We start from the raw sequence: 72,089 nt of genomic DNA on the forward strand, positions 1-72,089 counted from the left end.
CCTAGCAACCACCCTTTAACCAAAAGCCTTTCCATAAGCAAAAGCAAGCCAAGAAGTAACAACTTACCCACAACCCTAGATCATTGTCAAACTCAAGGCTTCTTCGAAGGGAACCCTTTCGTATGGGTCGTGAAAACTAATTTGTATACCCTGCCACCTCCTAAGTCAAAGAAATTCAAGCGATCCTGAACCCCAGCTCCACCTCCTAAGTGAAGTGATCCCGAACCCCAGTTCCACCTCAAAGAAGAGCCACCCATGGTGCCAAATCCTTAAGAGAGTCGTGCACTAACTTGCTAAGAATTCTCATGGCTCAAAGGGCTCACCAAGGTCCCACAACACCCTTTGTGTACCACATTGCAACATTAACTCGCAAGTAAGTGCACTAGCAAAATTGGTGATGGTGGCATGCAAGCTTTAATCATAGATGAGCAAGTGACTTTCTACGTTTGCTCAATGAGCTCATAAGGTAATCCTAGAAGCTTTTGCCTCATTTTGTGCATATGTAACATAGCAACCCTTGTCAATTGTATAGATACATCTTTAAAAAAAAACTATGTCTTTACACACACATACACACACAATACAACACAAAAAATACACACTTTCTTACACATACACCTCTATAGCCCCATCCCCCCTCTCCCAAAAAAAAAGAATCTTATTTCCTACCTTATTTTATTTTCTTACGTTTTAAACTTCCCTCCCTTTAATTTCTTTCTATTTTTTAATGTCTAATTTAGTTGTTATTTTTTTAAAAGTTTTTACACTTACCCAAAAAAAAACCTACCCTCTCCCTTGACCCCTTTTTCTTTAAAAGTTTTTACACTTACCCAAAAAAAACCTACCCTCTCCCTTGACCCCTTTTTCTTTAAAAAGTCCTCCCTCTTCAAAGAATTTCCCATCCTGAATTTCTTGTCTAATTTCTATCTTCTTTTTTATTTTTGGTTTTTAGTCAAATTTTTTTATTTAAACTTTTTACATGTACAGAACCCACCTCTAATTTTTTAGCCCCCAAAGAAAAAAACCTGTCTCCCCTCTTTTCTTTCTATTTGTTTTTTTAAAAGCTTTTCTAAATTTAGGTTCACGGTTGATTATTTTTATATATTGAAACTTTTGCACTTACCTCGGACTAAAATTGGATGTAGAATGCTTAAGCTAAGTAGATTAGCTTGATTACAACAATTTCTAGAGACTAATGTTAGATTCTTGATGTGAGTGATGATTAAATCAGCCATGTGGTATAATGTAATGATAAAGCTATTGTGGAGATACTCGAGGTAAAATAATTTAGGAGATTCGATGTAGACAATAACGGAGAAAATAGTGGATTTGGATACTCTCATTTGGAGCTATAAAATGATGTACATGGCATCACATTTTATAAGTTGATGAAATTAGAGCTTTTTGCTTATGGCTATGGGATTAATCTAATGCTTTGATCCACCTTAGATCCAAGTTGGCATCACATTTTATGAGCTGATGAAATTAGAGCTTTTTGCTTATGCTTATGGGATTAATCTAATGCTTTGATCCACCTTAGATCCAAGTTTTAACTTGTTATGAGAGCCTAGGTCTCTTAGTGCTAGGGTTGAATCAAACTAGTAATTAGTAAGAGCCTATGTCTCTTAGTGCTAGGGTTGAGTCAAACTAGTAATTACATTCTCTCCTCGTAATTCTCTTCAATCAATCTCCTAAATTCACTTCCCTTGATCATCTCCACCTCTCCTTGAATATCCATAATCACATGTCAATGAATCTCCTAGATTCACTTACCTTGATTATCTCCACCTCTCCTTGAATATCCATAATCACATGTCAATGAATCTCCTAGATTCACTTACCTTGATTATCCCCACCTCTCCTTGAATATCCATAATCACATGGCTCATTACAGTGTTGCTTATATCTAGCATCTCTCACCTATTCCACCTTGGTTTACCTCTTTTGCATTCACCAATAACCTCTAAGAATCAACCTTTGATCAAACTTTATAATTTGGCATTGCAATTGTACTCATTATTAGCATAGACCCCCTCGTGAGATGACTGATGGGTGTAGTATGGGTTGCATCTAATACTTGTCTATGAGCAAGGTATATATAGTCTAGGTAGATGCTTTATACTCATTATATATTTTGCCTATGTAACTCTCCCCGATGCTTGGTGGCCCAAAGTAATCAAGCCTATGCAGAGTATGTCAACTTCTTTCCATATATATTCTTCATGAGTGTGTGTGCATGGTATGGATGCATGTTATGCACAACTATCATAGTTGATATTGAAGTGGGTCTTTCATTAACAAGTACACTAAGATGATACATGATTGTTCCTATAATGATGATCTCGATCCTAAGGTACATCTATTGGCTTACAAAAGATCTCAAGGATAGGCTAGAATTTAGAACATTATATCATGGAACTAATCAAGGTGAGTAATTTAGGATAGGCTAGAATTTAGAATATTGTATCACGGAACTAATCAAGGAGAGTAATTTCACAAGAGTTTTTTGAGAAGAGGAAAGAGATTGATAGGCTTGAATGAGGAACTTGCAAGAAGATATCATGGATGAAAGCAACCACAAATGAAAAGACATTTGTCATGTTGCTTCTATGATCTTCAATGTGGAAATGTAAGCGTGTTTTTGGTTTTTTGCATGATTTGATGGTTAGTATGATCCATGAAAGGTACGAAACTTTAGAGTTTTTGGGTCCTATACCTTAGATGGTAGCCTTTGGCATTAAAAGCTAATGTTAGTTTTTCACAATGAAATCTAAGTCTTTTGGGCTCTAAAATCATGCAAATAACCAAGAAACCAGGGTTTTCCCCTTCCAAGATATGAAAATACAATGCCCTAATGCAAATAAACTTTAAAACAAAATCAAAAGAAACAAACTAAACACATCTAGGACTCTAAAATCATGTTTTGAAGTGAGATCTCCTAATAAACACTGTGCAATATTGGGTGATCCTAATAGCTTCAAATGGACGGATGAACGGAGCTAATACCTAGCCTAGTCCCCAGTAGAAGTGGTGCCGTAAATATATTCAAGTCAAGAGCTTACCTTAGCCTTGCTGAAGCATGTGTCATTGGTCCTTGCCTTCGAGAGCCATAAATGTAACTTCTCGATGCGGATGTGCATCTCGCATCCTTACTTCATTTTTGTCACACCGTAATGATCCTTGTCAATGGGGTGAAGGAAGAGCTCTCTATGCCTAGATGGAGGCAAAGAGATAGCCTTCGTGATGGTTCTCTCTCACGAAAGCCAGGGGAAGAAGAAGAAGCAAATGCAAACGAAAAAACATACAAACAAAAAACATACAAACAATCCTATATAGCAAGCAAACGAAAAACATACAAACAATCCTATATAGCAAGCATCCTTATTAAGCATGCAAGATTTAATAGAGCACAATAAAGCAAGAGTAGAAAAGAAGAGGAGCTCAACAATATTCTATTGCTAGGGAACGACTGCGTATTGCTTAGTGTCAAAAATGACTTATATACAAGTAACTAGTTTTCACACTAGGCCTTAATAAGGCTTGGGAAAATAGTTTACACCATAGGGTCATCCATTATTAGAAAAGATAGTTATCTTCATCAAAACCCTTGTGATGTTGCTCTTCCTTGCCAAAGTGTGGATGCAAAACCCTGGTATGAATCTAACAAAGCTATGAGAATAGTAGACACACCAATAAACTGTTTGGATAGGTCTCATCAATACATGCAAAGCTGCTTTCTAAGATCTTTGATCCTTGTGAGAAACTCATCCACCATCGATTCTCCCTCATTCATATGCTTGGACTCTAACTTCTTACACAAGTAAGCCATACATGCCTTGTTACATACCTAGTAAAGTGAATCCAAACCCCGCTTGGCAATTTTACATGAGAAAATATGAGGGATAATGCTCCTTTTCATGGAAAGTTCCACCAATTGCATGTGCATCCTTGCCATCCTACCTGGCTTATTCCATTGTGAGGAGTGTGAAGGTGGATGCCACACTTACATCTGAATTAGTATCACCATCACAAATACATGCACTATCTTGCATGGGCAAGAGATAGGGTGTGCCTCAATGCCAATAACAACATTTCAAAGCCCTTTAGTGACCAATACATGACGCATCGTATAGGACCACAATAGGTAGTTGGCACCACCCACAAGCTTATCTTCAAGAGGAAAACATCCTATATACAATACTGCCTGCCATTTCAGCCTGCAAATAACAAATCTCAGGCACAAAAAACAAATATCCCAACAACCTCTTGCAAGTACTCTCATCAATGCCCACTGAATGCAATTGATATAGCTTACCAGCACACCACATATGACAAAGAGACTTGCAAAGTGTATGAAAAATAGCAGTGTAGAGTGTAGAAATATTACTGCCAAAGTGCAAAAGTCGATGACAATGATGATGATGCTAACAAATCTGTTGTGATGATGAGCTCAAAGATGTGATGTCGATAAAGACATCGGAAGCGGAGATGTTTATGGAATATGCACATAATGTTTATACACCAAATTTATGCTATTGCACTGTAAAAAACCTTAAATCGAACAAAGACAGTTCAAACTAACACTCTCCTAGGATGTCTACAAAAAACTTACATGCGAACGAGCCCCAAAATGCGACTGAAAACGACCCCAAAGTTGTAAAAACTTCATTTATAGCACACTAGAGGGATAACTCAATCTAAGGAGTAGCTTAGTGAGGTGATGACGAGAACAAACATGACAGAGGCGAGAGCCAAGAGAACCTACTTTAGTACCAATTGTTGGAGTGGAGACAAAGATAGCATCACACACAGATGCAGCAAGCAGGTAAAGATATAGAGAAGCACAACACTCAAAGTAGATTGATGAGAACGAGTGAAGTACAAGTGAAGTGATATGATAAGGTCACTTACACACATAACAGTGTACACACGCTTGAGGGAAAAAACCTCCTGATGAAAAGAAAAGTGCCTAGTCCCATTATTAGCCTATGTCCACACATCAGTACCGTATAAATGGCTACAAGAATAATCCAATAATACAAGTCAATGCTTAAAACATCAAAGAGTACATATAGTTGAGACCTCAATAATGGGTATACCCTTATCTCATTTTTTGGAAAATACAAATATTATGCAATCCTTACCTTGAATGGTATTCTTAAAATACACCTTGTGTTCACGTGCACTTTAGTGAAAGCCTTCAAAGATTCCACAAATAATTAATTTGAGTGTCAAATCCATCTTCTTATTCTTACTTTATCCTCATTTGCCACTTCTTTTCATTCACAATATGGTTACATTATCAAACAAATTTTAGTAAAATATTTATCTAGGTATATACTTTTTGAAATTATCCACAAATATGATTAAATATTTATCTAATGCCAAGGATTTATGATAGCTCTACCTATGTGGATGTAGTGTTGTCTACTATTAACCCTCTAAATTGATCCTTGCTTAATTACCCAACATGCTTCACCCAAAATTTTGGTGAGTCACTAAAGGCACATGGAAATGGATGTTTTCAAATTCAAATGACTATACCTTTTTGAAAAAAATTATAGCAAGAAAGGATTCATAATTAGAAAATGTTGCATGATTCAAAGAATCTTAGTTATAGACTCACCTAGCTTCAAACCTTTAGCAATTGCTTTATTTTCTTTATCAACTTGGTATTGAACCAAAGAGATAGTTCACCTATGGGTGGACATTGAGGAGGGGTGTTAGAAGTCAATGATAATCCTCTAGTTACTACCACCTAGCACGCACTACTTGTAAGGCCACCTTGATTAGGAGTTGCCATAGTTGAACATCCCATACACTGAGCAAGGCTTAGTTTAATTGCTGAAGACCAAATGATCGAAGACTGATTAGATAGGTTTGATACACCACTACAAAGGGAATATCAATCTGCATGTGTATTTTGGATGCACCAAAGGTTGGAGGTCTTCTTGAGATGCCTTGTCTTTGGGTTGGGAGACTTGAATTAGCATGAGTTCAAATGGGCATGGAAGATGCACCTTTACCATAGGTCTCATTTGTGGTGTAATGTTACCTCGATCAAGTGGTATGATCAATTTGGACGAGTTGGACTAGACCATTTCAACCTAGCCATAAACTACCCACAAAAGCATGTATTAGACTAGTGTAATAGCCTCACATTCATCACACTCACTCATCTACCTTAATTGCTTAAGCACCCTTGTCTCATATGTGCATAGTCTCTATCTCATCAGCTTTTGTTCATACCTTTAAAATCTCCTTTCACTAGCACATGTGGGAAGTAGAAGCCAATATTGCAAGCATCTTTTCAACCATAATTCAATATCTTTCTTCATCTCTGATCATTTGCAATTTGTGCTATAGACCTTGTTCAAAGGTGAATATGAGGAGTATCCATACTCGTACCATCATGACATTAAATGAATGTAATTTTGGTACTACAATCGTACTTGGGATGATTTCATTTTGAGATGTCTGGTGTTCCTCTTCTGTGCTTCTTGCATGTTGCACAAATACACCCCCATAGCTTATCACACCTCAGTTTGGAAACATTGTTGATATTTTAATAGGTGAATAATGAACTTGAGTATAGTTGAATTATCAATAAACACATTGACGTGAGAAAAGCCTTAATGGTATAAGGTCACTCTTAAATTATGTCCCCAAGTGTGTTCATGTTCTATATTAAAACAAAGGCGATGACCATGTGTTATTCATCCCCATGCACTTGCTCTTGTATAACAAACCATGTGTGTTATACCATCATATTCTTCTCCTATATTGTCACTATAGCATCCTAATCTTGTGCTTGCTTCTACTTCACATGACATCACCTCGGAGGATCTGCTTGTTGCTACTTCATCTGCTCCACCTTGGTGTGTTCCTATGCCCCCGCACGATGTATAATATAGGAGTCCTGAATTTTTTATGTATATGTGACTACCTATCTATACAAACCCAAATGCAGAGCTCTACACATCTACCACAAACATCCTCCTAAGATGTGGCCCTTGTATTACCACCACCCCTCCTAGCCTTTCCTTTCACATACAGGTGTCAATTAGTCAAGTGCAGCCGTATACATTCCTTCTTTGGGCAGAGAGAGAGAGAGAGAGAGAGAGAGAAAGAAAGAAAGGCATATTAACCTCTTCTTCAAAAGAGCCAGAGGGCCTATGCGACCAAAAAGGCAGTACAATGTATCCATCATGAATACTGAACCATGGAAAAGAAACAAACTGTGAAACTAGCTACATAAGCAAAAGTATCCACATGATGCGACAGTGTGGTCATACACTGATACAACCTCCTCCAGAACAGAATGCAAAGCAGCCATAGCACCTCCCCTCTGTGTGATGAGAGAGAGAGGGAGAGAGAGAGAGAGAGAGAGAGAGAGAGAGAGAGATGGTTCTTGTTTGGATATCTTTGTTTACTATGCCTTTCACGTTTTTGAAAAATGGTGAGAAGTGAAATGTGCTACATCTTTATCAGGATACAAAACAGTCTGTGAGATATATGCAGTAATGCAACATATGTCAAGAACACCTTGAAAGCCTATGCTGCTCTTCATGCTAAAATCATGTGGGACACCATGCATTCTCTAAGTTGAATCCACACATGTCCAAATAAGATTTCATTGCTAATGTATAATGAGAAGAAAGCACTTAATAAGAGTGCTTGAAAATTTTTGTTAGCACAATTATATAATCCACAGCCCTTGCATCCATCTGGGACTTTTCAAAGCCCTTCTGTTAGCAAAATTTGAGTAGACTCTATTCAAAAAAACTAGTTATGAAACCATCGTTGGGCAAATTGCAAGGGGCTTTCTAGAAATGAAGCATACCGATGAATGAAAGGATTCACTTTCATCCCAATCCTCGACCAGATGGTTCTATGGAAGGATGCTGTGGTTGGAGCATGATACATGAGCTTGAGCAACTACAAAAACCCGACCAAACCAAGAAAATATAAGGCATGGAAACAAAAGGAAGAAAATTCAGTCTAGGAAGGTGTAGTAGCTTGGTAGTGAAGGAATCGAACTCACCACACACAAACCTAGGTACAAATCATACTAGCCTACACCCGTTGGTAGGAAGGTGAAGTAGCTTGGTAGTGAAGGAATCGAACTCACCACACACAAACCTAGGTACAAATCATACTAGCCTACACCCGTTGGATGCCTATAACTAAATCTATAACATATATATATATATATCTACTAGCTTACAAGCAAAGGCTTGCTTGGAGGAAAAACAAATCAGTAACAAAGCTTACCTGCCAGTATACCAGCAACTGTATGAGATTCTTTTGTGGCCTGCAGTCACAAAACATCATATCTATTAGACATATCATCACCAAAGTGAGTGAAAGAAATAGCACATACATCCTCCGTACAGAAAATGAAACAGCAGGGTGCATATAGTTGATCTTTTGTTAGAGATACTAGGGGTGGTGGCCCGTCTATATCCTCACACATTCATGAGCCTCTCGCGCCTCTGTGTGGACACTTTCATCCCCTCTTAGTAGCTTCCCAAGTTTCCCATGTTTCCTATTTTCCATTGTTACTCGATCTCTAGATCTCTAGATCTTTAGATCTTTTCTCACTTTTTTTCTGTTTACACACAACTAGCATTTGTACTTCATCTGACCAGATTATTTGTAACTTTTGGTCTCATAGGTCATTTTGGCCTTTCGAAGACGTTAATACAGATTTCATTTCATTTCATCTCTCTCTCTCTCTCTCTCCTCCTTCCGATGACCGGAAGAACACAGTTGTATTATTTTTTGTCTCATAGGCCGACTTTGGCCTCTGGTAGACGTTAATATATCTTTCTTTCTTCCTTCTCTCTCTCTCTCTCTCTATCTCTCTCTCTCTCTCTCTCTCCTCCTTCCGATGACCGGAAGAACACAGTTGTATTATTTTTTGTCTCATAGGCCGACTTTGGCCTCTGGTAGACGTTAATATATCTTTCTTTCTTCCTTCTTGTGAGGCATGCGAGACACCCAGTCAGGGTGCTGACCACAGAGGATATTGAGGAGATCCGCCAGTGTCCGATGCGGCACATATTATGAGATGGAGGTACCTCCATAGTGTACCTTCCAGTTCCAGTTTCATTTTCTAGGTGCCAGTAGTATCATTTTTATTTTTCATTTTTCTGGGTTTTTTTTTTAAAATCCAGACATTGTATCAGATCCACCATGATGTAACTTTTGGTCTCATAGGTCATTATGGCCTTTTGAAGACGTTAATATAACATTTCATTTCATTTCATTTCATTTCTATGTACGTATGCATTCATGCATGTATGTCATATGATATATGTATGCATGGATGCATGTATGTATGTTTGCGTATGCATGCATGTGCATGTATGTATGTATGTCCTGTGTGGGTGAGTGGGACAACTGAATGGCAAGAAGGGTAAAATGCAGAGCACGCACAGCCTGGGAGCAAACAACTTACGCTAGTAACAAAAATACTAGGAGGAAACCAAGTCCTATTTCGCAATTCGCACTTAAAGTGCGTATTGTTGCATTATTGGCCTCCAACCACTTACAAGGCTTCTCCAGGTATTTCCTGTCCAAAAAACAATGACTCCATCAAATGAAGGTCTGCGCAAGCATGTGGAAAACCCACGAAAGCCTGCCACACATGCAAGTATAAAAGCTCCACAACAAAATTCATAACACACAAAATAAGCATATTAAAACATGTTATGCATAATTTTTAAGCAAATAGGTTAAGATAAGCATGTTAAAACATGTTATACAAAATACATAAGCAAATAGGTTAAGCTGATACATAAACAAATATGTTACGATAAGCATCTCTAAAACATATGATAAATGTCTCGATTAATTATTATTTAACGCCTTTTACATGACTACTCCATTAGCTACATCCGTCAATGGAGAAAATTTCAAGGGACCCCAGCAGTGAGATTTAGTACCAAGTGTTCAGCCCTTAACTAGTGACACATCTATAGTCCAGGCCAGCCTGGTAATCTGGGGGAGGGGTTTTTGCCTGTCACATCTATCAGTCTCTAGATGCATGTGCCAAGACATCCTGAGGATGTACACGAAAGAATAGGCAACTAGAGCTTAGCAGATCACATAGTAGGGGCACGGTCAATGAGTGATAGTGCAATAGGTTAAAGTTTCCACGGGTAGATGTAGGTGCACGCCTATGAAGAGTCAATTAATAAGGCACACAACTATAAGAATGAGCGAGCAAAAAAACAGACGCTGCAAATCATAAGGCCAAGGTTGCCCGCTAGCCTTCTATAGTACAGAAGTGCATGACGCCTGATGGAGAAAATATGCATGAAGACCCCAAGAACCAAATTTGGGGAAGCATTTAATCAAAATCTGTAAAGAAACCCAAATCCCAGATTTGGGGTAATGTAAATGGCAACCCCAAAGTGCCCAAAACAGTCCCCCCAAAGAGGGGAATTATGTGTTAGCAGTCATCTCCTGTCTGTCCAGTGAGGGCCTTTGTTGTGGGTGTGCCCGCCCAGGAGCTTTTCCTATTTTTCCCCATTTTTCCATTTTCTCCCTATTTTTCTGGTCGTGGAGACTGTCTTGTGCTGGCCGACCCTTGCTGTCCTGGCCGACTTGATGTCCTATGCTGGCCGACTGTTCATTTGCAGTTGTGGACACCATGTACACCCCTGTTGGCTGATTTAGGGCTGGCCGACCAGCACTGGAAGGTGGTATAAATACCACCCTCGGTTCACCACTTCATTTTGTATCGGATCCTTGTGTATATAGCAGAGTTTATACAGCTTCTCTCTCTCTACACTTCTGCGTTTTGTTTCTCACAGCACTCGTCTCATTTTTCATTGTGTATTCCGGCATGGTACCTGTAACTTGGTTGAACACAATGCTAATCAATACACTTAAATACACAAAGATTTGATGGACACTTGCTCAAATACAAGAAGTAAATTGCTGAATTGACAAGAGACACAATGAGCCGGAACAGCCGGCTGCCGACCCCTCCCTTAAATAAAGTATATTGATCTTGGGAGAATCAAGTACATAGTGTCGTGGGCATTTCTGACCAGATTTCCATACCAATGCATATGAATACAGTATTGCAAACAAGTGGTTGTCGTTGTAGACTTGCAATCCACACTACCCTCTCAAGTGCCCATGTTCCCTACCATCTGCTCTCTATTGTTCCACCAACACATGGTAGCAACAATCTGCAAGAGAGCACGTAGGACAAGAGAACACTACATAGGGTATGTGATCTTGTAATCCGGTTCCTCCCTCCTGCTACTTGCTTCCATATTTAAGCATTAAGACTTACCAATTGCAAGTAGAGTCCATGACACCGGAAGTCTTCGCGATGGAAGTCCTTGGAGTGAAGAGATCTTCGATTTGTCACAATTCTTCGCGACAAAAGTCTTCAAGTGGATGAAGGGAACCTTGGGAAAGCTTCCCCTATGGTTCAACTTGAGAAAGGAGGGTTGAAATTCGGGTTTTCAGCAAAAAGACCAGAAATTACAGCAATAAAGAGAGCTGTTTTGCTGAATTTCAGTCATTGGGAGTGTGTAGGAGAGTGATTAGCATCCGGAATCACTCTTCGGAAGCTTGAAAATAACCTTAGCAAGCTTGGAAATGGAGTTGGGAAGGAGAATGTGCAGAAAATGCAGCCCAACAGCCCTCATGAAGGAGGCGCCAATTTCTAGAGAGAGGAGGAGAGAGGTGGTGAGTCGTCCAGTGTAGGTGGCAAGCAGGTGCTTTGTGGGCAAGCTAGAGTGGACACATGGCTGGTTACTCCCTTTGTACAAAGGGGATAAGGTCTGGGCGGTGCACATTGGGTTATGTCCACCTCGGGACATCAGTGTGTGCGAACACCGGGTTGGTCATAATTTATAAGTGAGTTTTGGTCGCCCAAAACTTAATGAAGTGTGTACACACTCATAAATTAGTGCTAACCTAACTCTGAATAAGATCTATGCATCTGGACACGCTCGCTGAAGCTACCACCCCTCCCTGCTCGCGCTACTTGCACACCTGCGCCCTCCGCCTTCCTGCCTGTTCGTCCCCTCGCGCCTCCCCTTGCCCCCCCCCGCCTGCTTTCGCTTTTGCGCCCCCCTCCCTTGCTGCGTTGCCCGCCATTTGCGCCCCCCCCCGCGCCCCCCGCCTGCTTTCGCTTCTGCGCCCCCCTCCCTTGCTGCGTTGCCCGCCATTTGCCCCCCCCCCCCCCCCCCCCGCCTGTCTTCGCTGCTGCGCCCCCCTCCCTCGCTACACTGCCCGCCGCCCATCCTCGCCTTCGCGCCCCCCCTCCCCTTCTTTCGCGCCCTCCTCCCCTCTGCAGCGCTCGACCCCCCCCCCCTCCGCCAGCTCTTTCTCCACCCCACCCTTCTTGAGCGCAGCCCCGCCCCCCGCCCCCCCCCCCCGGGCTTCTCCTTCGCCGCTTCACCCCCCCTCCCTTTTTTTTTGCTGACTTCCGTCCCCAGGGGGGTTTTGCTTTTTTTCGCCGGCCTTCGTCTTCCGCCTCTCCGTGTGTAGCTCGGTTCTTGCAGGATCTCCGCTTTCGCCTTGCCTTCGCCATAGCTTCAGACTCTCATGGAGGCTCCTCCCGCCCCGCCTCAGAGGGACTCCCCCGCAGCCCCCTCGCCCGCCCCCGAGGACACCCCCATCAGGCTTTCTCTTTTGCCAGAAGAGAAAGCGAGCCTCACCGCAGAGGTGGAACGCCTCCAGGCTCATTCCACCATCTGCCGCATAGTCGGCACTCGCCCCAGCAGAGGGGAGATCCGGGATCTTCTCCAGGCCCACCTTCTTGCAGATGTGGGCAAGATCCTAGACATACAGCTACTGGGCCGTGGACATTACCAGATCGAGTTCGAGACCGCCCAAAGCGTGGCCAAGGTCCTTGCCATGAGTCCCCTTGACATCAAGGGTGCTCGGGCTTTCTTCAGACCTTGGCAGCATGGCTTTGACCCAGCAGCGGCTGAGCAGGGAGAGCGCCTTTTTCATGTTACAGTTTGCTTCCCTGGACTCCGCCGGGAGTATCCTCCACTCCTCTCTAGCCTAGGAGCATTGGTGGGCTCGGTACTAGAGACTGGCCCCACAGCAGCTTCAGTGGTGGCCAGAGCAGCTGGGCTACCTTCGGTCAGAGTTTTGGTGTCTGACATCTCCTCCCTTCCTAAGGTCATTCAGCTACCTAGGATAGGGGGGGGGGGATGGATTGATCAGAGAGTGGAGTTCTCGGGGCTCCCGAACCAGTGCTTCATTTGCAGGCAGGTCGGTCATCTGGCCAAGGCCTGCCCTCGCAGGAGACCCCGACCCTCACCACAACAGCAGGCCCCTGATGGCCCGCCCACAGATGCGGCTCGGCAGGCTGCCTCCAGGACACCTGCTCAGGCCACAGAGACCTCGGAGTGGCAGCTTGGACAGGGGCGCCGCCGAGGGAGACAGCCACAGCAGCACGCCCACCAGAGACCGCTGCAACAGCAGCCACAGTCTCAGCCTCACTGGGTTCCCGTGAGGAACAGCTTTGCTCCCCTCCAGGAGGAGACCCCTGCGGCGATGACTGAGGACCAGGAGATGCCAACACCCCCTCCTTCACCCCCCCCCACCCCCGTCCCCTCCCACCGCCTCGCTTCCACCCTCGCCTCCTCCCGTCCCCGCTCCGGTTTCGGCAGCGGCTCCCTCTCCACCCTACTCCCCCCCCCCCCCCCCCCCGCCCGCCTCACCTTCCCGGGAGGCCCTGGCAGTCCCCTGGCGTTCACCTGCAGTCCGGAGGGCGCTGAGCACTGACCTCACTCGAGCACCTCAGAGGAGGCCTACCATGCCGATTCGGGCTTCACGGATATCATCTATCCGCAGTCGGCTGAGTCGCCTCGGCATTAGACAGCGCTCGGAGGCTTTTGATTACGCCTTCACACGGCTTTTTGGAGCAGAGGGCCCCCATGAGCCAGCACCCATCCGAGTTCATGTAGTGATACCTCCGGCCCGCGGGGAGGAGGCACTAGATTCAGCGGTGGCCTTCTCGTTCCCTCTTTGTGGCCCTTGCGACCGGGAGTGGACTCTAGAGCTCGCTCTTATCACTTTGAAGACTCAGGCAGTTGAGTTTTCTCATCATGTGAGCGATCTGGAGGTGACAGATGTGATAGGCCGACTATGGGAGTTGGCTCATTTTTTCTTGGATCCCGGGAGTGTGGATGCCTCAGGGATTCGTCATTTGGTCGTTCGCATAGTGGCAGATTTAGCACGCGACCCTGGAAATGTATGTATTATGTGGGCGACTGGTTAGGGGAGCGAGGGGGCTCCGTCGGCATTCTCGCTGGCACCTCATTTTCAGATCATGCGCCAGTTATTGTTGGGGTAAAGGCGTTATGCCCACCCTTATAGTGTGTACAAGCCCATAAGTTATAGTACATAGTACACTTAGTACTTTTAATGTACTAAGTGCACTATGTGTACTAGTGCAATATACATGTGTGATAGGGGAGTCACACACTCATGCCTCATGAGTTGACTTATCCCCACAACTCTCTCTCTCTCTCTCTCTCGTTCTTCTCTGTGTATGTCTCCCACATGACCTAACCCTAATTCTTCTCTCTCCCACACAACTGGTATCAGAGCTGGTGCCCTTTGAACCTTTCTGCTGCATAGCTTTCGTTTGACACAGCCTTGGTGGACACTTCCTCTCGTGAGCTTGTGATCTTGGTTATGGCGCTCTTGTGGGCCTGTGGGCTGCTCGCGTAGCTGCTGTACTTGCTCGACATGGTTGTGGTGGTTGCAGCTACTGGTTATGCTCGGCTGTGTGGTGATCCGTCATGGCGCCGTGACTGATGTGGCCCCTTCGCTCCTCAGCACCTCCGTCGCGTGTAGTGCTATTTAGGCAACTGAGCGTGGAGCGAAGGCTTTGGCAACTGGCAGCGAGCGAACACAGGCGAGCACGTGGCGTTGAGGCGTTGGTCCAAAAAGTGCAGCAACGCGTGTAGCGAAAACACACGTAGCGTAAGGCACTGCAATCGGGCTATTGCATTAGCGAAGGGCAACTTGGTGGCAAAGCTTGACAACCAGCAAAGCAATAGGCTAAGCGAAGGCAGCGCTGGCCCTTCAGCGTGAGCAACGAGCGGAAACATAGGCGAAGGCAGCTGGCGAACATTCAACCAGCAGGCGTATATGCGAACGTGCAATCAGCCAACACCTTGCTAGAGGTCTCCGCCTCAGTTGTGCAGAAGCCGTTGCCCTTATTGCTTCTCGAATCCAGAGCAACAAGCAGGAGCAATTGCAGCAAAATCATCAACCCCTCTTTTCCTGCAACAACAAAAACCCGCCTGCAAATCAGAGAAAAATCAGAAAATTACAAGGTATTTTCCTCAAATTTTTTTTTTGGGATTTGCAATTGAGCAAGTACAATCAACAATTGAGCAGATACAGGTGTCGAATTGCTCAATTTTGAGCAAAATTGGCAAAATTGGGTGACATTGGTCACAATCAGGATCAATTTGCAGGAAATTGGATGTCGAAATTTGGGGCTTTTGATATAATTGTGCAATTAAGCACTCATACATGCTGTATGATGTGAAAAATCGCACATTTGGGCAAAATTGCAGCAAATTGCAGTGCAAATCAAGGGGCTTTTGTGCATATTGGATTGATTTGCATGCAGGCAATTGCATTTGATGCTGTGGATAATGTGTTGATGCCTTACAAGCACTCAATGTGCCTGTAAATCAGGGGCTTTCATTATTTGGATGTATATGTGGCCAGGGGGAAGCATCGTGAACACTCTGGATGCCTTCATGTGCGTCAATGTACCGTGTATGATCAGAAATTGATCTTAAATCAAGGGGCTTTTCAAGTTCGTATGCTTGTTGAGCTTGGCAAAGCAGCAGGCAAGACATTTATGCCTTGAATCCTCAAAAATCAGCTTGCAGTCAAGGGGCTTTTGACCAATTTCTGTTCGGGACTGTTGTATGCAGTGCACGGGACTGTAAAAGTCTGATTTTCACTCATTTGGACAGCCAGAAGAGCATTTATTGCTACTGTACCTGCTGGTACAGATTTGGCACAGCTTTGTGCAAGTTTTGGCATGGCTGTACACTGTTTTGAGTGACCAAAAGGTTCAATTTCAGCTGCTGTACTTGCCGGTACAGGTTTGGTACATCATTGGTAAGCACTTGGTACTGTTGTACAGTACTTTGGAAGGGCAACAGAGCACATTTAAGGTGCTGTCCAAAATCTGCAGCAACCAGATTTTGGTGATTTCATCACATAAAGTGGGAGAAAAGTTGCATTCTTGCTTCCGCAGTGGGAGATAAAGCTTGGGAGAACAACTGTGAGCACTTTGTGTGCTTTTGGTGCAGTGTTTGCACATTTTGCAGGGAGTCAGGCATTGACAGGTTGCATTTTGCTATGGCAACCACAGGTGAGAGCTCTTCATTGCTTCACATCAAGAAGCTTGAAGGCTCGCATAATTACGATATTTGGCAAACCCAGTGCTACAATGTGTTGCTCCAGAAAAAGCAGCACAAGCCTATCAAAGAAAGGGGTGTAATGCCCGCTTCTCTTACTGCTGAAGAGTGGGAAGATATGGATGAGCTGGCAAGATCTACTATCATGTTGTCTATGTCAGACTCATTACTTTTCAGCATTCGTGAAGAGAAGACAGCTTGGGGAATGTGGCAGAGATTGCAGGACTTGTATGCCCAACAAAGTGCCTCAAGCAAAGTGTATTGGTTGAAGAAACTCATAGGCCTTCAGATGAAGGAAGGGGCTTCTATGACAGCCCATCTAAATGAGTTTAATGGTATTGTTAGCCAGGTCATTAATCAAAAGTTGGCAATGGACGATGAGTTCAAAGCCACTTTTCTGTTATGCACTTTGCCAGAGAGAGTTGGGACACATTCAGGACAGCCACTAGCAATTCGCATGCTATGCTGTCATATGCAGATGTTGAGGGTGCTCTTCTTCAAGAAGAGATGAATAGGAAAAACAACTCTGTTGGAAAGTCCAATGCAATGAATGCACGTGGGAGATCCCAGCAAAGGGGGAAAAGCCAAGAAAGGGGAAGGAGCAAGTCTCGCTCCAAAAAGGATTTGGAATGCCATTATTGTGGCAAGAAGGGACACATTAAAAAGCAATGCTACAAATGGAAAAATGATCAAAAAGAAAAGGGAAAAGGCAAAGACAAAGAGAAGGATGAAGCCAAAGATGTAAAGCCAAAGGGCAAAAGTGGAGTCAAGATTGAAGAAATCAATGTGTCACATGCAGGTGGCAGTGAGGATGAGGTCCTCTTTACGTCTTCACTTGATGCCCATTCACTTCTTACAGGTGGTCATGGTATGCACTCATGGATCATTGATTCAGGTGCCTCCTTTCATGTCACAGGTTGCAGAGACTTGTTTGTCAGGTACACTGCTGGCAATGAAGGAGTGGTTTATTTGGGTGATAACCATGCATGCAAGATTCTTGGCAGAGGTGATGTGAGGCTTGTGTTTTCAGATGGCTCACAGCTTATGCTCCATGATGTCAGGCATGTGCCTGAGATCAAGAAGAATCTGCTTTCTACTGGAAAGCTTGATGATGCTGATTATGTTACCACATTTGGTAGTGGAAAGTGGAAGATTAGTAAGGGCTCACTGGTTGTTGCCAGAGGCTCTAAGGTGGACACTCTTTACTTTATGCATGCAGGTGTTTGTTACCATGCTAATGTAAATGCAACCGAGCTGCCGGAAATCTCTATGTGGCATAGCCGGTTGGGACACATGAGTGTCAAAGGAATGGAGCAATTGTCTCGTTTGGGTTACTTGCCTTCTCTAAAGTTTTCAAGTTTTCAGTTTTGTGAGCATTGTATATATGGTAGGCAACTACAGTGCCCCCACAAGAAAGCTCTTGGACAGAAAGATGCTCAGTTAGAGCTTGTGCATACAGATGTATGTGAGATGCCTCAGCTTTCTTTGGGAGGGGCAAAATATTTTGTGTCTTTTATTGATGATGCCACACGCAAGGTGTGGGTTTATCCTCTTCGTTTGAAGAGTGATACATTCTCAGTGTTTGAGAAGTTTGTTGCTCTTGTTGAGAATCAAACTGGCAAAACACTGAAGGCTTTGCGTTCCGACAATGGTGGAGAGTATATGTCCAAACAGTTTCAGGACTTTTGTGATGCTAAAGGCATCAAGAGGGAGCTCTCTACTCCTTATGATCCTCCACAAAACGGGACAGCAGAGAGGATGAACAGGACCATTCAGGAGAAGGTCCGTTCTATGTTGTCACATGCTGCATTACCTCATGGTTTTTGGGCTGAAGCTGTTATGACAGCCGTTCACCTTATAAACACGTCACCTAACACGAGGCTTGGTGGGAAAGTGCCAGAGGAACTATGGACAGGGAAGCCTCCGTCATACAAGCACTTGAGAGTGTTTGGTTGCGTTGCGTACGTGCACATACGCAGGGAAATGCGCACCAAACTTGATCCTAAGTCTCACAAATGTATATTCCTAGGATATGGTGACAAAGGTGAAATGGGGTATAGACTTTGGGATCCCATAAATAGAAAGATTATACGCAGCAATGATGTCATTTTTGATGAAACATGCATGTATAAGGAGCCTGCAAGGCAACAGGAGCCTGGCAGAGTCATCTTTGATGATGATGGACATCATGGACAACAACAAAGGGCTGTAAATCAACCATTACAGCAGGAAAACCAGCCCTTAAATGGTGCTGAAAATGGTCCAAATGGACAGCCAGAGATGGCAGAAGATATCCCTATGGATATACCACAGTTTGAGGAGATACCGGGCATGATTTTTCAGCCTTATGGCATGGAACAGGAGCCACCAATGGGTGATATGCAGGCTGGACAGCAACCTGCAAATGATGGTCATTGGGTACGGAGGTCCACAAGACCCTCCAGAGTCCCTGACAGGTTTGTTCCAGGGGTTGACTACTTGATGCTCACTGACTGTGGGGAGCCCTCATGTTATAAAGAGGCTTTACAGAGGGCAGACAAGGCTCTTTGGGAGCGTGCCATGAAGTCAGAGATGGATTCTCTGCATAAAAATGGAACATGGAAGTTGGTGCATTTGCCTGCAGGCAAGAAGGTTTTGCAAGTGGGTATACAGGCTCAAAGTTGCACCAGATGCAAAGCCAAGATACAAAGCCAGGTTAGTGGCTAAGGGCTTCAAGCAGGAATATGGTGTGGACTTTGATGAGATCTTCTCTCCAGTGGTCAAAATGACCACACTTAGAGCTGTGTTGGCTTTGGTTGCGCATGATGATCTGGACTTGATTCAGATGGATGTGAAGACTGCTTTTCTTCACGGTGATCTCCATGAGGAGATATATATGCAGCAGCCAGAGGGTTATGCAGTAAGTGGAAAGGAGAAGCTTGTATGTAAGCTGAAAAAGAGTCTTTATGGGCTCAAACAGGCACCAAGAGAATGGTATCATAAATTTGATACATTCATGAAATCACAGAAATTCAGGAGAAGTGACATAGATCACTGCTTATACACCAAGAAAGCTTTGGATGGCAGTCTATTGATCCTCATCTTGTATGTTGATGATATGTTGATTGCCGGGAAATCTCGTAAGGAGATGGATACATTGAAGCAGAGACTGCATCAAACCTTTGATATGAAGGATTTGGGTGATGCAAATCACATTTTGGGTATGCGGATACTTCGGGACAGAAATCAGCATGTGTTGTATTTGTCTCAGAAGGAATACATTGGCAAAGTCTTGCAGAGGTTCAATATAGACGGGGGGAAGAATACTAGTACTCCTTTGCCTCCATATGTGAAACTCAGTGCTATGGACAGCCCACAGTCAGATAGAGACAGGGCTGATATGGCCAAGATTCCGTATGCTTCAGCATGTGGTAGTCTCATGTATGCCATGGTTGCTACTAGGCCGGACATTGCATTTGCAGTGGGAGTGGTTTCTAGATACATGGCCAACCCTGGCAAGAAGCATTGGGAAGCAATGAAAGGTGTCATGAGATACCTGAAGGGCACACAGGATATGTGCATATGTTTTGGCAAACAGGATGCATTAGTGCATGGCTACACGGATTCGGATTATGCCGGTCATCCGGATAACCGGAAGTCTACTACCGGTTATGTATTTACATTCACAGGAGGTGCTGTGTCATGGATATCCAGGATGCAGAAGTGCACTGCCTTATCTACTACAGAGGCCGAGTATATTGCAGCCACAGAGGCTTGCAAGGAGGCATTATGGCTATCTCGGTTAGTGGTTGATTTGGGCTATACAGGGGATATTCCATTGTTGCATTGTGATAGTCAGAGTGCCATCCAGTTGGCAAAGAACCCTGTCTTTCATGCAAAGACGAAGCATGTGGATGTGAAGTATCACTTCATCAGAGAGGTGATAGAGAACAAGCAAATTCAGCTTGTTAAGATTCATACGGATGACAACCCGGCTGATCTGTTGACGAAGAGTTTGCCTCCGGAGCGGTTTGCTCATTGCAGACACTTGATGGGCATTGGATGAGGCCATTTTCAGCCTTGATATGGCCTTGTATATTATCATGTACATGCTGATTTTTCTTTTCCTTTACTTAAGGGCACTTTGCCTTTAAGTGGGAGGTTGTTGGGGTAAAGGCGTTATGCCCACCCTTATAGTGTGTACAAGCCCATAAGTTATAGTACATAGTACACTTAGTACTTTTAATGTACTAAGTGCACTATGTGTACTAGTGCAATATACATGTGTGATAGGGGAGTCACACACTCATGCCTCATGAGTTGACTTATCCCCACAACTCTCTCTCTCTCTCTCTCTCTCTCTTGTTCTTCTCTGTGTATGTCTCCCACATGACCTAACCCTAATTCTTCTCTCTCCCACACAGTTATCTTGACATTGGAGGAGAGGACACGGGAGCCCAGCTTGCAGTTGAGGATCCCAGAGAGGGTACTTACAGATCCCAGTCTCGCTGAGGACATTGAGAGGATCTGGCATGATAGTCAGTGCTCTGACCAGGATGCAGCAGGCCAGTGTGCCCAGGGTCTCATCGAGCTTAGCTCTTTTTTGCATGCTGCAGCTTTGACACGATTGGGAGAGATTCGCGAGCGGGAGCATTGGCTGAGACGCAGCCTTGCTTCGCTACAGCGCCTTCAAGAGCAGCAGCCTGCATGTGAGTGGTTAGCGTCACAGCTGAGCCAGGCACGCCAGGAGGTTAGAGAGGCAGAGGAGCAAAGACATGAGTTTTACTATCGTCGTCAGGCTACTCAGTGGACACAGCTTGGTGATAGAGTGACTGGGGAGTTTTTTGAGATCACTGGACCCCGCCATGCTCGGGCAAGAGTTCGTCAACTTGGAAGACCGGATGGATCGGTAGCTACTGAGCCCGGGGAGATCAGAGCCATTGCCACGGTATTCTATAGAGACCTGCTTTCAGCGGAGCCAGCCACTGAGGATCGAGATGCTTGCAGGCAGACTGTGTGGGCCCATGTGCAGAGGAGGGTCACAGATCGTATGCGTACAGTTCTTGGTGCACCTCTTTCAGAGATTGAGCTTGCTGAGGCCTTGAGGGTCCTGCCGCGACATAATTGCCCAGGGGAGGACGGACTGACGCCGGCCTTTTTTATGCGCTATTGGGACCTTTTGGGGCCAGGCCTCCGCAGGGGCTTTCAATATGTTTTGGACACTGGGGTGATGCCACAGAGCTTTTCAGAGGGCTTGATCTTTCTTATCCCCAAGGGGGAGGGAGTATCAGATGATATTCGGCATTGGAGGCCTATTACGATCCTCAATACTGTCTACAAGGTCTTAGCAAAGGCCTTGAGTTTGAGGATCCAGCCCTTCTTGGGGGAGTTGATTCATGCCACCCAGACAGGATTCGTCAAGGAGCGCAGTATCCTTGACAACATCTTTACTTTCTGGGAGGCGACGGCCCGAGCTAGATTTCTTGGCGAGGACTTGGTCGTGATGCTTCTCGATTTTGAGAAGGCATACGATAGAGTTGATTGGGGTTTCTTATAGGGCACTATGCTTCACCTGGGCTCTGAGCTAGGATGGATCAGAGGGGTGGCGGCTCTGTATTCCACAGCTTGTAGCCAGGTGTTGATTGCAGGAGGACGGGACGCCGAGTTTTGAGCTGACCAGATCAATCCGTCAGGGGTGTCCCCTCGCCCCTTTTCTTTTTCTCTTCTTTGCGAAGGCTATGAGCATGTATTTGATGGCAGAGGAGGTTGGTTTGAGAGGACTCCAGCTCCCAGTCCGGGGGGAGGACCTGCTCGATGCTGAGTTTGCAAACGACACGGGCTTATTTTTGCATGGCCAAGAGGCCAATCTTCTTCGGGCAGAGCAGTCGCTCCAGGTTTTTAGTGCAGCTTCGGGAGCATTGATCAATTGGCGCAAGACAGTGGCCTTTTGGATCAGTAGTGCTCCCACTCCGGCATGGAGCCCGGACCCTGGTTTTAGATGGATTCCTCCTGGCACAGCGGTGCGGTATTTGGGATGCCAGATTGGACCAGATTTGTCACCTGAGCAGCAGATTGCCCCGCTTCTTCTGAGTATTCGGAAGAAGCTTTTGTATTGGAGTACAGCTCGACTATCCTTGGCTGGGAGGGTGGTGGTGGCAAATCAGGTGCTGTTAGCGACCATGTGGTACATTACGTCTTGCTGGATCTTCTCGAGCTCTTGCATCAGCCAGGTACAGAGGCTGATCAGGAACTTTCTTTGGTCTGGGCGGGACGGTCAGCCAGCCCGGGCAAAGGTTGCATGGGCAGTTATTACACTTCCGTTGGCTCAGGGAGGCTTGGGCATTATAGATCCAGTCGAGGATGGGAGGACAGGCCTCAGTAGAGGATGGGAGGACAGATTTGCTTTGAGCATTCTGAGAGCTTGGGAGCTGCTGAGATCGGGGCTCTCTCAGCGACCTCCTTCTTGTGTTGAGGAGCGGGCCAGACAGCCGCTCATCTGGCTGGAGATCCTGATTGCTGTCAGAGCTTGCGCTGAGGATGGCAGATGCCTCTACTATGAGATTCAGGATGAGGGCAGACTTCAGAGAGTGGAGGTGGAGTCGCCTTTGGTTGCAGAGTGCACCTTTCAGAGGATACGGGTAGTGGCCGCCGCTTCTCGGAAGTGGCATATTGACCTCGACCCTGCAGATGTGCACCCGGATTGGCGCATATGGGCATATGCAGCGCGCCCCTTGGCCCGGCTACAGTGGGACCCTGGGGAGTACGAGTGGCATGATCCTTATGCATCCCTTGAGGCCATAGAGATCACCTTTTTCCAGTATACTGTTCGGCTGGGGCGGCATATTTTGGCGGCGAGGAGGATGGTCTCTCCAGTTGCAGCGGGGCATTGGCGGCTACAGGACTCTCACAGGAGTTCCTGGAGGATTTTTGGGCTCGGCTCTGGGCTAGTCGACAGGCCCGCAGGATCTCGACTTTCCAGTGGCTGGTCGCCCACCACAGGGGCTCAGCAGTTGGCACCTGGCTTGTTTACAGCGGTCTTCCGGCGGCCAATGTCCGATGCGGCCACCCTATGGAGACATAGAGACATTGCCTTTGGGATTGCCCTCAGGCGCAGCAGATTTGGCTGCGGATGCTGCGTATTCTGGCCCCCCTCTCTCCAGAGGGTATGTTTACGTGGGGTGCCGCTGCTTGGTCGACTTCGTCAGGGCCTGCTATGGGCTATGAGATGGAGCAGGACAGTCAGGCCATCAGATTCATTAGGGACCAGCCTCGCCTGGTTCCGGCATCGGATTTCTCGTCCGCCAGCTAGACACAGGAGAGGGATTTACGATGGGAGCTTCTCAGCAGCCTCACCATCTGGTTCACCTGGAGGGCCCGGTGTTTCACGGCCTTTGAGGGGAGACTGGAGCCACCAGCAGAGACTGTACGGGGGATTTGGCAGGAGTTGATCCACACCCTGCGAGGACAGTATGACCGCATCCGGGGCGACTCGGATGAGGCGATCTTGCGGCCCCTTCTATACCTTACACACGGGATCCCCCCGTTGGCATTACAGGCCACCTGTTTGGCTTTCCCCCCCCCCCCCCCCTATTGTATGATTTAGCCCCTCAGTCCTTTGTACTGATGCTTGAGTCATGGAGTCTAGACTAATTGTCCTACGCAGTTGTTCCCATGGGCTACATCAACATTATTTTTTTTGGGGCATTCTTGCGAGGAGTTCACCGATATCATCATTACAGAGCAAGAGTGTGCACACATGTGCAACAACTATGCAAGGAGCATCTCCCAACTTGTCTCTTTGTTTCCTCCTAAATATTTATGTTTGTATGTGCGTTCAGTGATCAGGGATGTCCCCCGAAAAAGATATGTAAAAAATGTTGTGTGTGTTTGTGTGCCTTGTTTTATAAAATGCTTTGTGTTTTCATTATTCCTATGAGGAGCGATGGCGGTGACTAAGCAATAGTCTGAGCTTTGGTCATAAGCTGATTGAGGGAATAGCATGGCATGGGAGGTGTGCATGGCCAGGTCACATCTCTGCAGTGATGTGATGGAGTTTAAGTTGGTTGCTTCTTTTGCATTCGGGTCTCACCACCTTCCCTCCAAAGGGGGGTTTGTTGGGGTTTCAGAGCTCTCGTGTGTGTATTCACCGTATATGTGAACCATTGTTTGTGTCCCCCCTTTCGTGTGTAAGAACTGCCCCTAAAGGGTTAAGTGAATGTGTGTGTGTGTAACCTCATCCATGTATATGTGTGAGAACACTTGCTAAGGTGTAAACACCCCTTTTATCTGGATAAGATGAGTGTATGCTATGCGTAAGTGTGATATGTAAGTGTCAAATACAACCTACAAAAGCATGTACTTGATTTGAAGTAATACAAGTCACATCATTCTTGAGTCGTGCAAATCATCTCTCACTAAGAGCTTTGTTTCTCTCTCTAGCTCTCTCTCTCTCGTACTCCTTTGCAGCAATGGACACCTTCGATCCCCGTTAGCCTTGCCTGTGCTGCAGCTAACCCTAGACTATCATTTCTCAGATCTGGCATGAATAGCTACATTGGAAACCAGCCTGCCTCTTAACTCTCGTTCTGTGTGTTTCTGCAAAGTCATTGTGTCACTTTCCATGATGTTCCTTTAGTTCCTTGGATCCATTGGGTCAACAGCCTTGTGGATAGAGATGATAGCGTTTCAAGCTGTGAGGAATCCATGGCAGAAGACTGCTTTGTTGAAAATTTTGGCAGGGCTATGATCTTCCATCCACAAGCAAAAAAATCTTTTTATAACCCTTCACAATTCCACTCTTCCACTAAGCAGCTTCTCACTGTCATTCCTCACATATGCAGCAGTAAACACACAGAATGCAGAGGGTCAAGGGATTTAATATGGGTTGGTTAGGAGCATCAAGGAGTGCTGGACCAATTATTTTGTCACACACACTGCTGAGACATCTCAAAACCATAGTAATTCAAAGATACAAGTTACCTGTAAACGTGTGTGTTGCTGAAGTTTCTTTTCAAGTACTGTGCAACATTAAGAAGTGACTGGCAAATCACGGGTATCATGGCAACTGCAAAAACCGTATGAACCAATGGGAAACAAGAACATAACAGTATACTTAGGTCACACTCTATTCTCCAAAAGCAGCCACACTTGCCAGTTAATTGGTTAGGTTCCTTACACTTAATTGGCACAAGAGTTGAGATAAAAACTATGGAGTATAGTAGATATAAAAAATCTTTTCCCGCCACCACGGACTGCAACCAAATCTGAATGGCTTGTAAATTCCAAGCCCTTGGTTGCTACACATGCAAGAAGACAACCAAAAACCATTAAAAAAGTAAGAAATTTATAAAGATCCGAGACACTACGAGGCTATACCAGTTCATTGTTACAAAATCTTTAAACCAGTAAAGCATAAACTTTCTCAATTGCAATGACTATGGTGAAGAGAGAACCATCGTTAACTTTGACCATGGTTAAATGAGAGCCATGGTTGAATCTAGGACATGTGATTTGAATGTGGTTAAGCACTTGTGTTAGCACTAACAAGCACTTTAGTATCCTACTGCAGCTCCAGGAAAATAATCACTAGGTCACCATAACACTAAGCGCTTTACTATTCAAAGCAGAGCAGTATTTGCTGCCTTCTTGGGATACAGAAACTAAGAGATTCCATTTGTAAAAGGGAGGTAGCACCCTTTCCCTCAGCAAGTTTTCGTTCAGGTGTGGGACACCCCAATGCCAGATTACCGCTCTGTGTCAAGCCAGTCTTATCTGCAAGGCTGGATTTTGCATGGTCTTTGTACAATCATCACAAAGCACACGTCCCTAGTCCTGGGTTAACCTAACCCTAGGCCGGTCGGGACGTAACAACAGAAGCTATCCCCAAGCCTGTTTATGGCAAGCACTCTTTAGATAGTTCAAAGGTCCCTGTCCTTTAACAGGGCTTCCCTAATCATTTCTCCATCCAGCTCAACCGAATTCTCCTTAACAGTCTGCTTGCTAAGAGCCTGTATTCTCCAGCTTAGTGGATTGCTACTTGCTTTCTAATCTGGCTGTTGTGAACAACCGTAATAAAGAAGTGTTTAACCAGAAGATTACTACTCTTGACACCAGCTAGCACAACTTATATTGGTCGGTCTATGAGTGGGCTAAGTGCATCAACACCACCACTTGGCTGTGTTGGTGGACTGTGCCCACTAAGTGGGCCCTTCCACTATTAAATGGAAGCCCCAAGAGCGAGCTAATTGGGAAATTCCTTTCTCAATCTAATGAAGTAGAGTATTTGTTTCCTGCTATCTTCTGACCTTACTCACTTGCAACCTTGGTGGGTTGGTTGGTGTGCAGGACCATGCAAATGCAACTCACCCAAATGGGATGACTATGCATCCCACTCTAAGCAGTGTCGGGTTGCTGAATGTAACGGGTTTGTCACATGCACCCACCACACTTGGCCTCACAGGTGACCCCGAGAGCATGCAGCAGGGCCATCCCGCCTTCCTTTGTACTTGGAGTCTCAGACCGCTCCTCAAGCAAGGAGAGGACAGCGAGACTTGGCATTACAACCCCCGCCCCACCCCCCCCCCCCCCCCCCTTTCTACATTGTGCACTCTAGGAGGGACATAAACCTTTTGCAAGCAGATGTTCACTTTTTTAAAAGTAATTAAAGGAAATTTTGTTGGATAATAATTCATCAACCACTTCAGCATTGCTATGACTAAATTTACAATTGCTTACTCATCATGCAAACGCATTACTTTGGAATGAGAAACCTGGAAATAACCACCAAAAGGAAAAATGTCCGAAACAGGCTTACCCCATATTGCACGTAGATAGAGTGTCCACAAGCCATGAGTGTGCCCAAAAACGTCAATCTATAAGACTTAACACTGAGAGCTCCGGGTGTGAATGGTAGTATAGCCAACAAAGCCATAACTATAACCTGCAATAAAAATCCACAACAATTCCCAAAAAAATGATGATTTTAAATAAGGTGTGAAGTTGAGAAAAAATAGTGAGCATAAGCACTCAATTCAGATGGACAACCACATCATCCACATGCAATGCAGATCCTACCTAAAACAGAGCAATGAATCTTAGGAGGGCTTCAGAATATCAGCCACACACAGCCCCAAAAAATTTCACGGTCCACCTCAGGCTGTCCTCAGTTCATAGCACCTGTCCATTGACTTCTCACGAGGTCCGCACAGGACTTTTTAACATATGCAGCTTGTCCAGGCCGGACGGGATACTTGAAAGTTTGTCCATGACCTGGCTCTAGTAGCTAAATATTGGCATCAATGTGTCACTTAGGCAGAGACTTTATCAAAACAAAAAGTGGCGGACAACCTTAAGGAGCGAAGTAAGTTTTTCATGCAGGCCATTCAGTGTCCGGCTGGAAATGTCGCAAAGGTTTATTATGACCTACCCTACACACTTAACCATCAGAGACTTCAACAAAAATTTGGAAAACATACCAAAGCATTTGACAGGAATCCAACTGAATGTTGATCCATCCTAACAGAATTAACCCCGGTGTTCCCATGTGTAGCACGTGTTGTATTTGTTGCACCAGTGGGACGCTCAGCTGATATATGAAAAACAGTAGGCAACCCGCAATTTATGGCTTCAACAGACTCAAAAACTGAAACACGGAGGAAGCATAACATATAGGAACCAACCTGAGCGTACAGGTCTTTGATATGATGAGCTTGCTGCTGGTGATGCTGTGCTTGCAGACTTTGAAGACAATGGCTCAACCTTAAGGTCGGCATCCTGTAAAATGCATGTCACATCATTGAGCTTCTGAGTTTAAGTGATAAGCTAATGAACAAGGGACTCAAAAGTATCAAAATGAATGCATTGCAAAAATTCTCACTTTGAACAAGCAAAGGAGTACAACATTTGTCGCTTCAAAGAGACGCATAAAGATCCATACTTTTCTCCTTGATTATCTCAATTCAGCCTATATTCTCTACTCAACCCATGTGCTATGACATCATCAATTCAGTATTAATGCTCGCACCAAGAATCAATACCCCTTTTCACCTTCTTTCACCAGCTAACAGTCAACAATTCTACTGAAACAACCTTTGACTTTAAGGCCTTTTACACCTTTGCACAAATGCATCAAACTCAAGGACTATGCTCCCCTTCAAAAACACAATGCCCATCACATAGTTGCAATGAAATGTATTTCATTTCCTAGCAGCCATTCAAAACGTTTCGTATGCAGTTTTTTCAACCCCATTTTTATTAAGGTTAATTGAGGCCCTATCTGATAGTGACCCATCACATATGATTTTCTTTTTCATACGTGCACAATGCCATGGGCCACAACCTCAGGCCCTTTGCATGGAATCTACCCATAGGTTGGTAGCTTCAAGTTTGGCTAATCTGACCCAATGTTTTGATAAATTCCAGATTTTGAAATTTAAGGGTCCAGCACTTTAGAAAATATTTCAGACTATCAGATGATGCATTTTGTGCATGTTCTATAATTCTACAATGTTTGGAGACCAAATCTCAGGTTGTTTTAAAGCTTGTATCCCCTTTATACAAAATGTTATCGAACATTTCATGATGTTATGAATCATTTTTCAAATGTTTCAAGAATAATTATGAAGCACATTTCATGAAACGCCTAGCACCTGTGGTCCATTACCACGAATGGAATTTCATGACACTCCATGCATGCCTTCCCCCTCCGTCAATAATCATCCCAGAAGATAAGGTGTGTGCAACCAGTCTCAAATTTGATGATTCCAAAAGAGTTAGTGCAAGAGAAGAAGATTCTATGATCCCATTCCCTAAGAAAGGCAATGCGCCTCATGCATCTCGCCCTCCAAATTTGCTAAGCTATGCTATTGGCAATAATAATGCTTTTTTACCTTGGGGAACATCTAAAGTCTAGAACACAATATGTGAATCTCCTCCCCAAAAAATAATGTTTCTCCTCGACAATGCAATCGATACACCTTTGTGATGGCTTTGTGAAGATGAAAACCAGTTCTAGATAGGTATGTACATGTTTGGACCAATCTCACTATCCTTGGGTGCAGGTTTTGGTTTCGGATAGGGCTAGAAGCTCTTGTTGGTCATAGAGGATGAACCCAATATGGCCAATGCAATGACCACTTGACAATGTCTACGTAGAGAGACATTGTCAAGTGGTAAGGACCCCGTTTACCCCACTCTATCATTGATGCCATGCCTATCCTCTGCCGCTTGGATGTTCTCAACTTGTTTATTCTTATGGGCAAATGTCTCCGGGCATAATTTCTCCCATTATAGCCTTCTCAGGCGGCAAGGCCTAGCCAGCACGTCGGCCAAGAGCTAAGGGGGTATAAATGACCCTATTGCCTCATTCTCCATCTCAATCCTAACTCATTTGAAGAGAGCAATAAATAGGCCCCTAGAGAAGTGTAGAACTTTGTAAGTGGTACTATATTGTCCCAACCCAATGGAGTGTTACCTTAGTCCCTTTTCTACTTAATTCTCCACCGGTGCTATTGTAGGAGTGTTACCTTTTTTACTTGGTCCTCCATCTCCTTTTTGGGATCCCCAAGAGGCCTCTCCAACATACCAAATTCTTTGGCAACCCAGGTTTGACATGGGTGGGATGGTGTAAGGACCACATACATCGAAACCCTATTAGGGTTACGAAAACCCGCATCGAACTCGTGATTGATGACCACACTCTAGTTGAAAGAAGGTTGTAGGCCCAAAGCACAAACTGTAGAAGGCTGGAAACAGTTGATTATTGCTGAAAATGAGCAGGATGCAAGCATAAGAGATTGTTGCAGCAACCAATGATCTCCAAGGAATATGCAAGAATGAGATGATAAGTGAGGGGAAGGGTGAGCACCCTTATATCTCCCTCTAGAGAGCTAGTCGGCCAGCTGTAGTAGGCCGACAACTGTCCAGTAGCATAAAATGCTATAAAATGCCTAAAAAATGGTAGAAAAATGCCTAAATAATATCTACTAAATATGCCAATGCAGGGTCTCATAAAATGACTAGTACAAGCATGAAAAGGTGATGTAGAGCCTCTGGAGATGATATATTCCAAGACCTCTTCAATGCCAGAGGGGTGGTCCAATACCAGCACGCTGAAGTAACACCTCCAAAGTAGCTCTCGGAAGTGGTTTGGTGAAGAGATCAACCACATTGTCCTTGGTAGAACAATAGGCCAGCTGAAGAAGTCCCAACTTGATCCAATCACGTACAAAATAATAATGCACCTCAATATGATTGGATCGTCCACGTATCATAGGATTCTGAGCTAGAGCAATAGCACTATAAGAATCCGAGAAGATGGTAACTGGGGAACTGTCGGCACAACACAAATGCTCCAGAATCTGATGAATCCAAAGTGCCTCAGTGGAGGAGAGAAGGTAGGATTTGTACTCAGCCTCAGTGGAAGAAGCAGAAACCGTGTGACCGCTCCCTACAGGAGGCCTACAGATCAAAAGACAATATACACATATTTAGAACACTTAATTTAACTGTTATTAAACAATGGAAACAACATCAGTAACACAAATACTGGAAATACTGAAAATACAAATGACACCAGCACTGGGGCCGGAAAGGGCCAGCCCCTCCCTCAATACTTTTTGTATTTCTTGGAGTATTTATATTTGTACAAGTGTCACGGGCCTGACAGACCAGAATAAAACTGGTTCAAAAAGTGAGGAAGAGGTGTTGGTCAGAGTAGCCCCAAATCATAGGCTCATTCCCACCTTCACTAAGTGGACACTTGCCTTTCACTGGTCTTCCGAGACCGTGCACCAACACGCACGCCCGTACTAACGCAGGCCAAGGGTACACCGCGGAGGGAACGTGGCCTGGTTCTCCCCAATGAGCTTTGCTCCCAAATTCCCTGGTGAGTCTAACCTTCACTGGCTCTCAGAAGCTCTGAGAGCGCGGTTAACAACACCACACAGGAAAATATACTGACCACACTAGGAAGAACATTTCTGAGCATGGTCAGCATATACATGCTTTGCTCCTGCACTACACAACTTAAAGCATTCTCTGAATTTAAATTTGCAAATTTTAAATTTTTACAAGTAAGAAAAATATGAGAGCACCTGGTATGGTGAGTACAATCCAGATACAACCGGTACAATTTGTAGCAGGTACAATCCAGCACATCAAGAACTTCACGTGTGCATGTACAACAGGTACTGTTTGTACAGCTAGTACAATGAATCCAGCAAGCAAGTACAGTCAAGTACAACGGATACATATGGGCAGCCAACAGGTACACGTGGGCAGCCAGTAGGTACTCGTCAAGTACACGTGGGCAGCCAGCAGGTATAGTAGGTACACAAGTAGGTACAGGCGTGGGCAGCCCTGTAGGCGGGTACAGCAACAAGTTCAGGCGTGGGCAGCCCTGTAGGCGGGTACAGCACAGCACGGAAGTGGGTAAAGCAGCCGTAAGGAGGCGATGGAGAAAGAGGCGATGCAGAGAGAGCAAATCCACCAACCCACCACACGTGGGAGATTTTCCAATAATGTTCCATGCAAAAGCCTTTATCAAAGGTTATAAAACCTTAATACATAATTAACACTTATGGGCGCCCACACTAGAAAAATGTCCAGCCCCTCTTTTAAATGTGTGTGAACACATTGCCTTACAAAAATTAAGGTTTACTCTAGTTTATGGATTTTACCTTTTAAAAAGGGCAAAATGAAAATACTTACCACCTATTCACATGCCACACCACCAAGTCAGCAAACAGCATTCCACGGTACACTAGGGGCGTCCCCATCCAGTGTATTGGCACGACATAACAGGCAGACATATGCAAACAAGTCATGCAAAAACAAATTTATGCATGCAGGCATAAATGCATGTGCACAAATAATGGACGAAATCTTCCTTTCATGAAACTTATACAAGAGGTTCCTGTTGGGCACAAAACTGGCGTGACAAATATAAATAAATATGTCCTGGTCTTCCTATGGAGTGACCGTCCCATAGGTAAGACACCATCCTGGCTATACACGGGTGGCACCGACAGGCTTCCGTCCATACAGCACGAAGCAAATCACACACGGGTGACATGAAATTGGTTCCCGTCCATGTGACACAGCACTGGTCGCACATGGATGGCACTGATCTGGCTCCCGTCCATGTGACACCATAAAACTGGCCCTTTCACATGGGACACTGGCCTGGTCCCATGTGAACATGGCACAAATAGGGCCGCTCTATGGAGTGACAGTCTCATAGAAGTGGCTCCAGAAATGGAGATGGACCAAATGGTGACATCCCCCCGGGCTTCTAAACAGTTGCCCTCAACTGAAAAGCCTCAAGATATGCCTGTAGAAGCTGAGAGTAGTCAGCAAAATAATCCTCACAAGGTATCTCCTGGAAAGCTTCCCATGTGGTAACTTTCTCTCCTTGTGAAATACAATCTGCTCTAACTGAAGAATCTCCTCAAACTCATCAACTTCTAGCGGATCTTCTGTGAAGGCTCCTCTAGATCTAGCCCCACATACTTCCGCAAAAGACTCACATGCAAAGCATTGTAAATCTTCCAATGGTTGGGTAAAGCAAGCCTGAAAGACACTTCATTGATTTTGTCAATCACTTGGAAGGGTCCATAATATCGAGTAGAAAGCTTTGGATATGATCCCTCTCGTCCTGGCCTCTTCTGAAGCCTAGCTTTCTCAAATTTCAGCAATACCCGATCATCTTCCTTGACTTGCATGTCTCTTCTATGCTTGTCAGCAGCCCTTTTATGCTTATCTTGTGACCTTGCAATGGCTGTCCGCACTTGAGCAAAGGCTACATCCAAGTCACGCACATACTAATCAGCTACAAAAATCTCATCCTTTGTATGAAGGATGGGTGGCAAGACCACTCTGCCATAAATAATCTCAAACGGGGCCTTTCCCATGGAGGCATGAACTGTGTTGTTGTAGGCAAACTCTACAAGTGGAATATACTTCTCCCATGCGGTCTTTTGATCTGCCACATAACACTTTTGAAGGTGGACACCCGTCAAAGCTCTCGCCCACAGCAGCCTATAATATACTTCTTTTTTGTTGGAGGGTCAAAGCATTCTAAATTTCCTATCATGCTATATATCATTGGAAAGCTATTGAAACAAATAATCTTTATGTATAATCTCTCACAAATTATGATTTTATTTGTAAAAAAATTTCCACATGCCCATTTTTTAAAGTACTACTGCTAACAACCGCAAAATGCATAGCACGTTAACATGCTTCCACCTTGGAATGTATTTCAATGTACCACTCAATAGTGCGCCTTGGCCGATAACTCCAAATTCTTACCGATCCAAACTAATCCAAGACATGTTGGAATAGGCACACAATAAGAAGCATGAAAAATTGAGACAAGAAAGATTAAAAAAAGAACACTGACCTGACTCCCGTCCATGTGACACAATAAAACTGGCCCTTTCACATGGGACACTGGCCTGGCCCCATGTGAACATGGCACAAATCTGGCCGCTCTATGGAGTGACAGTTCCATAGAAGTGGCTCCATAAATGGAGACCTTATATCCTCCTTGAGAGGGGGTTGATTGTTATCATTGTGGTCTATGTTGATGACCTCATCTTTACAAGTTCTTATTCTATTAGGATCCGTTCAATCATGGACGCTTTGGAGAAAGAGTTTGAGATGACGGATCTTGGCCTTTTGCATTATTTTCTTGGCTTTGAGATTTGGTAGAACCTGAAGGGCATTTTCTTCTCAGCAGAAGTACACACAGGAGATTCTTGACAGATTTCAGATGACTGGATGCAAACCAATATCTTCTCCTATGGATACTAGTGAGAAGCTTTCTCTTCTTGATGCTTCTCCAGGGACAATATCGGGTTCTCATCGGTTGTTTGGTTTGGTTGACCTACTCCCGATTGGATGTGTGTTTCACAGTCATCTTATTGTCATCCAAACCCCGTCAGTAGCATCGGCGGTGTGCTCTCAGAGTTCTTTGGTACTTGCGTGGAACTCTTCTTTGGCATCTTCCTTCTAATCCAAACCCCATAATAAGCAGCATTGGCGGTGTGCTCTCAGAGTTCTTTGGTACTTGCGTAGCACTCTGGACTTTGGCATCTTCTATGGCCAAGGATGCACTCTTCTTGGATGGTCTGATTCAGATTGGGCTTGAGATCCAAATACTCGGTGTTCAACCACTGGTTGTGTTTTTTCACTTGGGTCTGGAGCCATTTCATGGAGCAGTAAAAAGCAACCTACTGTGGCGCTTTCCTCTACAGAGACAGAGTATCGTGCGGTTTGTTATGCTGCATGTGAGGCGATTTGTTGCGGAGATTGTGTGGGGGGGCTGCCAGATGATGCCAGGAGCACCCCTTTGCTGGCCGACTGGATCTTCTTCAGGCGTGGGCATCAAGGCTGCTGGCCGACTGTTTTTTCATCAGTCGTGGGCATCAGGATGCTGGCCGACTGCATTTATGCAGTCGTGGGGTTTTTTCTCCAGTCGTGGGCACTCTCTGCTACTGGGGCCGACTGCCCTCTAGGAGTTGTATATATTGCCCCTCAGCCCCCACCACTCTCTGCTGCTGGGGCCGACTGCCCTCTAGGAGTTGTATATATTGCCCCTCAGCCCCCACCACTTTCTCATTCGGTTTTTCCGGGATCTTGTGTATAGAGAAGAGTTTACACACCTATCTCTCTGTGTTTCTTGTGCTGATTATTTTATGCAGTCTACTTGCTCTTGTCTACCCAAGTTTGGTTATCATTTCCGCTGCATATTCTGACATGGTATCAGAGCCCTAGGCTCAAGGAGATCTTGGGCGTTTTTCTGAGCAAGAGGGGGAGCAACAAGTTGCTGATTGGTGGACTGTTTCGGGCTGAACGGGAAGAGAAGGTGCAAGAGGAAGGCGGGCAAAGGTGCTGGACAGCCACTTGCAGATTTTCAGATTTTTTTTCCCACCCACCCACCCTTTCAGGTTACTCTCCGCGATGGCAGATTTACTAGAGATGGCCGAGAAGCATGTGAAGATTCCGACTCTCCCCACGTTCCCAGTGGATCGTCAGTTGGACGGGTCCAATTACGGCATCTGGAAGGTCATGATGGAGTCGGTTCTGGAGTCATATGACCTTGCTGATTTTATTATCATAGGGATGCCACGGCCGGAAGCTGAGGAAGGGGAGTTATTGTCGACGAGGAAGGACCGAGAGGCACAGGCACACATGTGGGATCGTGTCAACGCCAGGGTCCGGTCGTTTATTTTCCTCAATTGCACACCACAGGTGATCAACCATGTGAAGCACATGACGCTGGCGAGAGGCATATGGGAGCACTTGGCTTCTTTGTATAACAGGGTGTCACCCATGAAGCGGATATCCTTGGAAGTGCAGATGCGGGTTATGAACCCTGCAAAGTCCTCGACGATGCGGGAACACATTAACAAGCTGCAGGCCCTTCAGCAAGAAGTCCTTCAAGCTGGGAAAGGCCTGGAGAAACCACCTCCTTCTGCAAGTAAGCACCTGCCACCTGCCTGGCTTTCCAAAAGGTCCCCGTGGAGAGAACATCCTCAACTACTAGAAGTTCTATGTCCCGAACACTACGAGACATCAGAGCATAAGTGACCTGTTCAGCTTCCTCTGACTCACGAACACAAGAACTACCAACATCGGTACTGGAAAGTTCCTGCCAACTGCTGCCATCTATTGGCAAGCTATCCACCACCTGGTCTCGGAAAGCTCGCACCTGCAGCGTATCCACACTTGAGTAGCCATTACCAGACTGCCACTCATCACAATCCTGAGGACCTGGGAGAGAGAGTCCTGAAAGCCTGTAGACTCCATTCTCCACTCCACCTTCCCAAACCACTTGGCCTGTTGCTTTGTCCCGGAGAGCAACAAAATGCACCCGTACGCCAGTCTTGCAAACCTGATGCACTGACAACAGATGAAAACCAAGTGCCGAAACATACAACACCTGGGAGGAATGCTTCCCTCCTTTGCCATCGGGAACTATCTCCATCTTGCCCTCACTGTGAACTGGGATAGTGGACGTATCCCCAGTAAGAATTTGACCAGAACACCTGCAGAGATCCTGTAAACCGGAACGGGAAGGAGTCATGTGCCTGGAAGCACCACTATCGAGAATCCACTCCCGTGTATCCGTTGCGGAGAGTCCTCCAATCTCCTCCCTGCCTGAAGAAAATGAAACATCGGTGTCCATCACCTCCAGGTGCACAAAAGCCGGAGTCTTCATGATTGCTACTGAGGAGTCTTCACCCTTCTCGGTCTTCCGCTTGGGACACTGCCTCCAATAGTGGCCTTTCTCGCCACAATCATTACAGGTCCTCTCTGCCTTCAGTTTCTCGCGGTCAGCGTCGGACTTCTTCTCAGAAGACTTCTCCGATGAAGCCTTCCCTTTGCCCGAGTTACGGCCTTTCGACCGTTGGCCAATTAAGGCCTCCAAACCTCCACCCTGAGGAGGGTTCGTGAATCGTTCCTCCTGGTCCAGGACCATGGGCACAAGCTCCTCCCACGTGATGGTGCTGAGCCTGCCCACTGGTAATCAAAGAGGAGTAAAATGCTGAGTACGAAGAGGGCAAGTGTGACAGCAACGTTATGGCCATGTCCTCTGACGATATCTCCTTCCCAGCCTGAAGAACTTCCTGCTGAAGAGCCTGCAGCTTGTTAATATGCTCCCGCATCGTCGACGACTTTGCAGGGCTCATAACCCGCATCTGTACTTCCAAGGAAATCCTCTTCATGGGCGATACCCTGTTGTAAAGTGAGGCCAAATGCTGCCATATACCTCTGGCCAGCGTCATATGCTTTACATGATTGATTACCTGTGGTGTGCAGTTGAGAAAGATAAACGAACAGACCCTGGCGTTGACACGATCCCACATCTGTGTCTGGGCCTCCCGGTCCTTCCGGATCGACGATAACTCCCCTTCCTCTACTTCCGGCCGTGGAACACCAACAACGACGAAATCGGCGAGGTCGTAAGACTCCAGAACGGATTCCATCATCACCTTCCATATGCCGTAGTTGCTCCCGTCCAACTGACGGTCCACCGGGAACGTGGGGAGTGTCGGGATCTTCACATGTCTCTCGGCCATCTCAAACAGATCTGCCATAGCGGGGATGTACTCTGAAAAGGGTGGGTGGGTGGGAACAAAGAAGAACTAAAACCTGCAAGTGGCTGTCCAGCAAATCAGCCCGCCTTCCTCTTGCTTCTCCTCTTCCCGATCAGCCCAAAACAGTCCACCAATCAGCCACAAAACAGTCCCCCTCTTGCTCACACAAATCCCAAGACCTATCTAGAGCCTAGGGCTCTGATACCATGTCAGAATACGCAGCGGAGATGATGACCAAATCTGGGAACACGAGCAAAAACGCAGGCAGAAAAACAACACAAGAGAGAGAGAGATGTAGGCATGTAACTCTGCTCTATATACACAAGAAGATCCCCAGATATGATACAAATGAGGTATGGGGACTGGGGTCCTATATATACCTCCCTAGAGGGCAGTCGGCCAGCAGCAGGAGTGCCCACGACTGATAAAAAAAGACCCACGACTGCATAAATGCAGTCGGCCAGCAAACTGGTGCCCACGAATGATGAAAAACAGTCGGCCAGCAGCAAGAGTGCCCACGACTGATAAACACCCAGTCGGCCAGCACTGTACTGCTCTTGGCACCCTCTGGCAGCCCTCCCAAGCCTCAGAAAAAATGGGAAAAATAGGGGAAAAATACGGAGAGTGGGGAAAAATGGGAAAACACCTCATAAGGGCGGGCACACCCACAACAAAGGCCCTGGTGTATAAAACTGGACAGGAGATGACTTCTAACAGCTTCATCATCTTCGACTGAGGGATCCCTTTTAGCTTTTCACCCAGGACTTCCAAATAAGAACTCTCGCTAATACTGCAAAGCATTCCATAGAGAAGGCACACCTGTACAACACCTCCTTGCTAGAAAAGGTCTTCCCCATCTCTACCATGGATCCCACAACCCTTTCCCAAACAACAGTAGTGTTGAACCAAACCACATGTCCTTCCTATAGTCACAGCTTGCATGTAACCTCGAGAAAACTAGAACCTGTTCACATGAATCCAGAGGCATGCTTTCCACATGAAACCAAAGACCTGTATCTGATAAACCATAGACATGTATCCATAAACCATAGGCTTGTTTCCTCGATACCAAAGTCCTGTTTCTTCTCGAAAACCAATGTCCTGTTTCCATGATAGATAAACCCATATATGCACCATCCAATCACGGTGCCAAAAACCTAGAGAGAGAAAGATAGAGGACGTGTCAAGCAATCCCTGAATACACAAGTCCAAGTCAAACAGCAACACACATCTCTTCCAAGAACATCATCTTGTGCATCTTAACTTGATCCTCTGCATCCTAATCTCGTAAACAAGGCCTGCTTGCGAAGAGAGAGAGAGAGAGAAACCCCTTGGCTGTTAGTCCCTCGGTGCCTCCTTCAACTCGCCTTCTTCCAAGAGAGAGATAGAGTCGTGCTGTCCAATCCAACAGTCGCCTTGAGATGTCTCTGCTGGCTGCTTCTACACATGCAACCTGCCTGCATCCGCCTGGCTCCTATTACTAGCTGCAGCCCATATGCGCAGCCACTTGGTCTTCCACACGTGCAGCCTCTACCTGAAACCTACCTGGCTGCCCGACTAGCAGCAGAGAAACTCCTGCCTGATGCCTGCCTCGCTGCCCGTTGCTGGTTGCCCGCCTGGCTGCCCGTTTGCTGGTTGCCCATCTGGTTGCCATACGCGGCAGCAGCAACACCTGGCGGCGGCGGCGGCACCCCCTGACCATGCAGCAGCAGCACCTAGCGCCACAGCAGCAACAGCACCACCCGGCCATGCAGCAGTAGCAGCCGGCCATGCGCAACAGCGCCCAGCAGCGCTCCACGGGATGTGCCCGCGTAAACCATCCGGTGACATACTCTCGAATCTGCCACCCTTCGATTTATAAGGAGGCGATGCGCTTTCTCAAAAATGCCAAAAGCAAAGGTTAAAAACGCATGCTCAAAAATAATAATAATATTTTAAGCATCAAAGGTTATTAAACCTTATAAACTTAAAAATCTCTTTTGTCCCCTTTCACACTTGGGCTGGCCACACTTATGAGTTTCCTTTTCACATCCAGCTGATGCCCGTCCACACTGATCATCCCATGCCCGCACCTGCTTGTTGTCCAGAGGGAAAAACACAAGGTCGTAACATACCCCCCTCTTGAAAATTAGCAAGCGTCCTCGATTGCACTCAATAACACAATAAGCATTCAATGAAGAAGGATTCCCCATATGACCAAAGCAATGCCCCTCCAGTGCATCTGGGTGATGAAACAATCATCTTGAACAATAAGGCCATACCGTCACATCGAAGTGACAAACAACTCTTGCTTGTTCCTTCAGAACCTGTAGCAAAAAGTCTAAAATCAAGCGGAAACATGTAACCTGTGTTAGCCAAAACAAAAACCATGCATCATACTACATATGACAAACATATGTATGACACATATATGCATTCGCAAACAATATGCTCCTCAAGATGCTCTACCTACTCCAAAATAACAGTCTAAGGGTTGCTCACAAGCCTTACACCCATGTATATCCCGCAGGACCCACAACTGATGGTACAACATGAGCATATGAAAGCACTCAATGCATCTAAACTATGCATCCACTAAGTACTTTCCACATATGTCCCTCTTGATGCTTTACCCACTCTACTTATGGCCATCCCGCAAGAGCCACACTCAGTGATACACCATGAACATGGTAAAGTACCTTATGTATCATACCAACATACATGCATCTCATCCTGACACATCCGGCGTATTACCCAATGTATTCTCAAGGGTACTAGGATCCAATGGCACTAGAATACCATAATACCTCAAAAAGTGTATAAATACATGCACAAATAGAGTTCAATCCATATATGAACCAAACCAACTCTAGGACTGCTCGCAAGACTTATGCGCTCCATAGAGTCTCTAAGTGTTAGCTCAGGTTGCTGTAGACTTTGAGCTCAACCAAACTATGCCATTCCAAAGGAGACCAACTCTACAAATAGCATCATCTCAATATCCAATTGACCAACACCCTGGTCAAGAATAGCAAGAACCATAGGACAAAGATCAACATCCCAATCTTCCTCAGTCATACCTTAGTTCCAAAGGCAAAAACCATCTCTGTTAACCATAAGTGTAGACAAAGTTTTCCATAGTTGCAGTTATAGTTCATGGTGCGGCCGACTGTGAACCATACCCAACTTTACCATCTCATGTGACTAGTACACAATATCATAGAAGTCCCCAAAAAAAAGATGTACTGTCAGCCTCAGTACCTTCGGGTGAATACAACGATGTCACCAAGCGACTCCTAGATGACAACTGAGCCTGTCTGTAACAAGGGAGCGGAGGTGCTACCCCCCTCTTGAGCATCAGGCAATGCTCCAGACCCAGGCTTGGCTGAACCTGAATGAGCCATAACAAGAGTCGGCTCCAACTCAAAGGCATCAAGATGAAGCTGCAATACCTGAGGTGAATCTGCCAAGTCACCTTCCTCCATCCACTTCGCATCCCTCAGTGAATAGTTCTTGAACTTCACAAGATAGCGATGGGAAACTTTACCTTGTACCTTTCTTTCCTTGTGTGCCAGTATCTGCTCGGGAATAAGAACCTCATCAAGTTCCTCCGCTTCCGTCTAAGCCTCATCTCATACATCCACAGGCACCCAAAACCTGCTTGCACTCCACCCAAGTGGTAAGCACAAGTCCCTCATGAAGCATAGTAGATCACCACTACTAAACATAGAAAGAAACTGCCTTCTGAACCCATGAAGCCTCCGTGAAGATACCATTGGTGACAAAATGTCGAAAGCCATAGCCTTTAACCCATGTTTTGCACCATAACACTTCAACTGCTTCTTGTTCCTGGCTGACTACTTCCTGGCTGACTACTTCTTGTCCTTGGTGTCTTTTCTCCTGAGCTTCATCTTTAGCTTTTGCTCTTCACCTCATACATGACTGTGTCAGAATACGCAGCGGAGATGATGACCAAGTCTAGGAACACAAGAGCAAAAGCAAAAACGCAGGCAGAAAAACAGCACAAGAGAGAGAGAGATGTAGGCGTGTAACTCTGCTCTATATACACAAGAAGATCCCGAGATATGATACAAATAAGGCATGGGGGATGAGGACCTATATATACCTCCCTGGAAGGGCAGTCGGCCAGCACTAAAAGTGTCCACGACTGAAGAAAGAGGTCCACGACTGCATAAATGCAGTCGGCCAGCTATCTGATGCCCACGACTGGTAAAAGGCAGTCGGCCAGCAGCCCTGAAGCCCACGACTGATCAAGATCCAGTCGGCCAGCACTGGGTTGCTCCCGGCATCATCTGGCAGCCCTCCCAAGCCTTAGAAAAAATGGAAAAAAATAGGGGAAAAATGCAGAGAGTGGGGAAAAATGGGAAAACACCTCATAAGGGCGGGCACACCCACAACAAAGGCCCTGGTGTATAAAATTGGACAGGAGATGACTTCTAACACCCCCTCTCAGCTCCTGGCTGTGTAACCAACCACTGGGAGCTGGGGTGCCGCCTGAGCAAATCCTGAGAGAGCGACTTCGTGAAGAGGTCCACCGTACTGTCCTCCGTCGAACAGAACTCCAGCAAGATGTCATCAGCAAAATGATCTGTTCACGAACAAAGTGCCTCTCGATGACCATGGGTTCCTCCAATGGAAGCCCAAACCTGCCATGCAACCTCCTCCTGCTCTGTAAAACTGCTCCTAGGCCATAAGTAGATCCCCTCGTGTCTGAATCTCCTCCCCAAACCGAGTCACTCCAACCGCGGAGTCGAACTCCATCCAACAATCCCCCTCCTGTGTATAAGAGTCCATGATCCTTCGCATGTCGCAGAAACCACAAGAAACGCAATCCTGCCTCCCGAGGAGACATCTGCAACCAAGAGCTCAACTGCCTCATCAGGAAGCTCCCGTCCAATCCGGTGTCCATCAACCAGATCAATGAACCATCCAGCTTCTGAGTCACAGAGACATGACACTGCTCACAAGGATCAACACCTGTTACGGTGCACAAGCAAGTCCTGGAAACCTGATGAAACCTGTCAACCACCCCCTCTGAATCCGGAACCACAAAGCCTGGAGAAACCACCTCCTTCTGCAAGTAAGCACCTGCCACCTGCCTGGCTTTCCGAAAGGTCCCCGTGGAAAGAACATCCTCAACTACTGGAAGTTCTATGTCCCGAACACGACGAGACATCAGAGCATAAGTGACCTGTTCAGCTTCCTCTGACTCACGAACACAAGAACTACCAACCTCAGTACTGGAAAGTTCCTGCCAACTGCTGCCATCTATTGGTAAGCTATCCACCACCTGGTCTCGGAAAGCCCGCACCTGCAGCGTATCCACACCTGAGTAGCTATTACCACACTGCCACTCATCACAATCTTGAGGACCTGGGAGAGAGAGTGCTGAAAGCCTGTAAACTCCATTCTCCACTCCACCTTCCCAAACCACTTGGCCTGTTGCTTTGTCCCGGAGAGCAACAAAATGCTCATCAAACTCCACCCGTACGCCAGTCTTGCAAACCTGATGCACTGACAACAGATGAAAACCAAGTGCCGGAACATACAACACCTGGGAGGAATGCTTCCCCCCTCTGCCATTGGGAACTATCTCCATCCTGCCCTCACTGTGAACTGGGATAGTGGACGTATCCCCAGTAAGAATATGACCAGAAAGCCTGCAGAGATCCTGTAAACCGGAACGGGAAGGAATCATGTGCCTGGAAGCACCACTATCGAGAATCCATTCCCGAGTATCCGTTGCGGAGAGTCCTCCAATCTCCTCCCTGCCTGAAGAAAATGAAGCATCGGTGTCCATCACCTCCAGGTGCACAAAAGCCGGAGTCTTCATGATTGCTGAGGAGTCTTCACCCTTCTGGGTCTTCCGCTTGGGACACTGCCTCCAGTAGTGGCCTTTCTCGCCACAATCATTACAGGTCCTCTCTGCCTTCAGTTTCTCGCGGTCACTAACGGACATCTTCTCAGAAGACTTCTCCGACGAAGCCTTCCCCTTGCCCGTGTCACGGCCTTTCGACTGTTGGCCAGTAAAGGCCTCCGAACCTTCACCCTGAGGAGGGTTCGTGAATCGTTCCTCCTGGTCCAAGACCATGGGCACAAGCTCCTCCCACGTGATGGTGCTGAGCCTACCACTGGTAATCAACGACGAGTAGAATGCTGAGTACGAAGAGGGCAAATGTGACAGCAACGTGATGGCCATGTCCTCTGACGATATCTCCTTCCCAGCCTGGAGAACTTCCTGCTGAAGAGCCTGCAGCTTGTTAATATGCTCCCGCATCGTCGACGACTTTGCAGGGCTCATAACCCGCATCTGTACTTCCAAGGAAATCCTCTTCATGGGCGATACCCTGTTGTAAAGTGAGGCCAAATGCTGCCATATACCTCTGGCCAGCGTCATGTGCTTTACATGATTGATTACCTGTGGTGTGCAGTTGAGGAAAATAAACGAACGGACCCTGGCGTTGACACGATCCCACATCTGTGTCTGGGCCTCCCGGTCCTTTCGGGTTGACGGTAACTCCCCTTCCTCTGCTTCCGGTCGTGGAATACCAACAACGACGAAATCGGCGAGATCGTAGGACTCCAGAACGGATTCCATCATCACCTTCCATATGCCGTAGTTGCTCCCGTCCAACTGACGGTCCACCGGGAACGTGGGGAGTGTCGGGATCTTCACATGTCTCTCCGCCATCTCAAGCAGATCTGCCATAGCGGGGATGTACTCTGAAAAGGGTGGGTGGGTGGGAACAAAGAAGAACTGATACCTGCAAGTGGCTGTCCAGCAAATCAGCCCGCCTTCCTCTTGCTTCTCCTCTTCCCGAACAGTCCAAAACAGTCCACCAATCAGCCACAAAACAGCCCCCTCTTGCTCACACAAATCCCAAGACCTATCTAGAGCCTAGGGCTCTGATACCATGTCAGAATACGCAGCGGAGATGATGACCAAGTCTAGGAACACAAGAGCAAAAGCAAAAACGCAGGCAGAAAAACAGCACAAGAGAGAGAGAGAGATGTAGGCGTGTAACTCTGCTCTATATACACAAGAAGATCCCGAGATATGATACAAATAAGGCATGGGGGCTGAGGACCTATATATACCTCCCTGGAAGGGCAGTCGGCCAGCACTAAAAGTGTCCACGACTGAAGAAAGAGGTCCACGATTGCATAAATGCAATCAGCCAGCTATCTGATGCCCACGACTGGTAAAAGGCAGTCGGCCAGCAGCCCTGAAGCCCACGACTGATCAAGATCCAGTCGGCCAGCACTGGGTTGCTCCCAGCATCATCTGGCAGCCCTCCCAAGCCTCAGAAAAAATGGGAAAAAATAGGGGAAAAATGCGGAGAGTGGGGAAAAATGGGAAAACACCTCATAAGGGCGGGCACACCCACAACAAAGGCCCTGGTGTATAAAACTCGACAGGAGATGACTTCTAACAGACTGCTACCAACTACCATACTTGGTCGTTTTATACACAATTGCTTCTTGAAGGAGCAGGTGTGTGGCCCTCTGTCACCACTCCTCACTTGGTGGATCCCGCGTTTCGTGGAGTTCTGGATGCACGGGCCAGTCTCATCATCATCCATTGTATGACACCATCTATCCAGGCACAATTCATATCTTCCCCGAGTGATGCCGGTCAGATGTGGAATGAGATTCAGAGGAGGTTCGGGAGAGTATCTTCCGTGAAGATTGCTAAGTTGGAGGCGGATCTTGAGAAGATTACCATCAGTGACTCGGATAATATCATTGATAAGATTGGGGAATTCACAAGCATCAAGAGGCAGCTCGAGGAGTATGGGAGCTCAATCAACAACCCGATCCATAAACTACTTGGTAAGCTACCATCATCCTTTGACTCTTTCAAAGATCACATTTATTTCCGTGATCCTCTCCCTCCTTTTTGAGGAGGTCGTGTGTTATCTCCACGACAAGTGCATGCTTCGCGGAAAAGGCAAGTCAGAGTCTGCTTTTGTTGCCTCTAACAAGGGCAAGGACAAAGGCAAAGGCCGAAAAGGGAACTCCAACAAGAAGCAGAAAGTCACCACAAAGTCAGCTTTTGACGACAACGATTCTGACAGGAACAAGGGTTCCAGGATGAAGGAATCTTGTGAGTTTTGTGGCCGACTTGGTTATTCTGAGGCCAAATGTTTTGCCAGACAAGCTGCTTCCCGCAAAGCTAAAGCAAAACAGGAGTCCTCCTCCCATGGCTCAGACACTTCACCCACAACAGATGGTTCAGATACTTCGCCAACGACAGAGGAGGGTACGAAGTCTCATGCTAAGATGGCTTTTCTTGCTGTCTATGATCCCCCTATTCTTTCATCTTCACACGAGCAGGATGAGTCCATCCTGGTGGTCACAAAGGAGACTTCTGATTCAGAAGTCAGTGCCCTATCCGCAACGGAGGATTATTTACAGGAGTTTCTGATAGAGACCTTATCAGTTCCTCTAATTCCTTTGGATGAGTATCTCCCTTCCCTTGTGTTGTTTCATGCTGATGCTATTATTGCAGATTTTCTCTCGCTTTTAGAGGAGGATAGTGGTTCTTCTACTGGGCATATGGATGATTCTGCCGAGATATCCTCACATATTCTGGAGCTTCCTACTTTGGCAGTTGCTTCTCCTTCTTATGTTTCAGAGGAGGCATCTTCCACTATCTTGGAGCCTGTCTCTACTTTGAACCTGACAACTTCTACTATCACTGATGATCAGATTGTTCCAGTGGTTGTTTCATTTCCTTCTTCTTCAGAGGAGAAGTCTACTTCGATCACGATACTTGTTGCAGATGCAGAAGAGGTACCATCTATGGTTTCATCTCCTGAGGGCTTCTCTCTTCAGATTGATCCTATTGTTTTGTCTTCTCGATCTTCTCGTGGCTTCTTCCGAAGACCTTCTCGGTATTCAGATGTACCATATCTTCGCAAGCTTTGTGCCTTTTATGAGGAGGTTGTTCCTTCAGACTCTTTGGAGGTCTTTCTTCAGCGTGCTGGAGTCGGTCCGCCCATCTGGCGCTGAAGAGGAGGTGTTGGCATTATCATCTCCAGATTGGGTATATATGTGCATATTTCATGCTGTATCTGGCCAAATTTATGAGGCCATGCATTCATCTTATTTTAAATATTTTTCTGCTATTTTTGTCTATTTTTTAGACATTATTCTAGTATTTTTTGCATAGTCGGCCAACCCACTGTTTTTATGCTAGCCGACCAGCTCTTGTCCAACCTATAAATAGGTGGCTTGGGTTAGCATCATTAGCACTTGATTATTCAGCCATTGCTGTTGGTTGTATGCACCTACGGGCAGCCCTCGTGCTCTACTTCAGCAAATAACAAGTTTTCTACTTCAGTTCTTTTGCATGTGTTTCTTTGCAAGATCTATTTGCTGTTTTTTTAATTTACAGCCATTCTTTCAAAGACACACAATCCTGCACTGTCTCATGCACTTCCTTTTCACTTTCCTCATGTAGAAGCTTTTGATGTGACAACCACGGGCTCGCCTACTTGAGAAAGTCGACGATATCCCGGCGATGGAACCATGAAACTGACCTTCAGAAATCTAACGGGCAGTGAAACAAACACTCGCACACAAAACACTTCATCACCCATGGGAACCTGGAGAAAGAAAACAAACAGGGGGAGCTAGAGTGCTCCTGCAAATAATACAAGGATACCAATTGGCCCCAAAACGCAATGGTGCCCCTTGCGGTATTTCTTTACTTGATCAAATATGAGTACAAAGTACATCTTGTCGAATCCTTTACCAATAGGATCCCTTTTAGCTTTTCACCCAGGACTTCCAAATAAGAACTCTCGCTAATACTGCAAAGCATTCCATAGAGAAGGCACACTTGTACAACACCTGGAAAAGGTCTTCCCCATCTCTACCATGGATCCTGCAACCCTTTCCCAAACAACAGTAGTGTTGAACCAAACCACATGTCCTTCCTATAGTCACAGCTTGCACTTTACCTCGAGAAAACTAGAACCTGTTCACATGAATCCAGAGGCATGCTTTCCACATGAAACCAAAGACCTGTATCCGATAAACCATAGACATGTATCCATAAACCATAGGCCTGTTTCCTCGATACCAAAGTCCTATTTCTTCTCGAAAACCAATGTCCTGTTTCCATGATAGATAAACCCACATATGCACCATCCAATCACGGTGCCAAAGATAGAGGACGTGTCAACCACCTAGTGAGAGAAAGATAGAGCACGTGTCAAGCAATCCCTGAATTCTCATAAGTCCAAGTCAAACAGCAACACACATCTCTTCCAAGAACATCATCCTGTGCATCTTAACTTGATCCTCTGCATCCTAATCTCGTAAACAAGGCCTGCTTGCGAAGAGAGAGAGAGAGAGAGAAACCCCTTGGCTGTTAGCCCCTTGGTGCCTCCTTCAACTCGCCTTCTTCCAAGAGAGAGAGAGAGAGTCATGTGTCCAATCGAACAGTCACCTTGAGATGTCTCTGCTGGCTGCTTCCACACATACAACCTGCCTGCATCCCCCTGGCTCCTGTTACTAGCTGCAGCCCATATGCGCAGCCACTTGGTCTTCCACGCGTGCAGCCTCTACCTGAAACCTGCCTGGCTGCCCGACTAGCAGCAGAGAAACTCCTGCCTCATGCCTGCCGGGCTGCCAGTTGCTGGTTGCCTGTGTGGTTGCCCGCTTGGCTGCCCGATGTTGCCCGGCTGTCGTCCATACGCGGCGGCAGTAGCACCTAGCGGCGGCAGCAACAGCAGCACTGGCCATGCAGCAGCAGCAGTAACACCTGGCGGCAGCAATAGCAGCACCTGCCGGCCATGCAGCGGCAGCAGCAGCACCTGGCGGCAGCAGCACCACCACCACCACCTGGCCATGCGCAGCAGCGCTCCAAGGGATGCGCCCGCGTAGACCATCCGATGACCTGCTCTCGAATCTGCCACCCTTCGATTTATAAGGAGGCGATGCGCTTTCTCAAAAACGCCAAAAGCAAAGGTTAAAAACGCATGCTCAAAAATAATAATAATATTTTAAGCATCAGAGGTTATTAAACCTTATAAACTTAAAAATCTCTTTTGTCCCCTTTCACACTTGGACTGGCCACACTTATGAGTTTCCTTTTCACATCCAACTGATGCCTATCCACACTGTCCATCCCGTGCCCATGCTTGTGCCCACCTTGTTGTCCAGAGGGAAAAACACAAGGTCGTAACAGCGTGTACCTAGATGGTTCTTTCAAACAGGCCGGGATTCTGGAGTTACTGAGCTTCCGGAGACCAGCCAAGATGGCTTGAGGAGATCCCAGAGACTTCAGCAGCAGGGTCAGACACATGTGGGAAACTTGAGTGTGAACTATGCACTCATGACGCGAGTTTTACAGGATAGTGAGCCGACTAGCATTGAGCAGGCTTCATCACAGGATGTTTGGAGGCGTGCTATGGAGGCAGAGTTGGATTCCATTGAGCAGAATCAAACATGGGAGTTGGTCTCTCGGCCTACACGGCGGAAGGTGATTGGAGTCCGATGGGTCTTTAAGACCAAGTATCGTTCATATGGGAAATTGGATAAGCACAAAGCTTGTCTGGTTGCCAAGAGCTATGCCCAGAAGTCTGGCGTGGATTTTCAGGAAACCTTTGCACCTACGGCCAGGATGACCAGCATCAGGACAGTGATTGCTCTCACAGCTCATCATCATTGGCCCATTTATCAAATGGACGTAAAGTCCACCTTCCTCAACGGAACTTTACAGGAGGAGGTCTATGTTGAGCAGCCCCCAAGATTCCTTATTCCAGGAGTAGAGGATATGGTCTGGAAGGCCTTATATGGTCTCAAGCAGGCACCCAAAGCATGGTACCAACGTATTGATAGCTTTTTCATACAGACTGGTTTTCAGAGATCGGATTCAGATCCCAATCTCTACATCTACAAAGAAGGAGGGCTAGTTACTCTTATTATTCTTTATGTGGATGATTTGATTCTCACTGGGAGCCACAGTGCGCATATTGCTCGCACTAAGGAACAGCCTGGCCAGGAGTTTGAGATGACAGATCTTGAGCTTCTTCATTTCTTCCTCGGCTTGGAGATCTTCCAGACTCGTGATGGTATTTTTGTGTCTCAACAGAGATATGTTTGTGAGCTTTTAGAGACATTTGGCATGGCAGATTGCCGCCCCATTTCTTCCCCCATGGACCCAGTGCAGAAGCTGTCCACGGAGGCAGCTAGTGACTTTACAGATGGTTCTAGATACAGGACCTTGCTTGGGTCTCTCATTTGGCTCATTCATTTGAGACCTGACATTTCTTTTACAGTGGGCATTCTTAGCTCATTCATGGCCTCCCCTTTATTGGTACATTGGCAGGCAGCACAACGGGTATTGCGATATTTGCAGGGTACTCGGTCTTATGGCATCATGTATACCCAGGGGATTACTCTTAAAGGATGGTCAGATTCTAATTGGGCTGGAGACGTTGACACACGGAGATCAACATCTGGATTTTGCTTTACTCTTGGATCCGGAGCTATTTCATGGAGTTCTAAGAAGCGGCCTACCGTGGCATTGTCTTCTACAGAGGCTGAGTACCAATCGGCGTCTGCAACTGCTCAAGAGGTGGTTTGGCTTAAACGACTGCTTGCAAAGATTGGGTTCCCACAGACGGCGCCTACCTTGATTCGTTATGACAACCAGAGTTGCTTGGCAATTGCCAAGAACCCAGTATTCCATGCTCGAACGAAGCATATTGAGATACACTATCATTTTGTTCGAGAGCAGATTATGGCACGGGAGATTCTCATTGAGTATTGTCCTTCCAAGGAAAATGCAGCGGATTTGTTTACAAAGGCCCTTCCACAGCCCTCCACGGTTACTCACTTCAGCTCCTTAGGCTTTATGCCACACCCAGGATTTGAGAGGCGGTGTTAGCATGAATCATCTCCTGGTTGTGAGCCCCATCACTGAGTCAGTGGGGAACATAGGAGCTCTGATTATTTTTAGGTAGCATTGGCTATTTTTTTTTAATTTTTTAGACACCTTTTATGGGCCTTCTAGCATTATTTATTTTGCCCTCTTTGTCCTTTTTAGGACCAATCGGCCAACTTCCTAGAGGGCCCCATGCTCTCACTCATTTATCCATTCATTCACTTTTCTTCTCCATCCACAGCACAAACCCTACCCACAAAGTCACACTGCTCCACGCAGAGCTGTTGTACTTGCTTCATATATTCAGATTTCTGTCTTGTATTTCTCTCATTCTCTCATCTCCGTACCGCTTCCACACGCACTCTGACAATTCACTCTCCTACACACTCCCAATGACTAAAATTCAACAAAACAGCTCTCTTTCTTGCTGTAATTTCTGGTCTCTTTGTTGAAAACCCTAATTTCAGCCTTTCTTTCTCAAGTTGAACCATAGGGGAACCCTTCATCCTCTTGAAGACTTTTGTCGTGAAGAATTGTGACAAATCAAATATTTCGACACTCCAAGCACTTCCATCACGAAGACTTTCACTATCATTGACTCTACTTGCAATTGATAAGCTTTGATGCTTAAATATGGAAGCAAGTTGCAAGAGGGAGGAACCGGATTACAAGATCACATACCTTGTGTAGTGTTCTCTTGTCCTACGTGCTCTCTTGCAGATTGTTGCTACCATGTGTTGGTAGGAAACATGGACACTTGAGAGGGTAGTGTAAGTTGCAAGTCTACACCGACAACCACTTTGTTTGCAATACTGTATTTATATGCATTGGTATGGAAATCTAGTCAAAAATGCCCATGATACTATGCACTTGATTCTCCCAAGATCAATATACTTTATTTGAGGGAGGGGCACGCCGTTCCGGCTCATTGTGCGTCTCTTGTCAATTCAGCAAATTACTTCTTGTATTGAGCATGTTGTCCATTAAATCTTGGTGTATTTAAGTGTATTGATTAGCATTGTATTCAACCAAGTTACATAAGGATGATAGGCTTAGGACTCTGTGAATAGACAATGGGATAATGACAGTCAACCAAGAACAAAAATTGGAATCCCGTCATCAATTGTAGCAAAGAGGGATGTCATGTGCAAGACATGTGCAGGCTATTCCAGAGCTATCGCTAAAGGAAAATAGATAAGGAACCAAATTAGAAGACAGATTGGAGCTTGTGCTGCTAGGTTTGGGACAGAAGAACCTTGTGAAAAGGACAAGAGGCTGTTGGCCAGGTGTTGCAGGAGTTGCTTTTGTTGGTTGTAGTAAACATATGACTATTTGTCTTGGAACTGGCCGACAGAAGGTCGGCCAATCAACAAGAGGTTTTCAGCCCTATAAAAGGGCACTTTGGCTCAAGGCTTATGGATCATTCAATCCTTCTTGGATTGGGTCTTAGACTTAGGCATAGATTAGGTGATTTCTACCTTTTCCAAGACAGCCTATGGCTGTAGGACTTGTACATTCTTTTTGTATATTATAATATACTAAATACTCAGCTATCTCTCTCTCTCTCTCTCTCTCTCTCTCTCTCTTCTGTATGCGTTTTGCATCAAGCATGTTCCATGATGGTGTTTAGGGCTGAAAGAAGACTCCCAAAGCTTCCACATGTGACACAGATGATGAACTAGGAGCCAATGCCGCCTTTATATAGACCCTTGAAGAGCAGGTGAATTGGCCGACCTTATGTCGGCTAGCTCCCTAGCTCCCTGGACATGAACAAAACCCTTCTATCTACTGGTTGACAGGGGCCCTAGTCCACATCCATGTCCTTCCATGCCTATGATAACTGTTGAAGCTCCAGAACCAAGTCTCTTTTTCTTGCTGCAATTCAGGATTAGCACTGGGATTAGCATGTCCATGTGCATGCACATGACATCTCCTTCTGCTAAGCTTGATGATGGGATTCCAACTTCTAACCCTGGATGACTGTCATCATCCCTTTGTCTCCACATGGACTCCCCAACTTGTCTTTCAGAGTTCCACAAGCCTCGTACCAACAAGTTTGGCTCTAATACTGACGTTAGGACCACACACCTAGAAAATCTATTAGGGTTACGAAAACTCGCATCAAACTCGAGATTGATGACCATGGGCTAGCAACTCTCCTCCCAGCCATAGACTCTCTTCTAGAACCACTCTCGAGCTTGAAGTCAAATTGTTGTGCGTCCCAGATCACCAAACTGCCTACAGCTACTTTGGCCTCAAGGTCCTGCACACCTAGGTAGACTATAGGTCAGGGTTACAAAGGTACAAGCCTAAGCTATGGTGGATCAAAGAGATCCATGGTGTGTCACCAATTGGCCGACCATTTGGTCCATCTCCAGATTTGTGTCTCGTTCACTCGAGGCCAGGCCAGTGTCTCATGTGAAGGGACCAGTATTTTTGCATAACATGGACGGGAACCAGATTGGTGCCACCCATGTGTTAGCAAGATGGTGTCGTATGGACGGGAGCCAGGCTGGTGCCACCCGTGTATGACCTGGACTGTGTTCTATCCATGGGATTGTCACGCCATGGAAGAGCCAGTATTTGTGCCGTGTCTTGCCTATGGGACTGTCACTCCATAGGGAGGCTCATGCCTGGATCTGTATCTTACCTATGGGACTGTCACTCCATAGGAAGACCGGGATTCATGTTTTCTGTCGTGCCATCATTGTGCCCGACAGAAATGTTTAGTACTTGTTCCATGAACGGGAGATATGTCCATGATACTATTTGCACATGCATTCATGTTTGCATGCTTGGAACTGTCTTCGCGTGACTTGTATTTTTGTGTTTGCCTGTTTGACGTGCCACTTACTGAGCGGGGACGCCTGCCAGTGAGTCGTGAAGTTTGCTCTGTCTTCTGACGAGTTTTGTTGCGTGTGAACAGGTGATAAGTGTATTGCATTTGTTTATTTCATAGCATTCTTTTTTTAACCTTTGTTTTTATAAGATTGCAGGTTCACACTCATTAATGAGTGGGCAACCTCCCAAATATTTCTTAGTGTACTTGGTAGGGTGGGCACCCATTCTGGACACCCACGTTTGGGTCATGGTGGGGAGGGAACCCCTCATGTGTGTGGGGGTGGGTGCATGGCCACCTACCCACCCCCCACCTTGAAACCTTTGGAACTGGCCGCTTCCATGCAAGCAAGGTGAGCCGGCCAACTGTTCAACGGGTACCCCTTCCATCGCTCAGGAGTGAACCTCCTCTTGCATATAGACAGCTGCGCCCAGGGCGACTCATCCTATCTTGCTTCACCTCACGGACTGCACCCAGTTTGCGCCTCTCTTTCGCTTCCCCACATGCGCTTGCTTATAGGCTACTCTACAGCTGCGCAAGCCTCTTTTGCTTGTCCACAAGTGGTTGCACACAGTCGGCTATGCACAATCCCATCTCTCTCCTTGTTTTGCAAGCGAGCGCACACAGGCGACTCTTCCTATCTTGCTTTGCCTGGCGACAACTAGACAGCTACACACAGTCGGCTGCGCACGGTCCCTCTTTCTCCTTGTTTCGCAAGCGAGTGCACATAGTCGACTGCTTAGTCCCTCTTTCTCCTTGCTTGGCAGGTGGCAGCACTCAGTCGGCTGCACAAGCCTTCTTTCTCCCTTGCCTTGCAGGCGGCTGCATACTGATTTCACAAGCAGCAAATATTACATTCATACTACGGGGCAGCTGCTGGTTCTCCATCCTCAATCTCTCAAGCTGGCAACAAGAGCAATAATAAAGACTCTTCCGTTCATACGTGGGAGTCTAATACGACTGAAGGCCATAATTCATTGTGCTACAAGGTACGTTGATTGAGATTCAAGCAAGGATCTTTAGTGTAAATCTTATAAGGGATACTCTCTGCTGCTAACACCCGTTCGGTGCCGGGTAGTCCAAGCTTCTAGAGAACCACGGTCCATGGGTGCTGAGATCAAGAGAGCCAGGCATTAGTACGAGAGCGCCTGATTGTGCGTGGTCCTGGAACCCCAGTGGGACGTTCTCTGCGGATTCCAGTGAAGGCACGAGACCATAGAGACTAGACTTCTTCAAGTGGATCGCTCTCCTTCGAACGTCTATTTCAAGACTCTTGTTTGGTAACTGTATTCATTTTCAGTTGTACATGGACATCATCTGGTTCATTGAACCCATGGAGCATTGTATCACTTAAATACTCCCAATAATATATTATATATTGAGGGGGGGGGGTCGGCCCGTTCCGGCCCCATTGCTGGTGTCCATTGATCATCATTTCAGTTTTCAGTTGTTATTAAGTTGTCCATTCATATTGTGATATTTAAGTTGTGCTATTACGCGTGTGGGTGTCCAACGGAGTCTATTCCCACTTGACGAAATCGGTTTCAGTGTGTGTGTGTGTGTGTGTGTGTGTACAGAGTGGCGTTGACACTGCCCGTGGCCATGCTCAAGAGCAGTAGGTCGCGATCTACTCCAGACAAGACAAAAGCAAATAGAACGCAAATGATCACAACTATAGCACTATTGGCAACAGCTATAGCAGCAGCAAAAGTAGCGGTACAGCACTGCAAAGACGACACACATGTTGTGCATATAGACAATTGTTGCTGCTTAGGCAGTGGCACATAGGTGGTTGCGAACAAAGCCACACAAGGTAGCACAGAATGACGTGGACACCAAGCGGTTGCAAGTCATAGGGGAAAGTCAAGTTTCAACGATAGCATCAACAAGGTGAGAACAATGACGGAGACAGGTGTACGACGCTACAAATGCTGCAGCAGGAGCAAAAGGTGGCAATGTAAAAATCAGAGGAACCCTAAATCTTCCTCTAATACCAATTGTAGGTTACGTTACGCAGCTACAAGCCTAAGCTAGGGTGGATCAAAGAGATCCATGGTGTACATGTAGAGAGAGAGAAAGAGAGAGAGAGAGAGAGAGAGAGCACAAGAGAGAGAACTGCATGACTCGATATGATTAGATTGATAGAAGTGAAGTTCACTCACCAAGTACAATGCTTTTGTAGGCTTGCAACCTAATGCCACATGGCAAACTTATCTTATCCACTTATAAGAGTGTTTTCACACACAACTAGAACAATAACCCTTTTAGGTGCTTTTTAGATACGCACGAGGGGACACACACATACGAGACTCCGACTCCCAAGATAGACCTCCTTGTACTGTGTAAATACCTCATAATCCTCACAAGTGAGCCCAAACTCACTTATATAGTAATAACCTAGCTATATTTGGCCCACTTCTTTTATTATTAAGCCCTTAGTCTCTAGTTAGCTTTTTCTTGACTCTAGGCCAATCGAGACCTCACCTTGGGTAAACCCTTAGTCCTTGGGCGCGTCCTATCACCCCTATACACAGCTAAGCCCTAACCCTAACCTTAGGTTAACACATCCTCTTAACCCTAGGTTGTCTGAACCCCCAATTAACACTGGCGAAGTACCAGATGGCCTTCGTATGGGTTTGGGGAGATAGGATATATGCCCTTTGTCTTGTAAGCTCTTCTTTTTTCCTTTGTATTGTAGAGCAAGTGCTAGGGAAAGGGGGGAGGGGAGAAATGCCCTTTGTCTTGTAAACTCTTTTTTTATTCCCTTGGTGAGTGAGTGAGTGAGTGAGTGTGTGTGTGTGTGTGTGTGTGTGTGTGTGTGTGTGTGTGTGTGTGTGGGTTTTTACTAAAAAAAAAGTGTGTTTTAGGGCAGGATATGAAGTGCCCTTTTGATTTATTGAAAACCCCCAAGAACATTAACAGCATGTGTGCTGATAGGAGACTCAGATCCGATTCAAGACAAGCAATTGGAGTTAAGGATGAGGGTTTCCGTCTGTTGAAAGAGGAAGGGTAAACTCGCTTACGATGTTGCGCTGGTAGAATTTGAATTTGAAGTAGCGCTCCACGTCTGCTTTAGAGCGATTGTCCGGGATCAGAACGTTAGACCAGTACTCGGTCCAGCGAGGATCGCTGTCGTAATCGTACGCGAGGGCCGCCGCCTTCTTCAGGTCCTGGGCGTGTTCGGCCATCCTGCTGTGTGTGTGGTACAGAGGGAGCGCTTACACACGAAGCAATGAGCTGAAACACACCAAAAAAACCCCCCCAAAAAAAAAAAAAAAAAAAAAAGATAAGAAGGCTATGAGCCCTAATAGTGACCTTTCTAGGAGTTGGTCCCTATAGGCTTCATGTGTAAGGGCTTCCACACTCTTGGTGGCTACTTTCGCTTCTTGGTATTGCCAGAGAGCATCCATGTCCTGCTTGTGAGTGTTGGCTAGCTCCTCGATAGCAACGAGCTCGTTCTAAAACCTGTGGACTTCTCTTTTTGTTTTCTCGAGCTCGACTTCTAACTAGGAAATCTTCTCATTTGCAGCCTAAAGCGATGTTGGGATGGTTGATGAGCTTATGGTGCTCCTCTTGGATAAACTCATCTTGACACTTAAGTTCATGTTGTTGCTGAAGAGAATGTGCCTCTTAGATGTTTCGGCCACAACCTAAGTGTCGAATTTTGAAGTGCTTGGGGGAGCTAGAATGTCATTGGCGCCCGCATTCTATGGGATAAGATGGTCCATGAGAGACCAATCGATGGCATCCTTGAGAGTTTTGTGGCATAGTGAGAGGCAGACCAAAGCGAATGTTGTAGATGTTGGTATGATGTGGGATGTTGGTATGATATGGAAAATTTGGGTTTCTCAAAGATTTTTAGATGTTTATAATGCAAAAGTAGGGATTTGTGTAGGGTGGGGGAGTCAACTCATGGGTGAGGGATTTGTGTAGGGTGGGGAATGATGTTGTCATGATGTGGGAATGATCTTATAGATGTTGGTATGATGTGGGAATGGGTGAGGGATTTGTGTAAGGCAGGGGAGTCTGCTCATGGGTCACTTGCTCACTTTCTTGGTTGGCATCTTTGGTTTGGGCTCCAAGTCCCCCTCTTCTTGGTGTGGTTCCTATTCTAGGAAGCCTTGATTCGAAGCCAATAGGATCTTCTTCCTAAGCGGACTCGTAAATGGGGATTATGGCTTCTTGAGGTAGCTATTGTGGTTGCTCTTGGGTAAGAGGCTCGTGGATGGTTGAAGGATCCTCCATGGGTGTGGCATGGGTGAGGAGACAAAGGGGTTTTGGGAAATTTTAAATTTTTTCTCTTTGGGGAAAAATGAGCAGAGAGATGTCGGTGCAATTGGACTAGATCTATGAAGCAGGAGTCTAGGGCTAAGTGGGCATGGAGTCAAAGGCGAAGACTTCAAGCTAGGCCTTGTCTCCGCATGTGTTTGTCTGGGCGGGTGTGGAGATGGGCATGCTGCTAAGTGGGAGGCTTGGGTGTGGGCTTGGCCCTCACGTGTGCAGGTACATGGACGACAACCCATGGGCTAGCCCTCCCACAAGGGGCTGTATGGCTAGGTGGCCACATTATTTTTTCCCTCAATTTTTTTTCCAAAAAAAAAAGGTAGCAAGGGGGCCTTTTTTATTTTATGTAATCTTTTTCTTTTTCTTTTATTTTAAAATAACCCCTTTATACATTAATTTTTACGATTTTGGAATGGGGCCTAATGAATTTTCGGGGTGGTGGGGATATTTTTTTAAAATGAAGGGGGGGTAAAACTGGGAGTGGGGGTTATTGCAATAAAATTAATGAAGGAAGGGGGGGAGGAAGAGTTGTGTGTATATGGATAGAGGGAGGTGTGCCACGTGGGTGTTTCAGGATTATTTACGTGTGTTTTGTGTGTGTGTGAGCGTGCAGGTGTTTTAGGATTGTGCATATGCGAGTGTTTTAGGATTGTGCACATGCGAGGGTGTGTGTGTGTGTGTGTGTGTGGAGAGAGAGGGTGTGTGCACATGCGAGTGGGTGTGTTTTATGTGTATGCATGAACATACAAGTCTGTGTCCACATGTGTGTTAAGTGTTAAGGTGTAGTGAAGGCATTTCTAGAGAGTTTACACATGTGGACATCTTTTATGTGTGTATGAATAGAGGGGGTGTGTGTCTATATGCGGGTATAGCATGGAGTCATGTGTCAATTCTTTTTAAAATCAAGCATGTGTACACACTTATGAGTGAGTGTGTAAGTGACCTTATCATGTCACTTCACTTGTACTTCACCTATTCTTATTAATCTACTTTGAGTGTTATACTTCTCCCAAGCATGTAAATACACAATCTTATGAGTGAGTGTGTAAGTGACCTTATCATGTCATTTTACTTCACTTATTCTCATCAATCTACTTTGAGTGTTATGCTTCTCTATATTTGTGCTTACTTGTTGCATCTGTGTGTGTGTTGTTTTATCTTTATCTCCACTCGAGCAATTGGTATCAAAGTGGGTTCTCTTGGCTCTCCCTACATTGTTTGCTCTTGTCATCACCTACTTGAGTTGTTCTTCTAATTGTCTCGGATTGAGGGATCCTCCTTGGTGGAGAAGACATACCCTATAGTGTGTTGTTAATTGTTTTTACAACTTTTTGGCAATTTTGGGGCCCATTCGCATGTTGTAAGATTTACGTAGACATCACGAGGAGTGATAGTTCGAACAGTTTTTAAAAATTTTAGTTTTTCCACATTGCAACAGCATAAATTTGGTGTGTGCATATGCTCTAAGTATTGCAGGGCTGTCATCGTCACTTCTTCGTCATCATCACAACATCGCATATTCGAGCTCATCATTAATAATAACTTTGTCAACATCGTTATCATTGTCATCGGCTTTTGCATCCTTGCCAGTAACATTTCTACACTATACACTCTATCATCAACATCGCATATTCGAGCCCATCATTAATAATAACTTTGTCAACATCGTTATCATTGTCATCGGCTTTTGCATCCTTGCCAGTAACATTTCTACACTATACACTCTATCATTTTCACACACTTTATAGGTCTAATCATCATCAGTGATTTGCTGGTAGATCTATCTCCATTATTGCATTCAGTGGGAATTGACAATACTTGCAAGTTGTTGGGATATCTGTAAGCATTTGTTATTTAGAGGCTGAAATGGTACGTAGTGATGTATTTGCTTTCTGTTGAGAGAGGATAAGCTTAACGAGACTAGCTACCCATTGTGGTCCTATTTTGATGCATCATGTATTAGTTGCTAAAGGGCTTTGGAATGATGTTATTAGCATTGAGGCACACCCTAAATAGTAGAGGTACTTTGGATGGCGATACTAGTCGAGATGTAATTGTGGCATCTACCTCCGCACCTCTCACAAAGTGGAATAAGCCATGTGGGATGCAGAAGCACATGTATTGGTGGCACTTTGGATGGTAATATTGGCTTAGATGTAACTATGGCATCTACCTTCACACCTCTCACCCACATAACAAGCTAGGTGGGATGGTAGGGATGCACATGCACATACATTAGTGTGGAAAAGGAGCATTATTCTTCATATTTGCTCATGTAAAAATGCCAAGCAGGCTTGAAATGTTCTTCCTATGCTTTAGTAAGTGCATAATAAGGCACGTGTGGCCTACTTGTGTAAGTAGTTAGAGTTCGAGCATGTGATGAGTGTATCACAAGGATTAAAGACCTCAGAGAGAGCAACTTGCATGTATTAATGAGGCCTATCCAGATAGTTTATTGGTATCTAATGTTCTCATATCTATACCAAATGTATACCAGGGTTTTGCATCCACACCTTGACTTATGATGATGAAGGCTAACCCCAATGCCCTTACATTTGATGAGTTGGTTTGCAGTGTTCTTGCAAGAAAAGCAATCTCAGTAAAACCAAACTTTATGCATGTGGGAGACTATTGCTAGTCAAAAAGGTAAAGGTAAAGCCTTCTCTTAGGGTGGCTATAAGCTAAAGGAAGAATCAGCCCTGATACCAATTGTTGGAGTGGAGACAAAGGTAGCAACATACACACACAGATGTATCAAGTAAGCAAAGACACATAGAAGCACAATGCTCAAAGTAGATTAATGAGAATGAGTGAAGTACAAGTGACGTGACGTGATAAGGTCACACACTCACTCATAAGAAAGAGATGATGGGTACAGATGCGGGTGGGTGTGTTTTTTTCTTTCTTTTTCATCTTTTTGCACATAGCGCATACACACACACGTGTGTGTGTGTGTGTGTGTGTGTGTGTGTGTGAGAGAGAGAGAGAGAGAGAGAGAGAGAGTACATACAAAGAAAGGGGAAGAAATATTGCATGAGAGAGATAAAGAGAGTGTGAGAGAAAGAGAGAGAGGGGGGTCAAAGAGAGAGCAAGGACTATCCAAAGAAGACCCGCAAAACCTAGGAAACAAAGCAATCCAAGGAAAAAAGTAATCTGGAAAGAAAATAAAAGCTAGACATGAAAAAAAACAAAAGACACCAAGAAGAAAACAAGAAGAACAAGAAGAACAAGAAAGTGAACCAAGTAGGACCACAAAAGGCTGAGTGGGACCAACAAAAGGACGGTCAGGCATAAGAAGACGATCGTGAGTAAAAATAAGGGTGCAAGCCACAACATGTAAGATTGGGAGTTGTTTACGGTGGTAAAGGTAGTTGTGGATGGCACGAGGGGTGGGTGGCCTAATAAGGTCCACGTGTCCCAGGACAAAATGTTGTGACTAGCCCTCTGTCAACCAAGGCTAGGCCACATAGCTAGGCGGTGTTTTTCATATCTTGTAAGACGCCTACCCCTCTATCTATACAATTTGAAGTGAAAATCACACTAAGGATAGAGTGACTCGCTTGGGGCCCCATATCACAATATCCCAATGCTTGGCTATCCCATCAGGTCTCCTTAGTTTGATTGGGAAAATCCTTACATAAGGAAAGGTGAATGATTCCACCAAGGTATTTTTCCCTTCATAATTCTCACAAGTAGGTCACATCAAGAAGCTCCCCAAGGCTCAACAAAATGTCTTGACTCCTTGATTATGAAGGCAACTTTCTCTATCCTTTTTTGTTGTCTCTTTTAATCTAATATACTCTCCCTAGGTTACTCATTCTAAACTACAATTTGGTCTTGTTTTTGAAAGCACCCACAACTTGGATCTACCCTACCACCCACTTTCCAATATTTGATTCTTTTCTAACTAGATCAGTTCCATAGACTCGGCCTAGACCTATCCAATCCCATGGGTCTAGCCTTTCACCCAACCATTGGACATATGGAGTTGGTGTAAACTCCATAGGCCCAATGGTTACACAGCCGTAATTGAAGTAGGTGTAAACTTCAATTTTGGGTGTGTAAACTTATACACCCTTAATTGAAATTGCCATTTAACTCACACACACCACTTAACAAAGTGCACACATGCACTCCTCTAAAAATAGTTCTTCTTTTCTTAAAAAGAAGCCATTAAACATAACTTTTCACATAATATTCATAAGTTCCATATGTCCAACCAATAACCACAATCACATATTACTGAGTAATGCATATCAATGTCATAACGCCATCATCACATATCTCCTTGCACCATAACTATGATTCTCAAACAAGACAAAACATTCATGAATCTCGATGGGACCAGTGCATAGAGGAGACCACGTGTCTCACATCCACTAAATTTGTGAAATCCCACTATCCAAGGAGCCACTTTTTCTACCAACCACCGTTGCCACCAGTCCCAAAAGCTCACACACTCTAATACTTGGTATCACAGCCCACATAGTACCACCATGCATACTTAGCCCTGCCAAGAACCCTCTCGAATCAATCTGGAGCCATCACACTAATTGTGCACCAGGAGCACACCCATGTTCGGCCAAGAGGAGTCAAGGTCTCGAACGATCGCATTTGCGTGATGCACCGCATGGATGGACATCCAACATGACAATTCATGAACTTGTGTGGCTTCCACAAACAAAAAACACATATATAGCACATGAATACAGTGTCTAAACAGTTGTGTTTTAAGACATGTTTCAACTAGCATGCATCATACATATCTTTAATGTAGTGTAAACTATCGCATGCTTGATGAGACGTCATAGCTCTCCAATCTCGATACCATTAGTAAGTTAAATTTCTCCAATTGTATATAACTTAGAGAGGCCTCCTTAAGACATTTCTTGGGGTCATACCTAGATTTATCAAGAGATCATAGCTCCCTTTCCTATATGGTCTTCTAAGGTCACTATAGTTTTTGCCTAAGGTTAAGTTAAGATCCTTCCTTGCTTTATTTTGTTAAGTTCATAGCTTTATGATTTGGGACCTCTAAGGTCCTTAATCCACACTCCATGTCATAAACTTTTATAGGATTACTTCAAGTTACAAAACTTACTCTTCCATTTTCCTTTCTAGGGTTTCATTGTTTTTTCCCCTAGTTCTAGAGAAAAATTGTAAAGTTAAACTATTGTTACTAATCACAAAATTGGTTTCACGTGAGTCTTTTATTCCTTATTTCGTTTCAAAAATTAGGGTATGGACTTGCACATACCTTGAATAATATTTTTGTGCATCCAAGCCTTGATTAATGAGATAATTAGTGGCTTTCTCTCTCTAAATTATGGGATAATTATTAATCTAATTTACCCCTAAAATTAATTATTCACGTCACTTAGAAAATTTAATTTCCTTTATAATGATTTATCAAATTTAGACCCTAATTGAATATTAGGTCCACATGTGCATGCCTATTAGGGTTTCCTCTCTATATAATTTTTATTCAATCCTATATTATTTCTCCTAACTCTAAGGTTGGGTTAATTCTCTTAATCGAATCTATGATTAGATTAATATAGGTGTAATTTTTTTTAAAAAATAACCTTAATCTTTCCCAATCTACTTTATATTTTCTTGAGATTAAAGGATCAATTTACGCTATTAAAGCTTTACTGCTCATACAACCTTAGTAAATCCAAATAGACCTTCCTAGAGTACAATGTGCTAAATCAAATTGAGATTTATTAAATTAATTATTTAATTGGAATCAAAGTAATCAACTCAATTTAATTTCAAGAAATAGCAAGGAAAATAACAAAATTTTAATATGAGAGTTAAATATACCTTTTTGGGGCCTACCTTTAGGTTTGGAGTAAAGTCTAATTTGTGAAGTGGAAATGTTGAACAAGTTCCTAGAAGTCCATGCATTTTTTCAGAGCTCCCCAATAAGTTGCAGTGGTCTCATAGCTCTTGTGCACGTGCAATTAAAAGTACCCAAAGTGCAAAACAATGATTATACTAGGTAAAATGATATGTAGGTGTTGAAAACTATACAAAGATCTAAATATCTCTTTTAAGAAAATAATGGTAATATCTAGAGCAGTACAAGTCTTCTTCATAGGGATTAAGCGAGTAACCTTATTAGTCGATCCACCACTACCGAGATGGAGTCATATCCTGCATTCAGTGATAAAGTCCATACTTATAACTTCGTATTTCATATGTGGGATGTCCAAAGGATGTAACTTTTTAGGTAATTTTACTCTTTCAGCCTCAACCTTTTGGCATGTTAAGCATTAACAAACATGCTACAACACATCCTTCTTGCGTCTCAAAAACTATATTAAGATCTCCTTCTGTGATCTATACTTCATCTCAAAGTCAAACTCTTGAAGAGTCCAAGAAACTATATTAGTTTCTCCTTCCCTGATTTTTACTCAATCTCAAAGTAAAACTCTTGAAGAGTCCAAGAAACTATATTAGGTTCTCCTTCCATATCTATACTGAATCTTAAAGTCGAATTCTTGAAGAGTCTACATCCGTCTTCTTTACCTCATGTTGAGATCGCTTTGAGTCAAAATCCACTTTAGTCTCTTATGATTTGTCCCCAATGTAAGTTATTGCCCAAGAAGTTACCAAAGCTTTAGAGTATACACTATTGTAAGTAGCTCTAAGTCATGGACAACTTCTTTTCTCTTGTGTGGCCTCAACTTTAGAGGCTTATATGCTATAGGTGTTATGGAAATGTGAATTGTTGTTAACCCATTCCTAGGGTTAACAAGAGCTATTGCCATTATCTTACATGAAGGAGTCAAGGTAGATACACCAAAGAGTCATACATTCAAGATATGAAGCAATGGTGTCCAAATCTACAACTTGGACGGGCACCTGTAATGGTGTGACAGAGTATTTATGGCGATTCCCACTTCAAGAGCGTGTGGTAGTAAGTTAGGATGAAGCCCCAAGTGAGAGTACTTCATGGATATATTATGAGAGTAGTCATTGTAATAGCATTAGGCCTCTTTTATGAGCCTAAAGTGCTCGATCGGCCATAGTTTCAGTGAATGTGAACACTTATGGCCATGTATATAAGTGAATTTCTCTCATAATACAATATACTCTCCCATTGTGCAATAGACTCTTATTCTTGCTAATCCTCTTGCTAATCTCTCTCCCTAATGCATGCTAGTGAGTGTGTGTGAGTGATGTGAGATGAGAGGAGGAATGAGTACACGTAGTGTAATGCGGTGGTGTGACAATGCTCACGGGAGGTGTGGTGGAATTGCTTCTCAAGGAGTTGTAGATCTTGGAGACCTCAAGGGTTATGAGCTTGGCCATTGGAAAGATCCTCGCGCGACAGTTGTGGTTCACCAGGTAATCTCTTGATGTGAATGGATGTGATGAGATGTGGATGGATGTAAATAGATGTGAATGGATGTGATAAGATGTGGATGGATGCAAATGAATGTGATGTGAAGAGGTGTGAATAGATGTGATGAGGATCTTGATAGATGTAAATGGATGAGATGTGATGTGGATCTGGGTAGATGTAAATGGACGAGATGTTATGTGATGTGATGTGGACCTGGAGATGTGAATGGATGAGATGTGATGTGGATCTGAATGGATGTAGACGGATGTGGATGAATGTGATGTGATGTGGATAGATGTGTATAGATGTGATGAGACGTAATATGATGTGAATGGATGAAGGACGATGGGAATATATATGAATGGGTGTGGATTAAGTAATGTGAATTGATGTACAAGAATGTCGAATAACGAGAAATGATGAGGAACAATGTGGAAAGATGAGAGTTCGTTAGAAACCGTATTTATGAAACTTGTTTTTAAAAGATTGTTTTATGTCAAGAATGCTGGGAAGCATTTTGACTATCTTGTCAATTATGGTCATGTTGACCTTAGTGAAAGTTGCAACAACAGCTGAACGGAGAGTCAATGGAGGACGTCTCGCGTGGCAAGGTCGGCCGAGGGCCGAGGTCTTGTCCAGCCTCGTCGATTAAAATAGTGAGCTTCTAGTACGCTGGATGAGGGACCAAGGAAGCGGCCTATGAGTGAAGTGCTAGGTGAACTGCGAAGGAGCTTAGAGGGTGCTGACCATACGGTGCTCGGGCTCTAGGTCGCTTAAGATACCCACGTGTGTGTCAAGGAAGAAAATGGAACAATGAGTTGGATTTGTTTTCTAAACACGGGCATGGATCTGGTTGATTGGTCTTGCTGGTCTTAAACAGATGAGTCCATGGCTCTTTTATATATGGATCTGTTGGGTGATGCTGATCTTCAACAGGAGAGTCCATCTAGATTTTTCTTATGTGATTATATTTTCGGGTACTATGAGCTAGGAACTATTGAAAAGGTCCCTGAGTGAGCAGGTGGTAAGTGTTCTGGTCGCCAATGATGCCATAGGTACATTGATGAAGGAATGATTGGAAATTGAAATTCAAGCTAGATATTTTGGAGAATTATGATTAGTGATACTATGGTTTCATTAAAATATTATTTTAAAAACAGTTGAATCTGTGAAAAAAGTAATTTCATATTGGGTGTGAAAGTGGTGTGACTACCTTGAATTTTGCTTGAAGCGCTGGCTAGGGGGCCTGGGAACTCTTTTCCCTAGTACCCAAGGCAAAACATAACCGAATTTCTAAATGGATCCTATCAATATAGTGGTTGGGTTGTTGGCTAACCCATGTTGGCTAACCCATGGGATTGGATGGGGTGAGACTGGATTGATGGATCCCTAAAATAAAACTCAATTCTATTAAGTTACGATAGTTGCAGTAAATCGTGGATAATCCTTGTTCTATGGAAAAGAATCAACGGCGGCTGTGTCTCTTAATGGGGAAAAAAGCATTAGTCTCTATGATCCAAGTGCAAGTCTTTTCCTTGATCTGACCATGTGACATACGGGTTCGGTTGGATCAGTTTGGTTATTTAAGACCTTGGCTTGTTAGATTAATTCTCGCGTTAGATGATTTTCTTGGTGGAATCGGCCACGTCTTTCGAGCAAGGGAAGTTTTTTCGTGTTTGGTTTTTGAAGAACCTAAGGATTAGTCTCTTATCCAGATATTCGTGGGCGAGGCCCTGAGTGGGAGACTCTGCCCTGCGCAAGAAGTGCTACACAGGGATCTTTCAGCTGGTATCAGAGTGAATTGGCTAAAGTGGATCAATCGAGAAGAAAGAATTGTCAAAAATTTATGAAGTACTAGTAAAATATTATAATTGTGTGATGAAATTCATGCAAATTAATATCCAGAATGAAGATTCATAAATTCTAAATTGGGTCTTCAGAAGGAAGTACCACAATTATGTGGAATCCTTGACTTGCTTTAGGCCTAGATATGATGGTATTTACCTTATAGTTCTAAGGACCGTGATTACCCGTATATATCGTGGGTATAACTACAGCTCTTTACTGACAATATATACGAGTAAATCTAAGACCTTGAAATTATAAGCAAAAATGCTATCCAAATGATGAATTCGAATGGTGGTTGATATGATTTTAGAATTCTGGTTGAGAATTGATGAATTGATTTGGATTCTGATTGAAAGATGATGATTTTTGAATTCTGGTTGAAAGAAGATAAGTTGAATAAAGCCACAATGAGGATGAATGGGGAAAATCCCAGTGAATGATGATGTTAGTAAACTAGAAGACGATTATGACTTTCAGAAGTAGACCACTATGAGATTAGTGGATTGTGTTGACAGATTGTTGTTGTTTGACCTTTGACCCAATGGAGCTAATTAAGGAATGCCAAATTGAGAACGTGCATAACTGAAATTCCCATGGGGAATGTTCAGATGGAATTTCTAGTCTGATGGACCATTATTGTGTTAAGAATAAGAATGATTTATTCTCTGGTAATAAGTTCTGTATGTTCTGCTTGTAGAAGGGATCTTTATCCTAGGATTCTGTGAGGGCTAACCAAACTATAAAGAACCCTAGAATAAATTGGATCTAAAGTTGGATTTGAATTATAAATAAAGTGGTCTTTTCACCACTCGAGCGTCTTGGTTAATATGGAAAAAAAGGGACTTAACCAGAATTTTCATATTGATAGTCATATATTGAGATCGTCGTGGTAGGAATGTTAACCCCCAACTCGATGAGGAAGAGCTTGACCCAGATGTTTGTAAAACTCTTCATAGGTCACAGCCTAGACCTTTCAAGGGTGAAGGAGAAAACTTGGGTGAGGCTGTGGTGAAGAAGTGGATCGAAGCAATGGAGGAAGAATACTTCGATGTCACCGGGTATAAGGAGAAGAGTAAAATGGCTCTTGCAAGGCTGAAGATAGTAGAAATAGTGGAGTGGCATGGAGAAACCATTACGAGACAAACCGTCTGGATCGGAACACCCAGACATGGAATGATCTCAAGATTTACCTAAGGAAGAGATTCTATCCTCCCGATTTTTTGGAAACCAAGATGAATAAATTCTTAGAGTTAACCCAGGGGAGAAGAACTATTGAAGTATCACGAAGCGTTCGCTCTCCTTCTCAAGTACTCACCACACCGCTGGATGAAGAACAACTGATGGGGCCAAGTTCATTCGGGGAATAAACGAACCCTTGAATACCGTGGTGAAGAATGCCAAGCCAGTTTCTATGGCTAAAGCCGTATGTATGGCGAAGGATTTCGCCAAGGCCTTTGTTGTCAAGGTCCCAACGAAGCCAGCACCATCATCTTTCAAAATATTTCTAGCTTTGGAAGGTGATTCCAACTTTCCACTGCCTAAGAGACAACAAGGTAAAACTAAGGATATGGGAAGTTTCGGAATGGAAGAAAGGTCCTTGTTTAAGGCTGAAAATTAGATACTACTTTTGTCTACTTTTTTGTCTTTCAATTTGTCATAATCGGATGTAGTGTGAAGTGTCTTTTGAAATCTGGATGGAAGTTAGAAATATCATGCGAAGTAGTAGTGGTTATCCGCCAATAGAAGAAGAAATAGAAGAAGAAGGATTTTTCATTCGCAGATATGGAGATTTATGTAATCAGATAGTTGACAGTTATTTTGACAATGAAGATGCAGTGTGTTTTGTCAATCTAGTTGTCACTGTGGCATTGTCATTCTGTAGTTTATTTTGAAGACTGATGTGATAAAGATGTTTTGGAAGTATTTTGTGTAATGCAGTTTTGTGTTATGGATTAGTTTGCTATGTGTTTGGGAAGTGATACATAGTTAAACAGTTTGTCAATTTGTTTGTCATTTCAGAAAGTCTGAATTTCCCTTGAAGTTTGTGAAAGATGTGATAAGCAGTAAACACTGGCGATCACGGTGTTTGTGATGAATTTCATGCGCGGGCTTACATTCTTCTGATAATGGTGAGTGCTGGAAGACGGTTAGAAATTTTTTCATTCATGCATTAATAGCGACGGGGGTTTGAGTTTGCTCTGGAGGATTCACGGGAATCATCTCATTTCTATTTTACAAGGTCAAGAGCAAGGCATTTGGGTTTGCAGCATCGAGGAGATGACCAACATCAATGATGGTCGCATGAAGGTGATGACCGTGGAATGTCAACAGATAGTTCTGATGAGGATTCAGAGAATGCGGTGGTTAATTCAGGGGCAGCAACTCCAGGATTAGCAAGGAGGATCATGGCAGATTTTGGCAGTATGGCAGATTTTGACAGTGCAATTTGACAATGCAGTTGACAGTTTGACAACACAGTTTGACAGTTTTTCTGATTTGCATATTGAATCCGCTTTGTAGCCAGAAGGTAACTCTTTTTGGCAAATTTTTCATCAACAAGGAGAAATCATAATATTATCAATTTAAAATATTTCAACAATCAATTTTAAGCAGCCAATTAAATGAACTTTGCAGATCCCGGTATAGTATCCGTGGCTCTCCGTTTAGCAAATTTAATGGGTCTCAGATTGGTGTGGTGCATCTTTCTTGAGGGCTGAATATGATTGTTGTATTTTAATGACATGATCATAATGGGAGGTAAAAAGAAGAAGAAGAAGAAGTGCAAGATTTGCATGAGTAGGAAGCATGAGGTGGATGATTGTCCATGTGCAATTGATGAGTGCTCAAATAAAGATGCATGTAGGAAATGGTGTATGGTTGACCTATGCGCACAAAGTTTCATAAAATCATCCATAAAGTGCATAAAGCATCATCTTGGGAGAAAATGGAGATTGCATTTGAAAGGTTAGATGACTTTGAGGATGACTTAGAGAGTGCATATGAATGGTTAGCTGATCACAAAGGAGACAGGCGAAAGTCATGTTCAAGTAGGAAAAGCATTGGGAAGTTACAAAGAGCATGTGAGAAGTTGAGGGATGCACATGAGGATGAGTTCAATGGGGAGTCAAGTGATGATGATGACATTTGGGTTGGCATGGAGATTGAAATCCATCAAGTGGGGATACCAAAGATGGAGGAGAAGGAGGTGCAAAAGAAGGTTGGCCATGAGAGCCTAGAAGAGCCCCTAGATACCCCTAACCTACCACTAGAGTATGCTCATAGAGTGGAAGAGGAAGATTCATTGCTCAACATTAGGTTACATGTCACTTGCATCTGAGTTATGTTGTGAGGAGAAGCAGATCATACATAGCAATGATGTTGTTCATGTCATTCAAAGCGCAATTGAAGAGGCAGATACCAAGATGAATGAAGAGGAGGATGTGATTCAGTTGTTTTTAGGTTCCATGGATGATGTGTGTGGAATTACAGATAAAGAATCAACTCAAGAGGAATTCCCTGAAATCAGATTTGCTGAAGAGGAATTTGGCAAATATGTCAGTTCAAGAAGAATTTCCACCAGAAAGATCCACACAGGAGGATTTGCAGCCAAAAGATATTGCAGAATTGATATTTGAGCCCTATAATAAACAGATTTTGCAATCAAAAAACCAGTGGGAGGAATTTCCAGCAAGCAAATGTATTTCATAGGAATATGGCGGAATAAGAGCAAAATCCGTTCTTGTACATCAAAGCATGGTTGTTGGCAGATGTTATGGTCACATTTCAGGTGCTGCAGGAATACCAAAGGAGTTTCCAGATGCTAATTTTGATAGTTGGCGGATTCAAGCGGATTTTTCGACTAATACAAGTGATATTGCGGATGATCATGGAAATCAGATTTTTGATTTTGAATGTTTTGAAGGACATATTTTGATGTCACAGGTTGATATTCAGCAAGGAGATGTTTCAATTGTAGAGAATTTGAACAAGTGGATTGATTTTTGGTCTGAATCAAATACAAGTTTTATGGATCAAATTGAGCAGGAGGATTGTCAAGAGCAAGTTGTTAAAGAGTACAAAGCAGGTTTGACACATTTGGGGGATCAACATATGATGCCTGAAATGCGAGCTGATGAAATTTTAAGCTTAAGTTTGATGGATGTGCATTCTAAAATGGATGTGAGAAAAGTTGTTCTCAATTCAAATATATTTTTGTTGAATGATGTGTGCTTTCAAGTTGATGACAGAATGGAGGTGAATTTGTGCAAAACGGATTGTCAGATGTGGATGACAAATTCTAAAATACAAATGATGGCAGATTGTCAGAATTCAGATATTCATGTGTTGCAGATTTTGGAGTTGCAAATTGGTCAAAGAGGATTGCATTATAGGATGTATAATGATCAGTTTTTATGGTTTGTGGATCAGATCGTATCTAAACAGGTTCAGAGGATTCCGGGGATTATATGCGGATTATTTTCCTGATTTTTATAGAATTTTCAGATTTCAGAGAAAACTTGGTTTGTATACATCTCAGTAGGTTTCTTGCATATTGGTGTCACATTTTCATAGAGCAGATGGCCAAATAAACCTACACAAGTTGATTGAGGCTGATTTTGATCCTGGAGGATTCAAACGGAATGTCAAACTCTTATGAGGGAAGTTGCAAAAGTTGTCAAGGGCCAAAAGTTTTGGTTTTGAAGTATCTGAATCTCTGATGTTGATGAGAAATGTTCAATCTAGCTTTCAAGATGTTTTCATTGTGAAGAAAGTTGGTGGTCAAATTAACTATTTGCAGATTTGGGTTCAGATTTATTTGACAAAGGTTGTTTTGATAATATTCAACTTGGAGGATGTCAAGTGCAGATATTTGATGAAGGTGAAGCAGGTTTTACAAATCTGATTATGTCAAAACAGGTGTGGAGGATTAGATTAGATTCAAGGCAGAATTATGATGCAGAATTTTTAAGTGTTCTGGAAGTGTTATCTGATTTGACAGTAGTTAGGTTTCTTTCATTTTGTTTAACAAGGGAGTATGGTCCAATTTTCAAAATGTGGAGGAAGCATGTTTTCAACGTCAAGGCAGGAAGTCATATCAATAGACAGTTCAGCAGTTCAGCAAATTAGTCAAAAATTAGTAGTGCAGCAAATTAGTCAAAAAGTCAGCAGTGCAGCAAATTAGTCAAAAATCAGCAGTGGAGCATTATGTATATTACTAAAAAAATAAGATATTTTGAAGAAATGATGCATTTTTGACACCTTGGTAAGGAGAGGGAGACTCTTGAGGTTAGGCGCCTTTTTCACATGTATGCTTGGGTTTTTTAATTCCAAAAAATGT

The 72,089-nt window shown here is 44.6% G+C and overlaps 1 protein-coding gene across 1 annotated transcript; it reads right to left on the reverse strand.

The window, feature by feature from the left end:
• Positions 1–7,618: 7,618 nt before the first annotated feature.
• Positions 7,619–56,556, reverse strand: LOC147617182 (dihydroflavonol 4-reductase/flavanone protein). Its single transcript, XM_086776788.1, has 9 exons — positions 56,289–56,556; positions 28,100–28,193; positions 27,896–28,005; positions 27,235–27,360; positions 25,597–25,717; positions 25,401–25,485; positions 9,464–9,577; positions 8,275–8,314; positions 7,619–7,938 (listed from the first exon to the last, which is right to left on the reverse strand). The coding sequence occupies exons 1-9, from the start codon at positions 56,451–56,453 to the stop codon at positions 7,786–7,788; spliced, it is 1,008 nt and encodes a 335-aa protein (XP_086632914.1). The 5' UTR covers positions 56,454–56,556; the 3' UTR covers positions 7,619–7,785.
• Positions 56,557–72,089: the final 15,533 nt, after the last annotated feature.

Source organism: Cibotium barometz, chromosome 37 (genome assembly GCF_041138505.1).
Source record: "Cibotium barometz isolate CiBa-2024 chromosome 37, ASM4113850v1, whole genome shotgun sequence".
Lineage (NCBI taxonomy): Eukaryota > Viridiplantae > Streptophyta > Polypodiopsida > Cyatheales > Cibotiaceae > Cibotium > Cibotium barometz.

What these genes read in the sequence shown, in the direction of transcription:
- LOC147617182 (XM_086776788.1), bottom strand. Translation starts at nt 56,453, where the DNA reads ATGGCCGAACACGCCCAGGACCTGAAGAAGGCGGCGGCCCTCGCGTAC. An exon ending in TCAAAGACCTGTACGCTCAG is followed by an intron (nt 28,006 to 28,099) that starts GTTGGTTCCTAT and finishes TTCATATATCAG; the next exon opens with CTGAGCGTCCCACTGGTGCA. An exon ending in GATTCCTGTCAAATGCTTTG is followed by an intron (nt 27,361 to 27,895) that starts GTATGTTTTCCA and finishes TTTTTATTGCAG; the next exon opens with GTTATAGTTATGGCTTTGTT.